The 72,089-nt window shown below is 39.3% G+C and overlaps 2 protein-coding genes across 2 annotated transcripts in view; both read right to left on the bottom strand.

The window, feature by feature from the left end:
- The window catches only part of LOC114652123 (tight junction protein ZO-2-like), a 253,598-nt gene extending 247,647 nt beyond the window's left edge, over positions 1–5,951 (bottom strand). The window contains exon 1 of the mRNA XM_051927776.1: positions 5,639–5,951. The gene's annotated coding sequence lies outside the window, so the exon portion shown is untranslated. The remainder of the gene's footprint in view (positions 1–5,638) is intronic.
- Positions 5,952–32,145: 26,194 nt separating this feature from the next.
- On the bottom strand, positions 32,146–69,330 carry fxn (frataxin). The gene is made up of 5 exons (XM_028802327.2): positions 69,121–69,330; positions 46,085–46,173; positions 42,549–42,669; positions 33,394–33,491; positions 32,146–32,512 (listed from the first exon to the last, which is right to left on the bottom strand). The coding sequence occupies exons 1-5, from the start codon at positions 69,229–69,231 to the stop codon at positions 32,326–32,328; spliced, it is 606 nt and encodes a 201-aa protein (XP_028658160.1). The 5' UTR covers positions 69,232–69,330; the 3' UTR covers positions 32,146–32,325.
- Between the last annotated feature and the right edge of the window lie 2,759 nt (positions 69,331–72,089).

Below are 72,089 nucleotides of genomic sequence, written 5' to 3'. Positions count from 1 at the left end.
ATGAAGGGTCTATGGCTATCTGGAGTTCAAGTTTCTTTAAAGATAAAAACAAAAAAATTGAGACTTAATCTCTATTGAAGACTCAAGATAAAATTGTTCATTGCAAAAGCTCATGATGGATAGCACTTTCCCCAATAAATTACAGTGTCAGAGAAATATTGAATTATTATGATCTGCAGATAATGTAGCCATGAGGTTATTTCTAGTGTAACAGAAATCATGAGTACACATTTATTTGCTATGCAATGCATCTCCAAGAAACAGTTAGGGAGCTTATTCCCTGTTTTTTGGCTGCTTGTATTTCTTACTTTTACAGTCTTTAACATCATATAACTCACCCATTGCAATTTTAAGTAGCAAGAAAATTGAGCTGCTGAAACAGAGGTTGTGAAAACATAAACTGCTGCTACACGATTCTGCTGTTGTTTCCATGCTATAGGATATGTAAAGGACAAAAAGTCTACAAAATACGCATATTGAATTAACCCCTTCAAGGTAAATTTGAAACAGTAAACTAATAACTAAAATCTCACAATGTTTCTCAGTTTTAATGCTAAAGTGTTTGAAAAGTCACCAATGCTTTTCAATGGAAGTTTTCAAAATTTCAAAAATATATGGAGTGAACTGTATTTGAGATATTGTAATTAAAATTAAACCTCCTCTATGAGTTTCTTTGAAAAATAATGGAGTCTGCTGGGAGCCAAATTCTTTCATGTGGGCAGAAAGTTAGACAATCATAATGACAACGGGAGGTATTTTTGCATTATATACAAACACAGCTAATAAAAAAAATCAATAATATTTTAAAAACAACTCTTAAAACCACATAGGTTTGAATCAAGTTCTCAAACAAATCTCAAAGCTTCTCAAATAAATTAAATGAACATACAATGTAATGGGATTTCAGAAGGTCTATGGAAAACATTTCCTGAGACAGATAAGGCGGCCAAATATCCATCCATCCATTTTCCAACCCGCTGAATTCGAACACAGGGTCACGGGGGTCCGCTGGAGCCAATCCCAGCCAACACAGGGCACAAGGCAGGGAACCAATCCCGGGCAGGGTGCCAACCCACCACAGGCGGCCAAACATATTAGCAGCAAATAAAAACCCTGAAGCAAAAAAATGAATAAGAAATAGCAATAAAATAGACTAAATGGTATGGAGAGTGGCATGTTGGCCACAGAAATTAGTGGCCAACATGCCACCTGGGTTCAGATCCTGTCTGGTCACCATGCGACTGTGCGTAGTTCCCTGTGTCTGTGGGCTTTCCACTGGATGCTCTGGTCTCCTTCCATATTTCAAAGAATTGCAGGTTAAATTGACTATTGACTCTACACTGGCTCTGTTTGCTCAAGAGTAGTAGTATGTGTAGTCTGTATACTGCTGACTGGTGTTGCAACCAAGATTTGCTCCTACCTTGTTTATAATATTGCTGCTAGTAAGGGCTGTGGCTGCCCGTATTGCTGTAATAGATTAAGTTTGTTCACAAATGTGTAAACCAATGGTATGTTACAGAGTCATTGTCTACCAGGAAAAAAACTATTCGGGACATCTAATTTTGATACAGAAGGATTCTGTAACAAAAGGTTTCTCTCGGCAGGCTTGCAGGTGGAACTCTGTGGATCAGGTGGGTAATGTAGAATCTAAAATCATCTATTTTGATAATACAAGCAATGTTGACTAAAGTACTGTCACATGAAAAACACATAAGCCCAAAGGGCAAAAAAACCATCATGCCACAAAAACCAGGCACAACCTGAATTTGCTGTATACTACAGCTACTGATATGGAAAACCGTGAAAAAGTTGGTTCTGTGCCAGTACTGCAGATCAAGACTGTACAGTCGTGGCCAAAACCTTTGAGAATGACACAAGTGTTGGTTTTCACAAAGTTTGCTGCTTCAGTGTTTTCGAGACTCCAATTGGTTCAAAATGCGGCTGCAAGACTTTTAACTGGAAGCAGCAGAAGCCAACACATTACACCGATTTTAAAAACCCTACACTGGCTGCCGGTTAGCTTCAGAATTGATTTTAAGATACTCCTCCTAACCTATAAGGCACTAAATGGTCTAGCCCCTGCCTACTTGAGTGTCTTGCTCCATCGTCACAATCCCCTTCGTGTTCTTAGATCCGCAGATCAGCTGCTCCTAACCGTTCCCAAGGTACATTTTAAAGCTCGTGGTGAAAGGGCTTTTTCTGTCTGTGCACCCAAGCTCTGGAACTCCTTACCTTTTGTGGTTAGGCAAGCCACTTCAGTCACCACATTCAAATCACACCTAAAAACGCACTTCTTCACATTGGCTTTTAATTCTTAACCTGTCTTATTCCCACTTGCTTTTTGCTATTTCTGTTTTATTGGGTCCCCTGACCTGTTTTTTAGTGTCTCTGTTTTAATTCTCTCTTAATGTTTGTTTTTAATATTTTGCTTTTAGTCTTGCTTGTTTTAACTGTACAGCGCTTCGGTCAGTTGTAATGCTGTGTTTTTAAGCGCTTAACAAATAAAAATGGTATGGTATGGTATTTTCATGGAACAGTACAGCCACATAAATTAAAAAATTTTCTTCCCCTTTACTCATCTGCTCGTGTTTTTTTAATTCTATGTTTTTATTACATATTTATTTAAAATAACATTTCATTCTCAAACCTCCTTAATTCTATTTAGGCTCAGAAGGAACTGTTGGCAGCATTGGACAGGAGAGACACAGGGAAACAGACCTGGATGGAACTCCAGTTCATAAAATGGCTAACTCCTGCTCGCACTCACAGATAGCCAATTTGAAGTCGCCAGTTAACCTAACTTAAGGCTTTCAGGATGCTGGAGGACACCTGGAGTGACTGGTAGAAAACCCAAGCCAACATGGTGGAGTGCACAAACTCCAGACAAACAACAACCAGGTGCAACATTAGAACCCAGGAGGCTGTATCCAAAAGGTATGTAGTGTTAACTTTTGGGCTTATGTTCCGTCCTCATATTTATGTATTTCTTAGTTTTTTCCATCTACTTTGGATCTCAATGCAACCAATGAAACAAAGTAAAACATTCATTGCTTTACATTTATTTATACAAACTATATAAAGGGTGGCACAGGGTAGAACTGCTGCCTTGCAGAAAGAACACTAGGCCTCAATACCCAGGTGCCCCCTGCAAGGAGTTTGCACATTCTCCTCATTAGAACAGTTAGAACTTTAGAAAATTTAAAACAAGAACACACAATTCAGCCCAACAAACCTCACCAGCCCTAGCCAGTTAATTCTAAGTCTAGTTTTAAAGGTCCCTAAAGTCCTACTGTCTACCACACTACGTGGTAACTGATTCTATGAGTCTATAGTTTCTCTGTGTAAAGAAAAACTTCCTAATGTTTGTGTGAAACTTACCCTTAACCAGTTTCCAACTGTGTCCCCGTGTTCTTTATTAACTCATTTTAACGTACCTGTCTCAATTCACTGTACTAATTCCCTTCATAATTTTAAACACTCCAATCAAGACACCTCTTAATCTCCTTTTGCTTAAACTCAAAGGCTCAGCTCTGTTCATCTTTCCTCATAATACATCCCCTGCAGCCGTGGAATCAGCCTAGTCACTCTTCTCCGGACTTTTTCTAGCGGTTCTATATCTTTTTTGTAGCCTGGAGACCAAAACTGTACACAATACTCCTAAGGAGACCACATGTCCAAATGTGTTTTGTCCTGGTGGTCTGGTTTCCTCTCACAGTCCAAAGACATGCAAGTTTGGTGGACTGGTGATACTAAATTAACCCCTGATTGGCTAGCACCCAGTCTAAGGATTGTTCCTGCCTTGTGCCTAATGCTTGCTAGGATATGCTCCAAATTTCCTGCAACCCTGCACTACAGACAATGGATGGATATACATATTTTAACTGCATGCGAGTTCAGTGGTGAGTACATGATTCCAGAGGAATTGATTAGAATCCTGGACTGATCATTGTCCATCCATCCATTTTTCAACCCGCTATATATGGTCTGCTGGAGTCAATCCCAGCCAACACAGGGAGCAAGGCAGGAACAGCCTTGCCCACCGCAGGACACACACACACACACACCCCCAAACACCAAGCACACACTAGAGACAATTTAGGATCGCCAATGCACCTATCCTGCATGTCTTTGGACTGTGGGAGGAAACCCACGCAGACACGGGGAGAATAGGCAAACTCCACGTTGGGAGGACCCGGGAAGCAAACCCAGGTCTCCTTACTGCGAGGTAGCAGCGCTACCCACTGTGCCACCGTGCTGCCCACTGGTCATTGTGTTCCTGTGAATTTTGCACTTTGTCTCCAGATATTCATGGGTTTCCACCCTACATCCCAAATATGTAGATGCTAAATTAACAGGTGACACTAAATTGGTCTGGTGTGAAATCACAGAGTGTCCCCTATTATGGAATCCTCTCCAAAGCTGGTTTCTGCCTTGAGGCCGGTACTGTCAAGCCAAGCAGAGAACCTGAAAGTAGGTTTAGTAAACAGATAGTTACAACTTCAGGAGGAGGGGTCTTAGAAGGTAAATCAAACTGTTATATGGATGAGATCACGAGAGCAAAAGATGCATTTTTTGTCCATGAGCTCTTGCTGCATTATATAAAGTATACTTACATCTTGCCTGAAGAAGGGGCCTGAGTGGCCTCGAAAGCTTGCATTTTGTAATCTTTTTTAGTTAGCCAATAAAATGTGTCATTTTGCTTGATAAAACCAACAAAGTAAATGATGGGCTTCTCCAGTGTAATTTCTGAAATTCCATGTATGTTCTTTTTCATTAGAAACATTTTTTCGGAATTCCTGTATTGTGTTAATTTCTTTTTCTGATTAACATATTAGCAGTGTTGATGGCACTAGATTTAAAACCAAAATGTTCAATACCTGCTTGTTTGACCAACCTCAACTCGCTTCACCGTGCTCAAAAAATATCGTATGTCCTGATATTCTAATTAGCCTCGGGTGTAAACTACTCACAAAAAATTCAGTTGTGTTTTATGCAATGCCTAGTAAACATTTTATTTATTACACAAAACGCTGTAAGGTTGACTTTTATTGATAAATAGGTCTGATGTGATTGAGTGTGATAGCCTGACGTCCAGTCCAGATATAGCACTTGTCTTGCGCCTGCTCCTGAAAAAGATGGCTCAAAAACTGAGTGGATTGTTACGAAACCGAATACGGAAGCATTTCCATTTTTGCTTGTTTTTGCGTTACTTGGATTTGTTTAAGTGCTTGCCCTGGTGCTCCTATTGCGCTTCTCACAGAACTGTCTTTTATAAAGAATACCCAAAAAGGGAGCATTAAGTCCAACTATAAAGGGTGTTTTTTGCCCACTTAACCCTCACGGTCTTGTTGCTGGTCAAGTCTGACGCCTTTTTTAATGTAAAGCCGATAGATAGATAGATAGATAGATAGATAGATAGATAGATAGATAGATAGATAGATAGATAGATAGATATTTTCACTCCCTTCTCGCTCTCTATCGAAATGGACGAATCACGCCTGCCCAATCCAAGTCACCCACTACCGCTCTCTTCGAGTTGCTTCTTGAATGAGCTGCACACCTGGAAGGATCGCATTTCCAAGTCATGGAGTTGTTCTAAAGAGGTGAGATCGCAGAATAAAAAGAAAAAAACACTTACCGCTAATGTGCAGTTTACAAGACAGTAGTTCCCCGGTCCTAGAACACTTTAATTCGGACGCACTCGCGACTTTAGCGACTCGAGCAAAGCTCAGCTCGGTGGCTGGCCTCGGGTGTAGTCCTTAGACTTCTGCGCGCAGGTGAGTTCCGGCATCAGGCGGCGGCGCGCAAGGATTAAGGGGCGGGCTGAGTTTCAGTGTTTTTGTGTAAGAGTTTCGTTGAAGCCAAACAGTTCAAGCTCCAGGAGCACAGACAAGGAAAGTGACGTGCAAAGCTGATAAGAGCAGGAGCAGGCGCGACAAACTCGACTGAAACTCCGTGAGTGCGAATTCAAATGTGATTCTGTCGGATGAGTCTCAGATTTGTTGAGGTCCCAACGCCCCCTTGAAAGATGCGGTTAAAACCCCATTGAATTGTCTACGTTCCCCCATCCTAGAAGTACGAAGGTGGGCGTGAATTATAGGGACTAGCCATTGTTTACATTAAAAATAGCTCATGTATGCATCTTTCAGAAAGAGACCAAAATACTGCAGGTATTAACTAAACAAAGCTGCCAGGTGGGGCGGTACAATATCTTGAAATGTTTATCAAACATTCTTGTGGATTAAGCAATTTTTGGAGAAGCGGGTTTATTCTGGGCTTCTTTTATCAGCGGCCCCGTCTTCTAAGGCCGGCACTTATTTATTTAATGCCGTTCCACGCCCAAAACGCAAACAGCCTAACCCCCTTTTCTCACAAAATGCGTTTCTAAGTAGATTATAAAAATACTCCACCATGGTTTTGCACAATTTTCAATCCAAAATAAAATCGTTTAGTTTTTAAAATTTGCTGTGTGGTGTTTTTAGATCAGACTTAATGTTGATTTTGGGATAGTACAGTCGTGGAAAAACATTTTGAGAATGACCCCAAGTGTTGGTTTTCACAAAGTTTGCTGCTTCAGTGTTTTTAAATCAGTCAGAAGTTTCTATGGTATACTGATGTGAAATGCTTGTAATTATACAAGTTTCAAAGTCTTTATTGACAATTACATTAAGTTTATGCAAAGAGTCAATATTTGCAGTGTTAGCCCTTCTTTTTCAAGACCTCTGCAATTCGTCCTGGCATGCTGTCAATCACCTTCTGGGCCAAATCCGGACTGATGGCAGCCCATTCTTGCATAATCAATGCTTGGAGTTTGTCAGAATTTGTGGGGTTTTGTTTGTCCACCCGCCTTTTGAGGATTGACCACAAGTTCTCAATGGGATTAAGGTCTGGGGAGTTTCCTGGCTTGGACATAAAATTTCAATGTTTTGTTTCCCGAGCCACTTAGTTATCACTTTTGCCTTATGGCACAGTGCTCCATCCTGCTGGAAAAGGCATTGTTCATCACCAAATTGTTCTTGGATGGTCGGGAGAAGTTGCTCTCTGAGGATGTTTTGGTACCATTCTTTATTCATGGCTCGGTATCAGGGCAGCACCAGCGCTGAGCTTGCTCAGGAATGGCAGCAGGCAGGTGTGAGTACGTCTGCATGCACAGTGATGTGAAGACTGTTGGAGGATGGCCTGGTGTCAAGAGGGGCAGCAAAGAAGCCACTTCTCTCCAAGAAAAACATCAGGGACAGACTGATATTCTGCAATAGGTACAGGGATTGGACTGCTGAGGACTGGGGTGAAGTCATTTTCTCTGATGAGTCCACTTTCCAAATGCTTGGGGCATCCAGAAGAAAGATTGTCCGGAGAAGGAAAGTTCAGCACTACCATCAGTCCTGTGTCTCGCCAACAGTAAAGCATCCTGAGACCCTTCATGTGTGGGGTTGCTTGTCAGCCAAGGGAGTGGGCTAACTCACAATTTTGCCTAAGAACACAGCCATGAATAAAGAATGGTATCAAAACATCCTCCGAGAGCAACTTCTCTCAACCATCCAAGAATAGTTTGGTGACAAACAATGCCTTTTCCAGCAGGATGGAGCACCATGCCATAAGGCAAATGTGATAACTAAGTGGCTTGGGGAACAAAACATTTAAATTTTGGGTTCATGGCCAGGAAACTCCCCAGACCTTAACCCCATTGAGAACTTGTGGTCAATCTCAAAGAGGCAGGTGGACAAACAAAAACCCACAAATTCTGACAAACTCTAAGCATTGCTTATACAAGAATGGGCTGCCATCAGTCAGGATTTGGCCCAGAAGTTGATTGACAGCATGCCAGGGCAAATTGCAGAGGTCTTGAAAAAGAAGGGCCAACACTGCAAATATTGACTCTTTGCATAAACTTAATGTAATTGTCAATAAAAACCTTTGAACTTATGAAATGCTTGTAATTATACATCAGTACACCATAGAAACATCTGACAGAAAGATCTAAAAACACTGAAGCAGCAAACTTTGTCAAAACCTACACTTGTGTCATTCTCAAAACTTTTGGCCACAACTGCATTTGTCATTTATTTTGTAATAGCTGTCAAATTTAAATATGTAATGATGTATCCAGCAGGGGGTGCTAGCTCCCTTGTTGGAATAATTTCTTTTGTAATTGCATCATGTTACATAACCCGAATCTATATTGATATGATATTAAAAAGCGATACCCCTCCCTTAGTGATATGGCAGTAAGAAATAACTTAGCTTTGTTTAATGACGGCTTACGCTGCATAACAGACGAAGGAAGCCAATGGCAAGAACACAGTTTAGGAGTTGGGGCCCAATGTGTAGAGTCTGCCATTTTCGCTGCTGCGTTGGAAGGATTTTCAGGATCGGATGACGTTATCTTCCATCCGTCCGTCAGCTTCAAAGGTGTGCCGGGCAATGTTCCACGGCTTTATATTCTTTCTTCATGTGCAGGCCCCCACTTAGTTGAATCATGCCATTCCAAACAAGGACAAGAGGATACAGTTTCATGCTGACTTTGACCCACAAAAATAGTATACAATGCCCATTTCGCAGTTGTCCCTGTCTTGTCTTCTAATGCTTGCCTAGCAGTTCTAATTGATGAGCCCCTGTACTATTTCTGTGTCCATTGTGCATTTGAGTAAAAAGAAAAGTAGATTTATAAAATATTTTTGTACAAAGGACAGTGACATATTAAACTTATGTTACAAAAGTCTAGGTTAAAAACACATTTATTCAGTGTAGGGTATTACCTTCCCTGAGATAACTGCACAAACACATGTTTGGCAGGCTCTTCTAATACATAAAGGTGCGAAGAAATTTGAGATCTGTGCCACAGAAAAATTTGGCTGACTGGGAGACCTGTACTGTTGCTTTTCTGTTGCTGCATCCTTTGCTGTGGTGGTTGTGCCGATGTCTCAGAAAGCCCTTTGACTTGAGCTGCCATCTTTCTTCTCACATCACTTAAGCCATCTTAGCTAGGGATAACATAGTCAACTATTGCACTCAAAAATAATAACTTTATGGAATGAATGACCAACTCAAATGTTGCTACCACACACTTGTCTTTATTCTCTTGAGCTATCCTGGAACCTGTCCTCCTTATGAGTGTGTGCCGAAGACCAATGTGATTGCCAAAACCAGCAAAAGTCTTGTGTTGAAAGATCTGCAGACCAATCCCAACGTATCCTATCACATATGTCTAAGCAGGAGAACCTGTTTCTTGATGTACTCATTTGATATGAGATCAATACCTATAACAACCATCTAGCTCTGAGAAGAAGGCTACTTGCATTCTCTCTAGTATTTTACCTTATTTCTTGACACCCATTGTATGCCCAACCTACATATAAGCGTGTCTCTTTCTGAATTGCCCTTTCTAAGATTTTTATCCTTTTTTCCTGTATTACTAGGGTGTTGTACCATTTTAGCCATTATTAATGTAGGGAGAAGTCAAGCAAAATGACACCTTTTATTGGCTAACTAAACAGATTAGAAAGATTGCACTGAATAAGGGGCCTGAGTTGCCTTGAAAGCTTGTACATTGTAATCTTTTTAGTTAACCAGTAAAATGTGTCATTTTGCTTGACTTCTCACTACATTCCTTTGTTCCTGCAATGTGTTTTTGGGAGTATTTTTTCTAGACTTCTTCGAGGGTCAGGGCTGGGGGCTTTTTATTCAGTGTGCCCTGTTAAAGCCCATTGATGTATTCTTTGTGTAGTTTTAGGCTATATAAAATAAATTGTTATTAAATACTGTTGCAAAAGCAGAGGCATACAGTAATTGTTTGAAGTTACATTAAGTTTAAGTTTTTCTAAGTGCTAATCTCATGCTGATGCATGTAACATGAACACAAGAATGTAATATTTCTAAGCACTACTGTTTTAACATTCAATTTAAGCAGATTGTGTTTCTATTATTGTGACTCAGCTGTCAATCAGACCTCATTATTGTAAGTAATTAATGCTTAAATCCAGGTAATTCAAAAGGATTTACATTTGTCTTCTTGCAACTATATATTGGAAAAATTAATGAAAGAATGGATTTGGTAAGCAATAGCATTTAAAATTGAATTCAGTACAGTGCATATTTATGTGAAGGGTTTCTAAAAAATGTGTCATCAGTGGTGCATGTACTGTAATACTGTTATCATAATGTACGTGATCACTAAACTGAAATGTTTGCAGCATCATCAACAGCCATGAATCTGGAGGGTGAGTTGTAAATTTTGTACCCAGTTCTTCTTTTCATGGTTGGATTTTTAGAGGAGGGCCCCTAGTTCAAGATGGAGTAGACTATTTAGAAATTTGGTAATTGTTTAATTGGATATCTTTGAGTAATCAGGGATTTAAGACCTTCATGTGAGTTTACAATGCAAATTGGTATTTTCTATTTCTAGGAAAAATCCAAAAAAAAAAACAAACCCTGGAAGAATCTTAAAAACATATTCAGAAAAGGCAACTGTAAAAAGCCAATTTTGTCCTTTTTTGAAAGCGATCAAGAATTGCCTACCTTGATGGAAAAATTGGCTGTCTGACAACACTGCACTATAAATATGACTTTCTAAGGAATGGCACAAGTTTCACTGAGCATGAAAGTGCTGGCAGGCTCTTCTCTATACTTCAGGTCATTCCATCATTTTTCATACCATATTGGGTTTTTTCATCCTGTTAAAAAATTGCTAGGTGGCCAAGATTGCTAAAATTTGAATTTTTGCCCATCAATCTACAGTCAATAACAAAGTGAAAACACATTTTCAGAAAGGTTTACAATTGTGTTAAAAATCAAAACCTGAAATGTCTCATTTATAGAAATGTTTAAACGCTTTGCTATGGCATTTGACATTGTGGTTTTTATGTGCAAGCCAGGGTAGGCTTAAGTTTAAATTCCTTTTTATGTCTTTTTTATTCATTTGTAATTCTTCAATTGTTGATTAGGTTTTTATTGTTATTTATATTTAATCTTTATATTACTATGTATTTTTGTCACTTTTATTAATTGTTTGGTTTCTATGTGTGGATCAATTTTCTGCCATATTGATTGTGCTTTGAGGGTGGTTCTCCAAGAGGTGGGGTCACTTGTCAGTCCCCATTGAAGGACTGCTTCCAGCCCAAACAAGGTTCATGGGAATTGCAGTTCCTGTATGGTACATTGTATGTGCTTGTGGTGGTGTCGGTCATGATAATGATGATGATAATGACAATGAGTTCTCCTCATTTGTTTATTGTTGTTCTTTGCAATTTCTGACTTTGACATTTTTGCCCTTTAAGGATTTCATGTTTTGTTTAAAGCATTGGGGCTTTATTACTGTAGATTGTCTTCTCAGCCACCTGCCCAAATCCAGGTAAGCAAAACTTGTAGAAATGTACCCACGGAGATTCAAACTTGGAATTGCTGCCAAAGTGGCATCTATAAAGTACTGAATTAAAAGTCTGAATACTTATATGAATGAAAGATTTCAGCTTTTGATTTTTAATAAATTTGCAAACATTTTTGAAAACATGTTTTCACTTTATCATTATGGGTTGTACAGTGTAGATTGATGGGAAAAACGGAAAATTTATCCATTTAGAATTAAATCCACAACACAATAAAGTGTGCAGAATGTGAAGGAATCCGAATACTTTAGGCTAACTCAAAATTATTTGCTTTTTGTAGATATGAAATATTTCCCAGTAATTTTTTTTTCGAAGTACAGTATTATGAAGTGAAGTTTCTTTTTGTATTTTGCAGTCATATCACCACACTGTACTTGCAGCATAAATCGTCCTTTTTAACAACTTTTGATCATATATTTACAATTTATAAACCATGTCTAATCAGAGTCTCAGCAAGGTGTATACAAGTTAAAGTAAAAGTAAAACTCACAAGGTTTCCAAGATGGGAGGTTTTGCAGCCCTGGGAACAAGCAAAGGAGGTTACAGGCTGATTATCATAAAGCTATGATAACTGCAATATAAAATGTCTCTTTTGCTTCAGGCTCTTTGATTTGTAAGACCTGTTTCACAGTACTCTATCTCTTTCATAATGAGTGTGCTTGCTGATGAATATTTTATTTTTTATGACCTCTGGACTTTTCAGGAAGCAGCATTTGTGTTTCTATAGGAACACTTTTTAAACAGGCGTGTCTTTGAATGGTGCAATTTGCTATATTATCAGTTCAGCTTCTTTGGATTTTAATTCAAGCACATGTCTCCCTCCTTCCTGCTGTGTTGCTATGCTTTGATGAAAATAATTTTTCAAATATTCAAGAAACATGCACATCCATCCATTCCACAAAACCAGGTCAGGGTTGTTTGGGTGGCTGGGGTCTATACTAGTAGAAGTTTGTGGAAGTTAGGACTATCATGGATAAACAAATGCCCTGCACACTTCTTGCACATGTAAAACAGCAGGATAATTTGGAATCTCTAATTAACCTGATAGAAGGTCTTTGAATTCTCAGATTAAGTCAAATTATTCTCAAGGACATAGAGAGACCATGCAAATATCACATAGGTAGTTCATCTGGGAGTCAAACCAGGGAATCACGTGCTCAAGAGGCAGACAAAGAACCATGCAATGATACTGGTAACACGGTATCCATTTCACATAATGAGTGGCTACTGTAATCATGCCTTTGTCAGAATGTATAATGACTAGCAAGAGTTTACTAGGACATCAACAGGGGGCACAGGTAAGTAACAAATTCACCAGGGATTTCTCCAGGGGAAACAGAGTTCTGCAGTGGTAGTCAGTGGGCACTGTGAGTGCAGGAAGTCAGGTGGTGGCAGAAACTGATAAAATGAAAGGTGTCCATGATGAAAGCCAAGGAAAGTCATTTGGAAGGTAGAGGACAGCAAGTAAACAAAGGGTGAATGTAAAGCGTTGACAACGAAGCACATCATCTCTGCCTTGAGAGAGCCCAACATGCTGCTCTTAGTTTGAAAGAACAGCACTTAAACTGACAAGCCCACATCTGACAGTTGTGAAAAAAGTATTTTGTACCTTTAGTTACAAAAGAGGAGAACTCGCCCAGAAGGTTTCTCCCTATACCTTGTATTCTGCTCCAATGTACTGTGAGTGCACATTAGATGTTTTGGTAAAAATTAGCACCTAAAACGTGTTTGTATGAATAAGCTTTCTGCATTACAAGAAAATCCAATTTATATTTATAAAGTGCACTTTACTGAAAAGTCCATGTTGTCATACACTAACAGTTAATACAGTACAACTGGAAAATAACACAAAGTAATATACAATTAAAACAGTAAACATAATAGTAAGCCACTAGCAGAAAAAAAAGAATGCCATGCAATATGCACAGTATAAATATTTTTAAAAATACTAATACAGTAAAGCTTTTTTTTTTTTTTGGTAGTCCAAGATTCCACTGTTATAGATCTGCTAAATGCTGCAATGGAACAGGCAACAATGATGATTACCAGAGAATGCCATGAAAGACTGAGCACTGAGTCCATTTATAATGATACTGCATTAACTCCAGCATGCAACAAATATTTAAATGTGCATGTAAGATCCTGCTGGTCTCTCTGTCCTTTCCTGAAAGGATAAGCTGCCAACATGTAAAAAAGATGAAATTCATGGCTGCAGTTAAATACCCACATTTAGCTAAATGAAGCTCGCCTTCACATGAGATATTTTTCGCTGAAATAAATGACAATGAGGGCTACAGATTTTTGGGTTTTCACAGTTTTTTTTATAAATCAAAAGATTTGAGAATATAGGGAGCTTTTGGGATATATATATATATATATATACATACATACAGTGCATCCGGAAAGTATTCACAGCGCATCACTTTTTCCATGTTTTGTTATGTTACAGCCTTATTCCAAAATGGATTAAATTCATTTTTTTCCTCAGAATTCTACACACAACACCCCATAATGACAACGTGAAAAAAGTTTAGTTGAGGTTTTTGAAAATTTATTAAAAATAAAAAAACTGAGAAATCACATGTACATAAGTATTCACAGCTTTTGCTCAATACTTTGTCAATGCACCTTTGGCAGCAATTACAGCCTCAAGTCTTTTTGAATATGATGCCAGATGATCATCTCACTTCACTTGAGGAGGATGAATATGAATATGAATCTTGCCAGAGGAGGAGGAGTGAAGGCAGATGGAGAAAGTGAGAGAAAACAGGAGTGCTGTGTTCTGCTGTTTATTGTACATTTGGTATTGTGCTGTGCAGCTGGAAAATGAAAGGAAAAGAGTTTCTCACTGAAAATAAAATGTGTGAGTTGCTGGACTTGTACCTGGTGTCTCTCTGTGTCAGGTTTGTGGAGCTAGTGTGCCCCCGGTGGCCACAATATATACTGCTCAAAAAACTTAACTGACCAGATCAGTAGCCCAGAAGTTTCACTGACTTGATGCTATACTCGGATTAAAGTGTTCCTTTAAGTAGCAGAGGGGGTTGTTAATCAGTTTCAGTTGCTTTAGTGTTAATAAAATTAACAACAGGTGCACCAGAGGGGCAACAACGAGATGACTCCCAAAACAGGAATGGTTTAACAGGTGGAGGCCACTGACATTTTTCCCTCCTCATCTGTTTTTTCACTAGTTTTGGCTATAGTCAGTGTCAGTAGTGGTAACATGAGGCAATACCTAGACCCTACAGAGTTTGCACAGGTAGTCCACCTTCTCCAGGATGGCACATCAATACATGCCATTACCAGAAGGTTTGTTGTGTCTCCCAGCACAGGCACAAGGGCATGGATTAGATTCCAGGAGAAAGGCAGTTACTCTAGAAGAGCTGGACAGGGCCCCTCGTAGAAGGACCTTAACCATTCAGCAGGACCAGTATCTGCTCCTTTGGGCAAGGAGGAACAGGATGAGCACTGCCAGCCCTGCAAAATGACCTCCAGCAGGGCACTGGTGTGAATGTCTCTGACCAAACAATCGGAAACAGACTTCATGAGGGTGGCATGAGGGCCTGACATCCTCTTGTGGGCCCTGTGCTCACTGCCTAGCACCATGGAGCTCAATTGGCATTTGCCACAGATTACCAGAATTGGCAGGTGCACCACTGGCACCCTGTGCTTTTCACATGAAAGCAGGTTCACCCTGAGCACATGTGACAGACGTGAAAGGGTCTGGAGAACCCGTGGACAACGTTATACTGCCTGTAACATTGTTCAGCATGACCGGTTTGGTGGAGGGTCAGTGATGGTCTGGGGAGGCATATCCATGGAGGGACACACAGACCTCTACAGGCTAGACGACACCTTGACTGTCATTAGGTATCGGGATGAAATCCTTGGACCCATTGTCAGACCCTATGCTGGTGCAGTGGGTCCTGGGTTCCTCCTGGTGCACGACAATGCCCGGTCTCATGTGGCGAGAGTATGCAGGCAGTTCCTGGAGGATGAAGGAATTGATACCATTAACTGGCCTCCATGCTCACCTGACTTAAATCCAATAGAACACCTCAGGGACATTATGTTTCGGTCCAAAAGATGATGCCAGGTTGCTGCTGCATGACATATTTGGAGGTATGGTTTTAAGAAAAGCATATTAAGCCAGCCAGCCACAAGTTTGGTTTGCACCTTGCATGGTTCAAGAGTGGTTCTACCACCTAAGTCACATCTGCTACCCTTCTTCCCCACCTCTGTCATTTTGTATCCTTAAATAAGTGACAGGTTCAGCAACATGCAATCTTGCTTATGCTTATTGTATTTTTCATCAGCTACATATATGAAGCCATACAGCAAAACTAGATTGACTCAACCAAGGAATGCCCTGTCCTAACCCAAGTGGGCACTATCAAGGTGTTCACAGAGAATGTCTGGTGTAAAAAGGGTGATAGGTTGTAGAGAGATAAACTGACTAAAGACTTCCACTGAAACTAGCCACTTAATATTCCGTATTCCACATAACCTGCTGTCTGAACGGTAAGTCTTAGCTTTATTTGAGTCATAGCTCAGTGTTTTGCATTAATGTGATGTTTTTTAGTTTGCACAAATTCATTCACTCCTTACCTTGTTCTCTTACTTATTTATCCCCTCTAATCAACTCTAAACTGAAAGGTAATACCAACCTTTTAGGCTTATTCAGAACCATAACACTTAATTTACAAACTAGAAAAGTATAAGTCTGACTAAAGAGTTCAAAAGCAAGAGTGAAACCTGATAAAAGAGCTGGTAGTAATGCAAACTCGAGCAACCTGCTATGCTGGTTTTATTAAAGATAGCAGTTTCAGCTGAATGCCAGCCATTACTATACAAAATTTTGAAGCATTATTCATAGGCTGCTATCAAGGGAAATTGTGGAAATCGACATTACAGTAACTGCAATGTTTAAGCTTACTTGTGGCAAGATACTGATGAACTGCATTACTAACTGGGAATTTTACACATACAGTACAATACCTTCAGTTCTGTATTCTGAGAAAATGCACATAATGTCGCACTGTGCTTGTTTTCAACTGGGGAACAGTACTAGAATGCAGAATTAGCCACCACAGTTAGGCGATAGAGCCTAATGACACTATAAAGAACTCCTTCATCGTTCCACACAATGGCATTGAACAACTTTTGTTCAGACTACCCCAACATTTTTAATCTGCAAAAACTGAGGCTTTTGAAAATGTTCTTTAGAGCCACATACTCCTGAAAACGGCAACTCAGCACTCTAATGTGGATGGATAAAAACATAGACTTTTAAAAACCCAAAATCTAATCGCACTTTTGATTCATTTTTGCCGATTACATAGCCTTTCCCTGATTGGATATTCCTCATTACAACGTCTGATTCCTCGATTGGCCAGCCTTCAAACTCTGAGCTGCGTTTCTAAGAGGAACAGTTTCCTGGGGAATGTCCACCCCCTGTAGGCACATTTCCCCATACAAATGACTGTTGAATGACTGAACACTTAAAATATTCAGATGATGCCATTACAAGCAAAATGGAAAGCATCACTGGGTTGTCTGTGCATTTCTGAATGATAATCAGTAACATGTATTCAAGTTTTCCTGTGTCAAGCAACAGCAAGTGCAGATAAAGCATGGGTTTAACAAGATCATCATTCTACCCAGTGTCATCAGACTACATGAGTGTAAGCATCAAGGCTGCGGCTAGTGCTGTTTTTGAAATTAAAAATAAGGGAAAATGACCATTGTTTTAATGTGCAGCCCATTTGTGATGCAAACAGGTTATAATTATACGTTGTGGCCTTGTGTGACGTATCGCAGCTGAATTCTGTAAATCAGCTCTGATGGATGAAACATGCATCTGTGAGAGATGGATTACTTATTGAAAAGAAGTATTGCTTGTTTATGCAGTTGCATCTATTAAAAGATACAGAAAATGAACTGTTTTTTCATTTTTACACCTTACCTAAACTAATCTCTAATTCAGCATCCGACAAGATATTTTTCTTTCTTTGGTTAAGACATTTTTGCAGACCTTGCATCCACATTAATCACCATGTCCTTAAACTGCAGTAAACTGGATGCTGATGGGCATGGATTTATGCTAATAAATGTGTAATGTGCTGGCCCTTTGTGATTGATTGGGATTCATTAAACCGGTAGCTACAATCAAAACTGGGACCTGTGTTCTTGAATCTGGCATGAGTATTTAGTAGGACCATCTATTACACAGAAATCTATATACAAGTCTATACGCTCCTGATTGACTTGCTGACTGATTGACAAAAATTTCTTGACTATTTGCAAGCAACGTAAGGAAAAATAGTTTTCATTAATAGGGCAATCTCAATCCCCTGAGGCCTAGAAAATTCCAACCTCATCGAAAAACTAATTATGAAAAAAATAAGAAAAAAAATTGTGATGAGCTTTGTCATTTTATAGTCAGGAAGTGTTGGTCTTACAAGGAGCTGCAGAAGAGCAGAGCATATCCAACTGCAACTCAGTGGTATCATGTATCCTTTTATTATCTTGATATTTATAGCATTTATACACAAATATCTTCAGAAGAATGACTCCTCGATTGACTCACTGACTGAGTGTGTTTATATGCACTTTCTTAGCACGGTTGTTCACAGAAATCTTGTTTCTAAAATACACCTTAATAAATGGATAAGTGTCAGTGTGTCAGTGCGTCCATCCAGTTGCAATCTTTCCAACAGGTGATGCATCACAAGAATCCGTAGTAATAAAATAATAATAATCCTTTACATTTATATAGCACTTTTCTCACTACTCAAAGTGCTTTACAAGTGAGTGGGAGAGCCACTTCTACCACTACTGCATTGATTATTTCTTCCATCTTAGGTAGTACAGATGGTGCCATATAAATCAGATAGATTTCTTTGTGACTAAGCCGGTTATTAGGCGATGTAAACTCTTAACCATGTTAAAGTTAAGGATTTTGTAGTTTGTGCTTGGTCCTTACATTCTACTTGCCTACACATATGATAGTTTCACACACGCTTTCAGCAGCCACAGGTAGAATCATCCAGTAGACACATTTCCAAAGGCAAAAGCTTGGGCGATTGCTTTATTCCTTCCCCTTGTTGAAATAATCTCTCTTCATATTTCAGAAATTGCTAAATTTATGTTGAGCTGAACATACTGTGCTGAGCTCAGCAGCACAATCTCAGGAGCAGTGACGCATTAAAAGTAATGTGTGTTACATCATCAGATTACTTTTTAAAGTAGTGAATAACCTAGTACAATACTTATCTTATTGAAGTAAAAATACCTGCATTATTATTATTATTATTATTATTAACCAAGCAGCACTGGGTGTAAGGCAAGAAGCAGATGTACCGCTATGCCACACCTTACAGGGCTCAGTCACATAGTCAAGAAGAAAAAGAGTGTGCTGCGTGCACTCCGGTAACAGAAACCTATCACTAAGTGTCAGTTTAGTTTTAATCCAGCTGTGAGCGGGTGATGCAGTGCCCAGTGTTCATACCGCGGGGGCTCATGTTGAGGATATAAATGGAGGTTGAATGTTATTTACTTCACAGCACACAAAGGACTAAATTAATTTATAAAACGCAACAAAATCATCACCGGCTTCACGCTTGTTTTTAGATTCATGGCAGCCGGTTAGGACATTTCATTATTTTTTGCGCAGATTAATAATGTCAAAGCATTTTGCCAAAGCAGAACTCCAGAAATGCAGTTTTTTAGAAGCTAGAATTCTACATTAACCAGGTTACTCGCTTTATCCCAGGTTTGCCTGTAAACTTGTAACAAATTATTGGCAATCTGCTGACAACTTAAGGATAAACGGATTGCACTAATGGATCGAGCTCATGGCCCACAAAGGTCCAGCCTAACTAAAAAGACAAAGTAACTGAGAAGTGATGGTTTACATTTAATAGTCTACAACAGTTACATTCTGGCTGGCGCAGATAATAACCTGCCCACATGCAAGTCAGTAGCACTGGAGATCAAGTCTGGCCTGGATCCTTATTTTTGGCACGTGAAATATAAAATAAAAATATTTCCAAAAGAATAATTATAATATAAATAATTATTAACACAATGTTATCAAGAGTCAAAAATTGTTTATTACTATAAAATTATCTTTTATCACAGAAAAAATATTGTCTCACGTTGTTCTAAAAAATGTAAGATCTTCACACCACTCAGTCTTTAGTTCTGTTCATTTATTATGTATTACAATCAAATAAATTCACATTGTATCGTCTGGAAGCATACTAGTATCTATCTATCTATCTATCTATCTATCTATCTATCTATCTATCTATCTATCTATCTATCTAACATCTTTTGATTTCCTTTGAATGTTCCACTGCTGTCCTCTGTATTCTGTAACTTAAACTGATTACATTACCAGTGTCCCTTTAACAAATCAGGAATGTCACCACCTCTGTCTCTTCTGCACTGTTCTTCCTAAGTTCATGTCTGACTTGCTTCTGCACAATTACATTATTCAGCCGAGTTTAAAATGATCACTCCATAAATATATCATTAGTCTTTTATAGATTTCTCTAGTACCATGATAACTGTATTATACATACCACAAGAAAAATGAAATGGCTTGCAGAATGCCTGCCTTTATTAATTATATACTCATAAACTTAGGAGCAAGACCCTTTACCTTTGCCGTGTACAGTGGTTATCTGTAGCCATCCTCAGGTCAATCTGGGCTGCAGGCTCTTTCTCGTGTTCTCTGCAACTTCACAGGGAGAAGCAGGAACTGATCTGGACCCGCCATTGTTCTCCCAGGTTGGGTTCAGTTACTGGCACAGAGTCTGAGCATGGAAGAATGGATCTTAGAGCTTAAAAGAAGTTCAGAGGGATTTTGGTGAGCATCCATCTATAGTCTCATTAAGACAGGGATATGGCAAGCCGAATTAACATTTAGAGATATCTCAAAATGAATTTTAAGATATCTGGAAATGCATTTTAGATATCTCAAATTGAATTACAGATATCTAAAAATGCATCTATTTTAAGATATCTAAAAAGCGTTTTATGATATCTCAATTAGATTTCAAAATATCTTGAAATGATATGCTGTAAAATTTCCTATTCTTTCAATGGGACTTCCTGGCTATTTTAAGATATCTCAAAATGAGTGGGAAGTTATTTTAGGATATCTTGAAATATAATTAAGATATCTCAATAAGCATTTATGATAACTTAAAATTCACTGTTGTTTGAGATATCTAAAATATATTTTTAGATATGTAAAATTCATTTCATGATATCTTAAAATGGGTGTCTGCTCCATTTCAGATATCTTACAATATATTTCTAGATATCTTAAGTTGTATTTCAAGATATCTCAAATACATTTTCAGATAACTACAATACAATTTAAGATATTTGAAAATTCATTTGAAGATATCTTGAAGTGTAGGCACAGTTATTTTGAGATATTTAAAAATGTATTTGAGATATCTCAAAATGTATTACAGATATGTTAAAATGTAAAGGAAATTATTTTAAGATATCTCAAGGTGAGGTTCAGATATCGTAAAAAGTAAATTACAATTTACTTTTTGAGATATCTCTAAATGTTAATTCAGCTTGCCATACAGGGAGCTTTCAGTCACTGGTGGGAGACAGAAAGGGGGGCTACACTTAGTTTTGAAGTGAAGGTACAGTTTGCGGTTTGCAAGTTTCAGAGGAGTGTCCTTCTAGGCTCCTCTAGGTTCAATAAAGGTTTGAGAAAAATAAAGACAATAAGAGTGACATTACACTGCAGAACACCAATAAAGACACATGCAGCTCATATGCACAGCACAAGTGACAGTAAAATCACCAGGCCACCAATTTACAAACACCCCCACTATAATATGCACTTATTCTCCTTCAGAATTGCACAAAAATCCTTTGCTACTGTCCATAAATAGCGTTGTCTGGTTATTTTAAGTTTTCACTCATTCAGCAGTTAATTATATGGGAAGGATACATAGCTGTGAAAAAGTCGCCACTCCTTGTAATTGGCAGTTAAATCGCTGCACAGCTCAAACCTCTCCTGCCTATTATATATATTATGTGTGGTAAAGCAGCACCGTTTTAACTCGAAGGATGAAATGATTACTAGTAATGAAGTCTACGTCACTACGGTACATATCAGGTACAGTATGTCAGGCCTGAAGCATCTGAATTTTGATTCCTATTCTAAGACTCTCTGATCAAGATTGTGCAGCAGCTTCCATGCTTTTCAGACTGCCCGTTTTTTTTTTGTGCTTTCTTCCTTTAAGTGATCAATGCTACGTAATAATTCCTTTTCCTTTTGTACATTTATTTTCTGTTTAAATAGTCCATTCAAAATCTACCTGTCCAGGAAAGCAGTATGATGTTCTCTCGTGAAGCAGCCAAATCATCCTTAGACCACCACATTTTCTACTGCACGCCTGAATCTCTAGAAAGTATCTATCTATCAGTCTTCACAGACTTTGCTGAATTTAATTGCCAAAACTTTCAGATTGTACCAGAGATGAGCAACAGTTAAGGGTTTGGTCACAGTCTGGCTGCTTCAGAAGGATGGGTAGGCTGGAACATTACTGAGGAGGTCTGTCCATTTGTTCATATTTCACCTGTTCTGGGACCCTACAGCCAAAGATTTACAAAATGTGTGCCTGTATTTGTTTCATTTTCACAAATATTTTTCACATCAGCAAAAAATAACGTTCTTAAGGCTGCTGAATAAAACTCAGCCACCAGTACAATTAACCATACAAGCAGGTCGTTGTCACATGGAAGGAAAATTACAGTCCTCTCAGGAAAGCCAACCGAGACACAGGGAGAACATGCAAACTCCATAATGATCAGTCAGGACTTTAAAATGAGTGTTTGGACAACACAAGGCCAGCAAACAATTAAAAACATGATTTTCTACATACTCACTGTACTGTTTTGAAACAAGAGCATCATACTGCTGGCTTCGTTTCCATGAAGTGGAAGGAGTACATGTAGACTTCCTTGGTGGCTTTCTTAAAGTTAGCACAGCCCTCCTCCTCCTCAGATGTGGGCTTAATCAAGATGTCACTCTTGTGCTCAGTGCATTTGTGATATTCATTAGTTTCCTTATTTTAGATTTCAGGACTAACATTACATGAGTGAAGAGTATTACATTATTCCTACTTTTTTGCAGGGAAAACCTCGACTTGGAAGTGCAAACACGATTTAAAAAAAAAAAAAAAAAAAAAGGGCATTTCTCATTTTAATGCTGACAATAATGAGCTCTCACCTTTGAGCCCCATCACTGAACTGAGAAGTTAAGGTCGCACGTGTGCAACACACACACACACACACATACACACACACACAAAGGTACAGAGCAGGGATCTCAAACTTCTGTCCTGGAGGGTTGCAGTTGCTGCAGGTTTTCATTTTAACCCTTTTCTTAATTAATGACCCGTTTTTGCTGCTAATTTTGAATTATTTTTAATTGACTTGCTCTTGAAGCCTCAGACACAATAATTATTTCTTTTTATTTAATTAGCAGACAAGCAATAATGAGATACAAAAGGAACCAAAACATGACCAGCAAACTGTGGCCATCATACAATATCTTAAAATAAAGAAAGGTGAAGGTCTCAGGAATGTGGATTTGCTCAGGTCCCCAAAACATTTTAACACTCTGCTTAGAAAAGTAAAGAAAAAAATCAATCATTTTGAAAATGACTGCTATTGCACAATGAGAGCAGCAACAAACCATGGCATTTAAGAACGGGTTTAATTAACAACAAGAATCGGCACCTAATTAAGCAACTTGTTGGAGTGAAATTGGTTGGAGTTTTCGGCCCTGACTAAGTCACTCACTTCATGTTTCACTTCCGTTTAAGGAAAGAAATGAAGCAATTCAGAGGAACGATGAAGAAATTCCAGGGAACAAATCTTTAAAAACAAGTCAATTAAAATGAATCCAAAACAAGTTAATTAGCAGCAAAAACAGGTCAAAATTTTCAGAAAAAAGTTAGAATGAAAATCCGCAGCCACTGCAGCCCTCCAGGACCAGAGCTTGAGATCCCTGGTATAGATGAAAATCCAGGGCCAATAGAGCTGTTCCCATACCCCTGTACCCAGCACAAAGACAATCTCACATACACCAGGAAGGAATATGTTTCTGCATAACAAATTACACTGAGCATATGATGGATGGATTAGAACAGATCTCTATTGTCAGTCCAACCTGCAATCCTAAATCATAATTTTGTAAAGTTCACTGGAGTACTTGAGGCATGTGTTCAGGGAAAGACTTTCCCAGACAACATGAACACACACACACACACACATATCTTATATATAAACGTCTATGCATGGAAGTGTGTGTGTCTGTCCGGCCCGGAAGTGAGAAGTGGAATCGGGGTAAGGGCTCCTCCTCTGAGGAAACAGAAAACTCGCTTAGCTGCTAATAACACAAGTGGGGCCAGCATGTCAGCAAAACGAAACATCAGAAGAAAGACAGTCGCTTAGTCGCTAACATCTGCAAAACAGTATGCCTTTTACTTTTACTCCCGCCGCTAATACACAAACGATGCAAGCACGTCAGCAAAAGGAATCCCCCTAGGAGAGAGATGCCCAGAGTAGTTCCTTTCAATTACCTGACAGCTCTACATTTCAATTTTTTTTCTGACAATTTCAGTAGTTTCTAGGACCCCGTGCTTTTTACAGCACGGGCTTACACAGCTAGTATATACAGTGCATCCGGAAAGTATTCACAGCGCATCACTTTTTCCACATTTTGTTATGTTACAGCCTTATTCCAAAATGGATTAAATTCATTTTTTTCCTCAGAATTCTACACACAACACCCAATAATGACAACATGAAAAAAGTTTACTTGAGGTTTTTGCAAATTTAGTAAAAATAAAAAAACTGAGAAATCACATGTACATAAGTATTCACAGCCTTTGCTCAATACTTTGTCGATGCACCTTTGGCAGCAATTACAGCCTCAAGTCTTTTTGAATATGATGCCACAAGCTTGGCACACCTATCCTTGGCCAGTTTTGCCCATTCCTCTTTGCAGCACCTCTCAAGCTCCATCAGGTTGGATGGGAAGCGTCGGTGCACAGCCATTTTAAGATCTCTCCAGAGATGTTCAATCGGATTCAAGTCTGGGCTCTGGCTGGGCCACTCAAGGACATTGACAGAGTTGTCCTGAAGCCACTCCTTTGATATCTTGGCTGTGTGCTTAGGGTCGTTGTCCTGCTGAAAGATGAACCGCTGCCCCAGTCTGAGGTCAAGAGCGCGCGCTCTGGAGCAGGTTTTCATCCAGGATGTCTCTGTACATTGCTGCAGTGTTCTTCCCCTTTATCCTGACTAGTCTCCCAGTTCCTGCCACTGAAAAACATCCCCACAGCATGATGCTGCCACCACCATGCTTCACTGTAGGGATGGTATTGGCCTGGTGATGAGCGGTGCCTGGTTTCCTCCAAACGTGACGCCTGGCATTCACACCAAAGAGTTCAATCTTTGTCTCATCAGACCAGAGAATTTTCTTTCTCATGGTCTGAGAGTCCTTCAGGTGCCTTTTGGCAAACTCCAGGCGGGCTGCCATGTGCCTTTTACTAAGGAGTGGCTTCTGTCTGGCCACTCTACCATACAGGCCTGATTGGTGGATTGCTGCAGAGACGGCTGTCCTTCTGGAAGGTTCTCCTCTCTCCACAGAGGACCTCTGTAGCTCTGGCACAGTGACCATCAGGTTCTTGGTCACCTCCCTGACTAAGGCCCTTCTCCCCCGATCGCTCAGTTTAGATGGCCGGCCAGCTCTAGGAAGAGTCCTGGTGGTTTCGAACTTCTTCCACTTACGGATGATGGAGGCCACTGTGCTCATTGGGACCTTCAAAGCAGCAGAAATTTTTCTGTAACCTTCCCCAGATTTGTGCCTCGAGACAATCCTGTCTCGGAGGGCTACAGACAATTCCTTTGACTTCATGCTTGGTATATAGAAAGGTGTGTGCCTTTCCAAATCATGTCCAGTCAACTGAATTTACCACAGGTGGACTCCAATTAAGCTGCAGAAACATCTCAAGGATGATCAGGGGAAACAGGATGCACCTGAGCTCAATTTTGAGCTTCATGGCAAAGGCTGTGAATACTTATGTACATGTGCTTTCTCAATTTTTTTATTTTTAATAAATTTGCAAAAATCTCAAGTAAACTTTTTTCACGTTGTCATTATGGGGTGTTGTGTGTAGAATTCTGAGGAAAAAAATGAATTTAATCCATTTTGGAATAAGGCTGTAACATAACAAAATGTGGAAAAAGTGATGCGTTGTGAATACTTTCCGGATGCACTGTATATAGTGAAACGTGAGTCCATGTCTTGCACCCCAAAGACAAGGCTGAGTTTCAGTACTTTAGCAAAACCAGCTTTATACAACTCAAAACAGGAACAGCAAGGCTATTTATTGTAGCGGGAGCTACCATTCTTCTATACACAGAAGCAGCAAATAGGCAGGGTCGGAGCCAGGTCATTGGCTAAGATACAATGTTCCCTGCATCACCCATTGGGCGACTGAGACTCTGTGTGTGGCAGCGGTCAGTTTGTAGTTGTTTCTGTGGCACTATGAACCTACTTTTGCCTTGGTGATGGAAAAATAACCCTCAACAGACGTGGCAGTCATGCTTCTGTGTGTCGTCCCGTTGGAGAGGGTCTCAAAAGGTTGCATAATATATGTACAGACCCTGAAGTCTCTCCTACTGGGTTATAAACATGTACCTGTCTAATGACACATGGACCACACAATTAAGCAGGATCTAGAAATGCCTTCCTCAATGGAAATGAGCTCTCACTGCAACTTTTCAGGTTTCACGCTCTTGGTCATACACTGGCTGCATTAGTAAGTAACCATGATGTTTAATTTAGAACTTCATCACAAAGGATTGCTTTCTTGTTTCTCCCCAGACAATTTCCTATAAGTTTGTTATTTTACAAAATATCAGATGCATTGTTGAGATGGGACATTCCCAGGGACTAGGTGGTCTTTTGACATTGGAAACCCTGCAAATTTTATTTTCCTCCAGCTTATCTGAAGGTTTTTTTTTTCTATTCTACCCAATCGTTTGACCTTATAATTGGACTAATCTTTAGAAACTTACAAAACAATACTATATACAAGGACTCTACCATTTTACTAAATTATTTATCTATTTTATGCAAGCCCATATTAATTTATTTTTTTTATTTCTTTCTAGTATAAAAGAAAATCTTGAGATGAGACTTTTGCCAAGAGATTTTTTCAAGTCCGACCCTCCTCTCAACCATTTTCAATCACGGTCCTCTCACCTCTCATTTGTGTGAATGCTTTTGTCAGACACGGTTCCTGCACTCTCGGCTCTTATAAATTTTTACGTTTTCCTCACTTTAAGTTCCCAATAAAAGAAGACTTATTATGTCCAAATCTTATTGAAGAATTTCATCCCGAAGGGTTATCAACAGAAGAAATGAGTACACGGGAAATCCTAGTACCAAGAAACGATGAAGTCAAACAAATTAACGCAAAAACTGTCGATTGGTAACACGGCAAATTTGTTAAATGCGTTTCAATAGACTATGCTGAAACAGTTGGTGGTGATGTTGCAGAAGATGAAAACATCAATTTACAATATCTCATAGACCAGGGGTAGGCAACGTCGGTCCTGGAGTGCCACAGTATGTGCAGGTTTTTGTTCCAACCCAGTTCCTTAACGAGAACTCAATTATTGCTGATGAAGCACATATTGCTTAAGTGACATTTTAATGCTTCATTTTAGTGGTCTCGCTTGTTAAGGTTCTCCAACCTTAATTGCTTATTTCAATCTTAAACTGCTGCATTCAGTGTTTTAATTGCTCCTTATTAGCAATAAGATGTAAAAGACAAAGCAGCCAGCAGTTCTCCAGCTAGCTTTTTTCCAATTACATCTGTGTGTGTTCATCATGCACGGTTTGATTTAATAAAACACTTAATAGAAAAATGTGACAGACTGAAAATGATCTGTTTTAGGCTTCAAATCATTTGGATGATATCCTTGGAAAGGAAAAAAATCTACGATATAAAAGCCTTACATTGCACAGACTAACAAGCCATAAAATTAAATAAGGTCTGAGATTGGCAATGATTGGTTTCTAATTAAGCAATTGGGTTGAATGAAAACCTGTAGCCACTGCGGCTCACCAGGACTGACATTGCCTACCCCTGTTTTACATCTTATTGCTAATAAGGAGCAATTAAAACACTGAATGCAGCAGTTTAAGATTGAAATAAGCAATTAAGGTTGGAGAACCTTAACAAGCGAGACCACTAAAATGAAGCATTAAAATGTCACTTAAGCAATATGTGCTTCATCAGCAATAATTGAGTTCTCGTTAAGGAACTGGGTTGGAACAAAAACCTGCACATACTGTGGCACTCCAGGACCGACGTTGCCTACCCCTGCCATAGACTATCTACAAGCGTTAACACCGTCCGGTTTTCCACTGGCTGAATTACTGTTGAAAAAATGATATATTGTAATGTTATTGCATAATTTATGTACGAGTGATGGGCTATGCAATAGGACAAGATTAGTTGTATTCAAAATTGGTCGAACAATTCTGACATGTAAAATTTTAACAGGCGACAAGAAAGGTAATGTAGTACATCTTCCACGGATAACATTAGACACCATATGAGATCTTGATATGCCATTTGCATTAAAACGTTCACAGTTTCCCATTAAAAAAGCTTTTGCTATGACAATTAACAAATCACAGGGACAAGCATTCGAAAAAGTCGGTTTATTTATTAGAGAGAAATGATATTCAGTCACGGGTAGTTGCACGTTGCGTTGTCACGATGTAAGTCCAAACACGAAATCAAAATTCAATGCGATATTGACGAAATGTTAATTCAAAAAATTGTTTTTACTGAAGTTTTACAGTAAAAGTGTAAGTTTAAAAAGTATTTCAAAGCCAAACAGAATGAAAACATATAACATAACAAATATCTCTAATGCAACATGAAACATAATTTTCTTTCAATTTATTATGTTTTGCTATTTTTACCTATGGTTAATTACTCACTGTAATGTAAAGTAGTTCTATTATGCATATGTAACAATTACTATGAAAATAGCAATCTGTTTAAATTGTACATCCGCTTACCCATTCACGAGCGGCAGTCTGGGGATTGGTGAGCAAAGCGAGCAGGGGGCAGAACCCCCTAGTATTCATTATTATTATTTTAATTTTTTTCATCTTTTGCAGCTATTTCTTTGACATTTTGTAAAGCACTTTGAGCTACAACCTGTCTATGAAAATGTGCTATAAAAATTAAATGTGTTTTTGTTGCTTATCTAACCACAAAATACAAAAAGAAATAATAAATGGGATCACAGATTTGGGAACACTTGCTTATTATGACCTCCGCCTCCTGTGGGCATTTGGATATGGCTGACCAATGTTTAGCTGGGGGATTGTTTGGCATATATGACATTACAACTGCGGTGGGTTGGCACCCTGCCCGGGATTGGTTCCTGCTCTGTGCTCTGTGTTGGCTGTGATTGGCTCAAGCAGACCCCCGTGACCCTGTGTTCGGATTCAGCGGGTTGGAAAATGGATGGATGGATGGACAACCATGAGGTCCACCGGTAGGAACAGAGGTACAGCAATAAAAAGGTGTTATTCTTCTGCTCAAAAACCTACACAGACTTTAATTTTGGAAACCAATAGTTAAGAATTCAATGGCAAACAAAGAATATAGCAACAACGCATTACATGATGTGCTCATAGATACGGTCTTCAAAAAGAGATGTGCATCTTTTAATTGAGTCAGTTTTGTTAATTTGCTCCTGTTCCACCATAATTAAAAAAACACAGGATACTTTGTCATTTTGTGGTGGTATGAAGTACAAATGCCAGAGATGGGTAAAGGACTGGGAAAGCTGCTGATGAAATGTTGGGCACCTGGAGTTAATTACAGTATCTGGCTCTTACCATTTTTAAATTAGGAATTCATGCATTCCTTTTCATTAACTAGGGGCCTATCATTGTGCTCAAAGTGAGAAACAGTACTGAATGGTGGCATATCCACTGGAGGGCACACACAACATGTATCTTTGGGATGAACTGAATGAAAGTACAGCTCGCACCCACTTGAAATTAAAATATTAAATGACACATAACATTCATTATACACCTACTTACAGTTAATAACAAAAAATATGTGATCTTTTGAAATGTGTGTTGTAAAGGCCAGTCCCAACACAGACAGGCGTAGGACACAAGTTCAAAGCACAGAGGGCTTTCACTTATTTATTTATTTTCCTTTGTGGGAAACATTTTCCCCATCTCCCACAAGCATATCAACACAGTCCCAAGCACAATCACAATAAGCAAACACAATTCTTTACCTTTGTCTTCCGACTCTGGCTCCCAGAGTAGTGGCTACTGGCTCCTTTTATAAGGTACCCAGAAGTACTCCAGGTGCTTGATGACCTACTTCCGGCAGCATTTCCGGGTGTGGTGGAAGAGCTGCTTTGTAGTTTTCAGCAGCAACTACAGCACCCCCTGGCAGCGCCCACGGATCCCACCAGGGCTGCACCGAACTCCAACTCCCTTGAAGCCCTGCAGGAGTCCTAGGCACCACTGCAACCCAGACGGGCTGCCATCTAGTGCTCTGGGTTAAGTAACGCTTTGGATAGGCTCCCCTGGTCCTCCCAGCGTGGACGTGTCCCAGCCAGGCAAGGGCCCCGGCCATCTGCCACAATGTCTAGTGGTCATCATCAGGCAGTTGTCTTTGTAAAAGTGCTTCCTACAAACTCAACTTCCACTATGCCTTCTCACAGCAAAATCTTTAAGATGAACCCTCCCAGTGTTTACTTATTTGATCAGACAACATCTGTAGGTTGGAGAAGTTCCTTTTCAAAGCAAAATGTAATTTTGGTGAGACGCACATGCACATCAGAGTGTGGTCGCCTCAGTTGCATCATCGGCTTCCTGTGGTGTGCGACTGAGATGTTGTGCCCACAGAGGTGTATAAGAAGAGCCGGAATGTGAAGGGGAAAAGTGGTCGATTGGAAAGAATGGGGATGGGGGGGAAATCACTTTATGAAAAAAAGAGTATGACAAAGAAAAGGAGGTTAAAAAAAGAATGGAGAGGAAGGCAGAAAGCAGAGAGATCAGGTACAAGTAAGTGAACAAGAGGCAGAGAAGGCAGGCAGTCAAAAGGAAAAGTCTGTAGGGGAGCGTGTGAATGGCGTTCGGGGGCTGATGGCCACTCCAATTGAGTAACTGAGAGCTGGAGTGGCAGAAACGCTGCTCAGTTGGAGCGACTCACCAAAGAGACACAGCACAGCTGCAAGGGAGTGAGATATTGAGAGAGGTGTCCTGCGGGTGGTGTCATGAACCACAGGGCCGCAAGCATGGCAGCGGAAGTCAGAGGCTTGATGTGGTGCCCTGCCGGGAGCCAAAGAGGGCTACAAGGGGGCCAAGTGTAGGAGCAGCGTGGAAGGTTGGCTGAACTTCAGATTTGGTGCCTCCTTGGCTGCGAGAGCCCATTTGGGTTAAGCCAAGGAGATGGCAGCTTTTTAAGGACTGCACCCGGGGTCATGGTTTTTAAGGATAGTTTCCTGCTGTGTTTTAACCTCTCTTTTAATGGATTATATATCTGATTGATTTTAACCTCCATATTGACAGTGTTCTTTTTGTTGAATTATTTTTCTGTTAAACTTTCTGCACTGCAACTATTGAACACTTTGTTTTTGTTGGATTATTTCCAAAAAAAGCACTTGGCACCTTTATGCACCTACCCCTTGCTTTGTGTTGTGTCCTCATCTGCTGACTCATTCAGTTATGTTATTGATGGTAGCATTATTTTTTGCTAAAATATTGTGAAGTAAAAACTTCCAAAACATAAGAAGTGACTCATTCAAACGGAATCAATCTTTTAAATTTGAGACCTGTTTTCTCCTTTCCTTGACTGATCAAAACCTGGTCTTCAATTCAACAGTTCGAATTTCCCCAAACTACTACTATAAAACTTTTATTGCTTTTATTGGACAGTCATGTGATGGCAAGACAACTGATATAAAAGTAATGCTGGATATTTTGTAAATACGTTTATTACTGGATTCTAAAAAAAATAGTAGTGTCACTACTACTTTTGGTAAAAGTCTGCATGAGAAGCCCAGTTATTTAGCCCCAAAGTGAACTGTTAAGAGTGTGTGTTTTGGTTTTATGAAATCTCCGCCTGTCTTCCTGCACTTCAACTGCATGTAGGAATATGCAGAAATGTATTTCTATGTAGTCATGTGTCACAATAAAGAATGAGATTACCTTTTAACATCTCATTTGATCCAGTATGTTAGTGTTTGGTTTGAAATCATTCATCACCTATAACATATGATACATCAGCAGCACTATAATAAAAATATTGTAACAGAATACAGTACAAGACAGAAATCTATAAGGTGGAATCCTGTAAACTGAAGAGTATCAAAGGATAATAGTAGAAAAATTGTAGTTAACACAAATAAAAAATAAATGAAACCTAACAAAATGGAGTTCAGTTTTGTCGTAGCATGGCATTGCAGATGTTGCACAAGACATTACCATAACCAATCTAATTTAAAATGCAAGTTTATTGCCATGACAAAACTACTAAAACAAGTTATATACATTTAGAACAACATATTTTAAAGTTTGTATTTAAAGAAAGTATGAATCTACTTCATATTTTAATGTTAGTTCACATTTCAAGTATTGTTCATATTCACCTTTTTGTTTTTTTAAATTACACACTCGTGTTAAAAACGTTTTGCAGCATCAGTACAGCAGCCTCTTCAAAAGCAGAGCTACAGAAAAGCAGCCCCTGAAGGTGCCAGGAACAGGTGTGTATTAGTTGTGCAGTTGCGTTCATTTCCCCCCCACTCCACCATTCCATTGTCTCAATAATTTTTAACAGTCTTTTAGATTGAGTTTTTCACCAGATCTATTTTGAATTTTACATTTTGGAATGTGGCGATGGAGGTCTACTTTGGTATTGAAGACTGCAGAAAATTCCTCTGTCAGCAAGGCGTATAAGCTAACACCATCATGAGAATAAACCCACATGTGTCCATTCCAGTCATAACGTTTAGGACCACTAAAAAAAAAAAAAATTTTTTTTACAGGAAAAGAGCATAGTACAGTATACATCTATCCATCAACTATTCTCTGAAACTACTTATTCTAATTCATGACCACAGGGAGTTATTCCAGCAGCAACAGGTACAAACTTGGAATCAAATCTTATTGAACTTCCAGTACATCATAGACCTCACTCTGAAATACATACACACACTTTTTTAAAATTAAGCTACTTTATAGTTGTTAATCAGTTTAACCTACATATCATCGGCATGTGGAGAGAAAACTAGAGACCTAAGATAAAGTAACAGACATAGGAAAGTAAACAAAATGCTCAGAAAATTAACTGGGTTGGGATTCAAATCACATCTTCCAGAACTATGAATATGCTGTGCTTACCACTGCATGACCAATGAACCAAAGTATACAATTAATAATCAGAAAATAGTCACAGCAATCACATTAAAATTTCGACTTTGCAAACAGAGTTTAAACAAATTGGAAAATAATGTTACAAATTCTTTTATAAACAGTTAAATGTTACAAAATCTTTTATACTGCATTTAAACAAAGGATAATTGGAAAAATAGCATGCCATATGATCTGCATTCACACTGTTTAATTTTTTAACCATATTCTTTATTAGGAACATAAACTACATTAAAACGTAAGGATCCCAGCCATGAACTGGTAAATGGGAAGTTAACTTCAATGCATCTGTAAATCACAGAAAAGATTTGCCAATGAGAAAGTATAAATCCCAAATAAGCATCCTCAGTTGGGAGAAATGGACAAAGTCAGTTATTTTTATAGCTTTATATTTTTCTCATTTTAAACACACTTTAATTGACATGTAATCTGGAATAACATATAAAATATAATATTTGATTAACTTACCTGACTGGTGAAGACAGCCAAATTTGCTTGTTTGGTGTCTGCTTGTTAATCACGTATGTTCCGTGGCCTCCTCCTACTTCTATTGTTAGCACACCACTCTATGGAACAGAAAATATGGGATCATGAATGTGTCTCTACATTCTTCTCTCATCTGTCCGACAAAGTTCAAAGAAATTCTGTCATTATGAAATCAGCCAATATTATTAAAGTATGCTTTATTTATATACATAAAATCAAATTTTACCATGTCTTTCAAAAAAGATAACGTTTTAAATAAATATTAGGGGCACTTGTTAGATAGCCCAACTTGTAGGAAATGCTATTTACATTTGTGTATGCCATCATAAAACAACATTGCACACACAATTTCAAAATGTAAACCAACCAGAAAAGACAGCATTTAATTGGTTGGATGGATTAAATAAAAATTAATATACTTTGTAAGGGAAGCTTGGCATTGGTTGAGCACAACTGTGAAAGGGCAATCAGATGGTGCATGGCTTAACTATTCTTCACTCAACCTCCACTGGAAACTGGTCCCGCAACTTGTATGAAGAACAAATTCTTTATCTAGTGACTAATATAAGTAGCCCTACAAAAGTATGAAGATATATAGTTCACTATGTAAAATCTGTGGAAAATACTGCACAAACACACATATACATACTGTATATAAATACATAAACATACATGTGCACACATATACTGTTTACCTAGACATAAACACTGTACATACGACACAGTACTGTGCAAAGGTTCTGGGCACTTTGTCTTAGTTATTTTGTGTCTTATGGATTTGTATGTCAAATGAAATGTATTTTATTCTTCCAAACATTCATTTTGCAAAAAAGTAAAGTAATACAGTAAGATATTTTGGGTGTCCTTAAAGAAAGAAATTTTAAACTCATAGACTACTTTCCTGTTAAAAAATGTAAGATCTTTGTAGGCATATAGCCCAGTGCTGATTAAGCAGATTTATCAAAGAGGTGCCAGTCATTGATGATACTGTATAATGTGTAGGCTGAACCAAAGTGATTAACTGAAATAAAAACAGCTCTGAAGGGGGAATGCAACTGGCTAAGCTGCTGCCACACTAAAAAGGGGAGGTTGAGGTACATGTGATGATTTAACCTGCAAATCTTACACTCTGGTAAAAGTGAGCACAGCCACAAGACACTCATCCTTCTTCATCAAGGTCTCTCCCAAGCAGACATTTCATGGCAGGAAGGCATTTCTAGATGTATTATTCAAGCTATTCTACAGAAGTAGACACACCTTTTGAAATCGGAAGATATCCAATACTGTTACCAACTTAGCCCTTGTAGCAACCACTAACACACTGGTATACCCAATTAGAATACTAGAAGTCTTATTAGAAGTGGTCTTCATAGAAGGCTTGCGACCAAACAGATTTGGAAATAAATCCCAGCAACTTACTTACACACGAAATAATAACAAAGGACTAGGATGTTGAAAAATTAGCAGCAGGTTCTCTGAACTGACAAGTCTCTAACAAAAGACAGCATGACCACCACATGCTTGAGAATGGTACAAAGATGAATGACTGCAGGAAACAATAAAGCATGGTAGAGTTTCCACAAACTGAGTTGCTGATTTGCTCAAAATTGATGGCCCCTTCACTGATGAGAAGTACAGGCAGATTTTTATTCAGCATGCAATACCATCAAGTGGTTGTCTGATCGGTCCCAACTTCATTCTACAGCATGAAAATGACCCCAAACATGTCAAAAACTATATGCAGTTAAAACAAGAATTGAAAATTGTACAACAGATGGTATTTTTTGTTGTTCTATATTTCACGTTATACAATTTCTTGTATTAAGAATTTATTAGTTTTCACATACCCCTTGGGGTCAGAGTGCAGGGTCAGCCATAGTACAGCACCCCTGAAGCAATTACAGGTTAAGGGTCTTGCTCAAGAGCCCAGCTAAGTAGGATCTATTTTTTGGCAGTGACAGGGATTCGAACCAGCAACCTTCTGGATACCAGCACAGATCCTTAGCCTCAGAGCCCTCATAATGCCCCAATCTGTGTCACTGAGCTAGTCTGGGATTACTTGCAAACATAAAAGCGAGTAAGACAGCCAGAGTCTACAGGGGAACTGTGGCAAGTCCTCCAACTTCAAAGAGGCTTGGAACAACCTACCATGCAAGTACCTTCAGAAACTGCATGCAAGTGATCTACAATTGAGGCAGAGCTTTCTGACACTGGGCAATATGTTTCGCCCCAGAATGGTTTGATAATCTTGAGATTTTATTGTTCCCTGCACAGATTCAAGGCACCCTATGCGTAACGCAGCAGTCTCAAAATATAACAAAGCATCCTCCATGTCTCACAGTAGTAATAGTTTTCTTTTCTTTGAAAGCTTAATAAATATTGTATTTTCATCTGTGTACATTCAGCTGATGTGACTCTGCAAAAAGCTCCAGTTTTGTCTCATCTGTCCAAAGGACATTCCCCCAGAAGCATTGTGGCTTGCCATTATATATTTTAGCAAATTCCATCCTGGCTCTTTTTTTTTGTTTTTTTTTTTTTCTTCCAACAGTGGAGTCCTCCTCCTTCTTCCATTAAACCCAAAGTCAGTCAAAAAGTGACTGGTGGTATGATGAGACTAATAATGGACCATAACCTTGGGATTCAGCTTGTGTCTCTTTGGAAGTCGCCCTTGACTCTTTGTCTACCATTCTCACTACCCTTCTGCCTACAATGGGGTTGATTTTCCCTTTGCGGCCACATACAGGGAGGTTGGCTACGGACTGTACCTTAAATGGACCTTACATTTCTTAATAATATTTGCAACTGTTGTCACATGAACATCAAGCTGCTTGGAGATTGTCTTACAGCCTTTGCTTTGTAATTTTCTTTCTGATTTCCTCAAACAACTCTCTCCTTTGCTTTCTCTGGCCCATGTTCACTGTGGGACACACAATGACACCAAACAACAGAATGACTGATTTTCTCCATTTAAATAGGCTGAATTGGAGACACGTGTGATACTAATTAAAGAAAACAGCTAATGTGAAAAATCACTATAATCCAATTATTTATGATGTTTTCTAGGGATACCAACAAATGTTGTCCAGGTTATTTTGGAATATCTTTGTAGAATAAGCAATACTTCTTTTCACACTTGCTTTGCTTTACTCAATGACATATCAAAGGCATGCAGGTATTCGTAGGACAATTGCTTTTCAGTTTCTCACTTTTCAGGAGGCATACAGTACTTTTTCAATGAGCTCTAAGGGTACCAATAAAGCTAAGTGCTTGTAAAATTCCATTACAGCCGTTTACCTCCTCTGCATTTCTTTACACTCTTGAGGTGAGCAGGTGCCATACAAGAGTGTAATGCAGCCATGAAGGATGGACTCTAATGTGCAACTATACAAACCTGCACTTTACTCCTAAAGAAGTAGAGGCTTTGGTGAGCCTTCTTGACAATAGCTGAAATATTCTGTACCCACTTTGGTGATACGGAATAAAAATGTATACCTGATCACCTTCTTCACAGCATCCTCTCCAATGCCGACAGAAGTGTGGTATGCAGCCATACTTCTCATTATGCACTTTTCTTATTCCTTGAAATGTTTAAAAAGGCCATTTATCCATTCTTTCCCCCTTGAAGGAAGTCCAGGATTTGGTAGGTTACTCTCCATGAAATGCTCATTTCATGATCAAACCTCCTCCTCACTTATATATGTGGCTTATGCATGAAAGTTTAAGTTTAAATTGTTAATTTAAACAAAGAACATGTAAATGTATTTGTATGAAATGGATTAAAAATGCAGATGGAACCCATTTAAATAGTGCACATTAATGGATATATGCATCACTGTAAGAATCTCAACAATACAGGGTACAAGTTAGTTTAAGGTTATTAATTAGGTTTTCTTAATTTCATTTCTATTCAAATTCTGACCCAGTAGACTATTCTAGTTAAATAAAACTGGCATTTTTATCCTTTTCTTATAACATTTTTTATATTTACAAATTGTCGGAGTTGTTTTAAATGGAAACAAGTTGTACTACTGTCATGAGTATGAATTTTCCTTATGGAATGTTTTCGCTGAATGTCCTACCCTTCTAAAATAACAAATTACTACACTACTATATTAAATGGCAAAGGAGCAGTAGACTTCCCCTAATTGTCTTTGAGAATGGCAATACACATACATATGTGTGGATCCTTTTAAATAAAAATGTATTTTTAATGCATTATATCTTTATCTTATTTCAACTAAAACAGAATACATGCTGTATATTGTAAGATGTTGCCACTTTCATAGTTTAAAAAAAAAAAAAAAAAAACACAAAGAAGGCATTTTATCCAGCAAAACACAATGTGCTCAGTGAAGAATCCTGCTTAATGGTCATCATACTAGTCCAAAAATATCACATATAATCTTGCCAATAGAGCTCTTACTAATAAATTGTTTTACTTTACTATTACTGAACATGGATATATCTGACTTTTCATTTATATCTACTGTAGATAACTATTTTACCCTAGTAGTGGAATATGTTATTTCAATGATTTAGAATAAAAAAAAATCTCCCAACACACATAAACAGTCCCAAAAATTAATCAAGATTGTTTTCAGATTTAAAAAGTCTACCACTAGCTTTAACCATTAAGTTCATAGGCAAATAAAAGATATCTTTACAGGATAAATTTTTAATTTAAACTTATTTTTTCACAATTGTGATAAACAATCATTGGCCTAAAAACATTAGCAATTGAGTTATATTTTTTTAATCAGCATCTCTCCCGGTGGTTTACAATTGCAATTAAGAGAAGCATCAGAAGAAACATTAAACAAATCTATGATAACATGTCTACTTTAAAGCTGTAAATGTTGTTCCTTATCCATGCATGCCTTGATAGTGCACACCATTTTTTTTTTTTAAAGAAGTTTGGCTTTTCTCTTTCAATGACTCGTCCTCTGTGTCCTCGACAACCTTTCACCTTCAGGTTATTAGCTTTGAAGCTGCTGAAGTTCCAATCGTACGTTTTAAACATATAAATTAAAAACATTCTTATTTTACTTTCACATCCTATATATGTGCGTTTACAAAATACTTTAGTTGAAAGGCAAGATTGTAAAAAACAGCCAGACACACACACACACCTCTTTTCCTTCTGGATTATTCTACCATACTGTGTTCTCATTTGGCTCAGTAGCATCCATCAAGGAGGGCTGTTTACATGAAAACTCCATCCATGGCAGTAACGGTGAGCAAAACACATTCCTGCCTAAGTCCTTCCCATGTGCCAAGAATCTATGTTAAAAATTAATTATTTCCAACTACATTTCCTTGTCATAAAGACACCTCCAAAATGCAGAAAACATGTTTCCCTGAGACCAGAATACCTGCTGCTTCAAAATGGACTTATTTAGCAAGTTTAAAGCTTTTGTTTAAAGTTTCTTTTGATGCCCAACAGGCTGCAACTGTAAACCAATTGTTAAATATAAATACTAACTCACTTAATGCAAGTTTCTATGATAAATGAATGTATGGTCTAAGTGTGGAAAAAATAACTTGCCAGAAAAATGACATACTATACAAAGAATAATTGTAACAGGATCACACATGGTTAAGTACAGAATAATTTTGGGTTTCTGACAGTGTTTTTAAAATTATATATATATATAATATATATATATATATATATATATATATATATATATATATATATATATATATATATATATATATATAACATACATACATACATACATACATACATACATACATACATACATACATACACACACACACACGGTGGCCCATATTTATGTACATGAGTGAAAAGGCATTATTATCAGGAAACTCTCAATGTTATTATCAAGTAACATAATAGAACACTAAGAACCTTAAATGTTTTTTCATCCCCTGTTCTCCATGGCATGGCCCACCAATGCACCATCCAGATTGATACACGCCTGAAGACGAACAGCAACATTGTCACAGCCAGCTTGGCAAATCTGTACTGGTATTATCTGAAATTCTTCTGGAGGGGTCAAATCGGGAGACCGAGCTGGCCATTCCAGCATTGCGGGAATGTTTTGTTCAACCACTGTCTCACTGGTACGGCATAGTGTGGCAGTGCCCCATCTTGCTGCCACCATAGATCATCAATGTCTGGTCATCGTTACTCCCATTCTCAGGCTACATAGTGATGCCATTTTCAATACTTTTCCACGCAGTAGTTTACATGCTACAGCCTGTGAAGCATCATATACCTAAATATGGGCCACACTGTATATACACACACACACACACACATATATACTGTATATATATTTATGTGTGTTAACAACTGTCTACTACTGCAGAGAATAATATGAACCTTTCAGCTTCATTGCTTTTCTAACTACTGGCTGTCTTAGAACCTCTTATGTTCCTCTTTCAAGAATATACTGTAACTAATACTACATTTTTGCGAGGAGCTCAGTGGAAAACCAGGTTAGTTGCATCCACATGATGGGCACTAAGCATCTAACATAACCTAAAAAGTTTTAAGCAGGTTTGAGAATATTACATCTTATGCTCTATATACTTTTGACTACTGTATTACATTATTAAAGTGCACCAGCTCTGCTTGAACAATTTTAAACAAAGAATGTTGTTACAACTTTAACTCTAGATTAGCAGGTATTAATCTACTCGTCATGCTAAGGTAGCTAGCTAAACCACATCAAAAATGATTTTGAAATAATCTTGATATACAAATGCTGCCAAAAACAAAGACAGAGTAGACTTCTTTTCAAACACATACTGTTAGGCTTGTTCCAAAAAAGAAAGAAGCCTGGCAAAAGGCCAGCGTAACACAGTGCTGCAAAGATTTGTAATGTCTGTTGGTTTGCCTTTGCCAACTGCAGTTGTTGATCTTGATGGTGACCTGTGTCAAATTTATACACCTGAAAATTGCTGGGCATTTCAAATTTTGCTCACCCTTTTTTGTTTCAGCCAAAACACCTTGCCTGGTGGAGCTGTGATGTACAGAGGATTAACAGGCACTGCAAGTTCAGCATCAGTCTTGGCCTTTTTTATCTATTCTGTTGTGGTTCGCAAAACTTGAGACATCAGACAGATGAACTTCTCTTCTGTTTATGAGGTACCTTATTCCTTGTTGCTGCGTTATTTGCATTGTACTTCCAGATGAGCTTTCATTGGTTGTCAGTTCTTATGCACACAGAACTCTCCTCTGTGACTAACAACAAACTCATTTAATTTTGCCAGAGCAAGTTGCTTGGTATGTCATATAATATGATTGGATTTACAGGATTGTGCTGCTGACGACTGTCTCCGACTTGGTAAGAATATTTAAATCTATTTAGATAGAATTACCAAAATTTTTTATACAACTAATTGCAATTCTATTTTAGTCACGTTCAAAATACTCTCCTTGAGTTGCAATATTCTTCTCCCAGCACTTCTTCTAAACAATTTTTTGTTACTGTGTGTTGAGCATCCCGAGATTTTTTTTCTGGATTTTCCACAGTAGCAAATTGTCTTCCCTTCAGTCTGAATTTTAATTTCAGTAACAAAAAAGTCACGCTGAGTGAAATCTGGCTAATTTGGAGGTGTGAAAACAATAAACATATTGACTTTGGTCAAAAACACTGACTAACGATGCGTTGTGTGCTGGTGTGCTGTCAAGGTGGAGCAGTGTGTGCTGGAACTCTCTCAAGGTGCAGTTTTGCGTGGCCTCTGACCAGAAACTTTCCCGCAAATGCCTCAGTAGTTCATTGTAATGTTGCTGATTAGCAGTCTGTTCATGGGAAAACTATTTATTAACAAGTCCACAATAATGGTCATTCTGATATTCATTATGCCCCGACATGATTTTTTCAGCTTGGAGAAAAAAAAAAAAAAAAAATCAAAACATGTGATTCTAGAATAAATGTCAGAAATAAGCCCTCATCAGCTGTGCTCAAAATGTCACTTGGCAGATTAATTAAGAAGACTATGCTATTAATCAATTCCCAAAATTTTTCGGTCTCTCCTAGTAAGTGAAGGGACACCCCAATTACTGACCTGATGGGTGGCAGGCACTTACACTTAGTACTGCGTGGACATCCAGCCAGGTGAAATAGGTAGCAGCAGGAAATCCATTGGTGGATGTTACTACAGCCTTGCTATTTAGCCCAAACTAAGTCTTCAGTGCCAGTCCTTGACAAGCTTTCCCAACTCAGGATGCAATTCCAGTTGAGATTAAAGTGTATGGTAATGCCAAGAAGAGGATAACAGTTCTTGGATAAGGAAGGTTGGCCAAACACTACTGGTAACACTCCATAGAAGCAAAATGTATTAAGATATGATGAAAGTTATCTGGGAGGTGAAGACCCTGAAAGGACTTGGGGATAGAGAACCAGCTGTCCATCCCAAAATGTGAAGTAACCATTGGTGAAGGTATCTTGTGACAGAACAAAATACATTATTATTTTGTTTGTGCTTCTGTAATTTGTCATTTGCTGAACACTGGGTAGCAGATATGACCCTATCTCAACATATACATTTGATACTTTATTCTTCCACAAAACAGATATGCTATTTTTCAAGTGATGACCACCCAGAAGATCTCTATGCTATTATTACAGTTATATCAGGTTGTGAATTACTACTAGCTTAACATCTACGTTCAGTGCCTGTCTTTTCAGTGATGCAGTAAGAATAGATGTCCATATCTTATGATCCGGAACTCGAAATTTGTGACCTCAATAAATTTATGGATAAATGGATTGTCATTTTCAAGATATATTAGATACTGTACATTTGATATATCTAATGTAGTATATATTTGTACCCAAATGTTTCACTGGTAGATTAAATGAGACGAATTTGCAATTTTAAAAACACGCGGTTAAAAGTAAAACATTTCATTATTTGTTACTGATCAATCTAAATTACTTTCTTGACTAACAAAATCAATCTGAATAGCTATATGGATTTGGTATTACAGTTAATAAAGTGTCCCAGGACGGTTTTCCTGAAGCTCTTTCATTTTACACAACAATAACTTGAATATGAAAATAAAAATACATCTTAAAAATACTGTACACACTTTTTTGTGCAAACCTTTTATCAGGTCTACTAAATCAACATTGAGTAAAGAAGAAAAAATGACTCACCCCAAACGTTACATCATAATCTGGAAAAGTGAAATCTTTGTCTGCAAGGTTTTCAAAATACTCTGCTAAGGCATCAAGGGTTTCATCAGCAAGTCTTTCATAAAATGCTTCATCTGTTAAACTTAAGAAAAAAAATATTTAACATTAATTAGTTTAGTTTTACTAAGAATATCTAATACAATGGTTATTTATAGGAATGTACCACAAATAGGAAATCAAGGTTTATGTTTTACAAAATATGACACAAATATTTAATGTAACTATTTTAATCAATACTGCCTAAATTCCTAATCAGTGACAACACCTGATAACACAGACCTCATTTAATTAGCTTGTATTATTTTTCTTTTATTCTACATTCAGAAAAGCACAGCAGCGTGATTTTTACATTTATAAGACATTTAGAAAATTTTTTGCCTTTACTATAGATTTAAATGCTTAACTCTCTTGAAATGTTGATTTCATTATATTTTGCCCTTTCTCTGTGCAGTTTTCCCCTTCGTTGTATCTTATTAACGACAATTAAAAATGAGCAGAGCAGACACGCTGGCAAACAACACTAAATAATCAAAGGCTGCAACTACTTTAGCATCAGACCCACTAATTAGTAAATAATGGATTAATTAAACAATTAGGACACCTAGAAAAGTAGAATGAAAATCAAGATGAAAATAATTGTTAAAAAGAAAAAAAAAATACATTATTCCCATATAACTGCATGGTATATTTTATATTTTATATATATATATATATATATATATATATATATATATATATATATATATATATATATATTACCAAACTTAGTTTTCTAATTTCTATATTGTTCCCAAAACACAGAACTTGGGAAATAACACATCACTTAATTAGCCCAGGAGTCCAATTAAAAACAGAAGCTGGTTGGAACAAAAACCTGCAGCCACAGTGTGCCCCCAGGACCGAGGTTGGGAAACACTGGTCTAAACAAATATCCTGCTATTAGGTCAGGGAGAGTGAGAAAGACAATGTAAGTTAACAGTGAGAAATGGTTTGTATTAACATTAGCAAGCCAAGCCAGCAAGCAGACAGGGCATTACCACATGAAGTAAGGACCAGAAAATAGTATGTTTTTATGCTTGCTTGTTGTTATACTTTGTTCTACCTCGTTTAACCCTTTGTGTGTATTTACAGAATATTACTTTTGATGCTTATGGCCAAAAAGTATAACAGTAAGTGTGCATTCTTTCATTATGCTCATGAACAACCCAAAAGATATACAGTATGTTGAAAAAATCCATAGCAAAAAAAAAAAAAAGATAAATTTATTGTACTATATGCAACGATGGATACATGATTGTTAAAGGTGATTTGATATGTGCAAAGTGGAAACATAGGGCCAGGCTCTTCCATAAATAAAACATGATAATCACTAATTAATACCAGAGCAACAGACCAGAGTCTTAAACATTTATTTTAATTAAACAAGTAGGTCTTACTAAAAATCATGTTCATCATAAGGACAACATTAACACTATAAACACTCTGCTTATAAACTTTTCATTCCAAAGTCATATCTGGCATTTTATATGGATAAAGAAAACAGCAACCAATGACCACCTTGTTCAAAAAACAAAAACTGCAGTAATGTCAAAGAACACAAAAGAGCATGTCGGGACTTATAAACTTTCTACTAAAGAAAAAAACACTGGTCAACAAAAGATTTTGTCACAGAACAACCTACGGCATTATAAAAGCATGTTTCATGTATTCAGTTATGTCATTCATAATTTGAGTTATGTCTTTCAGGTTATACAGGGTGGCCCACAAAAAAGTGGCCCGCCTCCACCGAGATGACTCCCGTCTCGTCTGCCGCTGGATAGACGGTTACGGTCATGTCGCCTGCCTTATTTCCTTGCTGTCAGACCCCTGGAAACCACTTTTGTGGTGACAATGTACTGAAGCAAGATGGTGCAACATACCTCACACATATCTATGCCTACTATTTGGGAGCATTTCCCTGATGAAAGGATTATTAGCAAGGGTTTATGGCTACCACAATTGCCTGACTTAACAACGTGCGACTATTTCTTGTGGGGTCATTTAAAGGGCTGCGTGTATGAGACAAATCTATGGACTATAAATGAACTGAAGTTGAACATTGAAAATGCGATACCGAGAATCGATCCCATGATGTTGCAAACAGTGTACCTGAACATGCTGAAAGGGGCACAGAGATGTACTGACGCACAAGATTACTTTCAGCATCTTCTGTAAATGCGAGTACCAAATTTGATCATTTTTCTCTTCACCACGTAATGCAGTCGACTTGGTAGAGGCGGGCCACCCTGTATATTTAGTACATAAGCTTTTATTAAGATGTACAGATATTTTAATTTAAATTTCAGCATTAAAATGTTTTTATTGCTGTTAGTGAAAATTTTAGAACTTTCCATAAATTTGCAGGCTGTAACACATTTGAACATGTTGAGACTGGAGCCTGCTCTTTGTTTGAGGCACAGCTACCTTTTAAGGTGTGATGTTTCCAGGAAGTACATATGGTATAAATATTTACAGTAAATTTTGTGTGTCATTTGAAATCCTAGCATGACAGAGAAAGTCTCCGATTAGATGTTTGAAATAAGCATGAAAAATACTGCAACCTTCACCTATATTGATGCATGTCACAAATTTACATTTTGTTATGCAGTGTAATCATTATTATAGTTGTAAAAAAAATTTCATAACTAAAGATAATGTATAGTTTTATACAGAGCAAGAACAATTACAAGGACAAGCATACATATAATACACAGTATATAATCACTGACCAAAATTATGGTATTTTTGAACTGCAATAAATCACAAAACAAATAAACTCATACAATTAATCTGAGCAATATCACACATTAAATAACAGATTAATTACATTCACAATTCTCTAAATACGTAAAGACTGTTTAAGATCGTAAACATCAAATGGACATGCAACAATAATTAATCAGAACGGCCATTTCCGCAGGTACTTATGTGAGGGCAATAATCCACATCAATTCCACTATAGATGAGCAGACATAAACTTCAGTTGATTCAATTCGAAATAACTCTTCATCAGCACAGCATCATTTATGTAGTTTGCCAGTTATAATGGAGAGGAAGATTTTAATTGCTTGCAGAATACTATAATCTTCATTTTGCAGTAATTTGTAAGATAAAATGACAATATCCACATGCTTCACTTCAGCAAAGTTTGTGCTGAATGTTCTCCTTATGGGCTATGCCTGGCACACCCCCCATGGGTGGTGCACAGGGCATCCTAACAGCATGCACAAACCTCTTCAACTGTCTTCTCTCAATCTATGAAAATAGAAAATTCTACTCTAAGGTCTTCAAATATTTCTGATTTAATATTGTGGTTTGTTTACACAAAAATATTTACTATAAAGAAAAGAAAATAACATCTGACATAGCTTCTCATTAATATGACTGATTTTTCAGGCCACAACCTTAAAAGTGCCAAGATTAATGTACAAGTTAACTTTTGTTGTTACCTACCATACCTTGGATCAGACCTGCATACTAAACTTGACATGTGAATACAGTGATCTGGCACTTCAAGCAGATGTTTGGATTTAAGAAACTGGGAAATCTGTGGAAAAGATCAAAGTAGAGAATTATACAGACATGCAAACACCTACTATATAAATAGTAATAATAGCATTGTCATGTATTGAAAACATACAGTTAATACTAGGGATGTGCTCAGTAGTGGACTACTTTGGTGAGAATGTTCAAAAGTACTAATTACATACATCATATATTAAATCTTCCTGTAAAATTATTGTGTTGCCAATACAGGATGTCAGCATTTTGCAATGAAAAGAAATGTGGACAGAGAAGAACAAATAACCAGCATTTTAGAAAACACACTAACAGTCTGGAATTGAGCAGGCTTGCGTTTCAAAATTTCAGCTTTATCTACCTGGTTATGTGATCAAATGACAAACCTACTCTTGCAACATGTAGACTGCCACTCCCTACTATTATCTGATGCTGTTCAAAAGAAGGAACAAAATGCAGCACAGAACAATAGACTAAACTAGATATTTATTTTTATAAAAATCTGTTTGACTTAAAAATTAACTTTGTCCATCCATCCATTTTCTTAAGAGGAAGCCAAAGATTACAGTATGATCACCAGACAAGGCAGGAGCTTATTAGAATGAGATGTCTGGCCATTATATGGTCTGTTTGCTTTCATACAAGGCCAGGACAAATTTGCTAATTAAATTAACAAGAAAGAAACCCAAACATAAAGAGAAAAACCCATGGAGACATAGTGTATAGTGTACATCAGTGTTTCCCAACCTTTTTTGAGCCACGGCACATATTTTACAATAGAAAAATCCCACGGCGCACCACCATACAAAAATGTCACAAAAAGTATATGTAATAAAATATAATGATCTTCTGGTTTCAATTTACTCACAATTTACTTACTCAGTGTGAAACCTGGGCCTGTTTAGTTGAACACAACGCTGATATACACGCAGGAATTGAAGAAAGACACACACGAAGATCTTCTTCAACAGCTCTGAGTCTCTCTCTTTTTTAGTTTTTATAGCAGTTGAAAAGCCAAGCTTGCATAGGTAGGTTGTGGAAAATGGGAGCAGGGCTGAAATAGCTCTGCTTGTGAGAATGGGAAACTCCTTGGCAGCAGTCAGCCAAAAACTGTCCAAAGGTAGATCAGCAAAGCTCAGCTTTTAACCGCGATTTTCTCTCAGTAGTTATTTCCTCCTGCTCCTGAAAAGTCATGTCCTTTCCAACTGCAGTTGAGCTATATGGGTTCCTAACCCAGTCAAGGCAATCAGTGGAAACTGAAGGGAAATAAAATGACAACTTCTGTTCAAGAGTTTTCAATATATAACGGAATCGGCTCGGTTGGTTCCCTGGTAAAAGTAAATCCAAAGGAAAGATAACTTTCATTGCATTGTCTTGAGCTCACCTTTTTTGCTTTCTTCTGACCACTACTCATACTAGGGCCTTCATCTGGGTCACAATTTTCTCCAGGACCCAGTTCGGATTGTGTACTTTTTCTTTTCAGATATTTATCCATTGCTGTCACTGCTGTCACAGCTGAATCATCACTAATTCTACTGTTTGAATGGCAACAGTTAGATACACAGGTTAATTAACCATCTGCTGCCACCTAGCGGAAGAGTATTTAATTGTTCTGCCTCTCAATGCCGCATAGACGAACGAAGACAAATTATTTGCAGTAAATAAATAATAATTTTTAGACCAATTAAGTGAAATTGGATAATTTTCCACGGTACACTTGATGATCTCTCACGGCACAGTGGTTGGGAATCACTGGTGTACATATTGTGCTAGAAACAAACCATAATGAAGACTTATTTAATAAATGTTCAAATTCACTACACTGAACTGTGAATTTTAAAAATACAGCAAAAAACAAACATCCTATCTGAACTGAATCAAACTGCAGTAAAGGCTAAAACTGATCAACTAGCAGCAATCAGCACATCTTGGACCATCACCTTTAAACAAAACATACTGAACTTTTGAATAAGTAATAAACTTTTGTGTTGAAATCTGGATCTGGTATTTTGCATCATTTAACTAATATTTGTGAAAACCACTTGATTTAAACTCTAAATATTTAGTTCATTATTTTAGAATTCCAGGCTTCTAGGAATGTCCAAAAACACCCTTTTTTAATTAGCCAGGGGCAGTTAAGATTAGCATGAGCATCATGCTGGGAGAATGCACAAATTTGTAATATAGAATGGCAGTGGCTTTAAGATTATCCATTATTTATGTAATCATTGTTAACTCCACATAGAGAGAAGCCTTTATTTTTTGGATGCACGCTGGACAAAAATAATTCAAGAAGAGAAAGAAGATGTCCACCATCACCCAGATAAGATGTCTGCATTCTATCTGAAACTGGCAAGACAGAAGACATCTGCGGGCTAAAGAAACTTTTTAAGCAGCTATGCACCAAGGCTTGAAGGGACTTATTCTCATCTGTATTTTTACTTAAGTATCTTTCAATAGGTCTTTTTTCAAAAACACTTCCTACTTTTTGCTAGTATTTTTTTTACTATGTATTATTAATTTTGCTTTATTGTAACAGCACATTTATATTGTTTGGTTGGACAAAGGCACTCTACAGTGTTAAGAGTATCTAGTATGTGTGGTCATATTCCCCCAGGAGTTAGGGGCTAGAAGAGACACTTTCAAAAAGAAGCAGCATGGTGTGGGCACCTGCTTTGGTAAGTGGCACAGGTGTTCAGTAATGCTCAGGTCTGTAAGACAATCACTTCATCTGCTTATGCCAAGCTAGTAAGTCTATTTACTGGAGGCAACTGCACAGGCTGGTAAGCTGTAAATACGGGACTCTATAAAGCAGCTACAGAGGTCTTATTTTGCGTAGGGCAGCTTTCCACATGCAGGTAAAGTTGTATACTTGGGGTGCTATATCGTACATTTACCTAGTATTCATAAATACACCATAGTTAGCTATAACTATGTAATATAGATGAACGAAAATAGTGAACAGATGAACTTTCACAGTAATACACATGGAGAGAATATCACCTAGTCAGAATCAAACCCAGTGAGTTCCCTAGACCTGTGAGGTAGCAGCACAAATCACTATTTCTGCAGTTCTTGGCAAATTAGAAAAAAAATAGAAAAAACATAATTCCTGTACATTTCTAAGATAGACTTTAGAATCTATCATAAAGATGAACTCCACAGAGTCTAAGTGTTTAACTGTTAATTCTAAGGTAGTTGAATACAAGGGTAACATTGTAAATGACTTTACTAAGATATAAAAGGACTCCTGTATTAGCATCAGTTCTACAAACTGCAGTTAATTGATGCTGTACAATTAATATACAGGCTTAAAAAACAAAAACCACAAAGCCTGAAAATCTTAATTGATGTTTCTGTTGGAATGCTTCACACAAGAAAACTGAGGAAGGGTAAGTGTGCTATTTGATGCATTGTTTTTGTAGTCCATTATAGGAAAGTGAGAATTTGTATAAATGTCTACCATACTGAAAATGCTCTCTATGAATGGATTTGTGATTTCAGAGAAGGTACCTGGAATGAAACTTTATTGGTCATGTATTTTAACACCACTCCTATTTTCTAAGCTAAAAGGAAGAGAATATTACAATGTCAGCATTTAGTTTGTAGTCAAAAGTATTTCTCTCATTTTGTTACACTGGTATTGTCTTTCAATAGTAAGTATGCCAGTTTTACTCTAGGCCACAAACTGCAGTCATGATGTTGATTTTTAAGAGAAGGGGGTTAAAAATCTGAAACTTATTCAGTGCTCTCTTTTTTTAATTTCTAAGAGTCGTTTTTAAATTATCTTCCCTTTACATTTTTGCTTACAAAAGGAAGTACTGCTTGAGTATTTAATAAGGAAAAAAGTAAATTTTTGTGTCTCTAAAAATAAATGATTTCCTAATCCTTCTTACTTACATACTATTTACTATAGACAATTCATTGTCATAAAGTAACACTGAGCACTAAACCCTTTTACAAATATAGACTGTTAAATACAAACTGCATAAAAATCAAGAAAACAAAATGTTTAACACACTAAAAGTACATGTCATGTAATTAAAAATATGCAAATTATATATAATATATATATATATAAACCAGTAACGGCACACTGCACTAAATACACTTGACTTGAGCATTCCTAGTTTTCCTCCTCTTTCTCTGTACATTTAGCATTCATTTGCTCAGAGGTTGATGCGCTTACTGCTTCCTGAGCAGCTCTTCTTTTCTCCACCCTAGCGGCCCACTTTTCTCTTCTTCCGTCGGCATCTTTTCGCATTAAAACTGTTTAAGTCAGTGTTTGTGTTGCAATTACTTATACGTTTTCCTTGATTTTACACTTAAGCGGGCACTTAAGTCTTCAATCTGCCTCAAGAATGATTTAAGATATGAAGAGGTAGGGGAAGTGATGACGAAGGTGGTAGGGATGAGAACGGCGTCCGTACGTATGCACCGCACAGTCGCCCTGCTGGCTGCTGCTGAGAGTTGATTCTACAATAAAATAAAAATAAAAAGAGGAATAACCTTGGAGTCAATCATCACCCCAAAAGCGGATAGTAGACGTCACGTAGTATAAGTGTACCAATTTTCAGATCAATAGTTCAAACGGTTTGCGAGCTACAGGTGATTTAAAATCCTGGACAGACAAACGGACAGCCACGGTAGCGTATTATATAAGAAGATACAGTATATAAAAAACAGGCTGTAAATATGTGTAAAAATAATAAATAAGCTAAAAGGGGTGAATATATTATGCAGAAATCAGTTGGAAAAGTGAAACACAAAATTCTAGCCTGTATAGATTCAAGCCCACTTTGCTGCGAAAGATGTGAAATAGCACAAGGAAACATCACTGTCACTGCCCAAATATAATGATTTTCTAGGGTCAGGTTTATCACTGGTACTGAAACATCCATCCATCCATCCATTTTCCAACCCGCTGAATCCGAACACAGGGTCACGGGGGTCTGCTGGAGCCAATCCCAGCCAACAAAGGGCACAAGGCAGGAACCAATCCCGGGCAGGGTGCCAACCCACCGCAGGACACACCAAGCACACACTAGGGCCAATTTAGAATCGCCAATCCACCTAACCTGCATGTCTTTGGACTGTGGGAGGAAACCGGAGCGCCCGGAGGAAACCCACGCAGACACGGGGAGAACATGCAAACTCCACGCAGGGAGGGCCCGGGAAGCGAACCCAGGTCCCCAGGTCTCCCAACTGCGAGGCAGCAGCGCTACCCACTGCGCCACCGTGCCACCCTACTGAAACATCTGCAGACAGTAATTATCAGAAGAAAATGGCAGCAGTGCGAGTACTATCGTAAAACACTCAACATCAGAATGACTCTGTAACAGACAATCAAAATTACTGACATAATTCAATTACAGTTTGCACTACTCAGACAGGCAATCACCAGTGCAGCACTTGAATATTTTTAAACTGTGTTTTTGTAAATTAAAGTGTAGCTATTAAAGATGCTCTCAGTAACACTGCTGACTGGTTTTGATATAACATCTACATTTTGAAGTTAGTGGCTTGTTTCCTTTTCCTTTTTATTGTCTTTATTGGTATAACTTATATAGCAAATTAGAAACAGTATGAAAGAAAAAACAACATTATGTACATTAATTATAAGACATGGGCGGCACGGTGGCGCAGTGGGTAGCACTGCTGCCTCGCAGTTAGTAGACCCGGGTTCGCTTCCCTGGTCCTCCCTGCATGGAGTTTGCATGTTCTCCCCATGTCTGTGTGGGTTTCCTCTGGTGCTCCAGTTTCCTCCCACAGTCCAAAGACATGCAGGTTAGGTGGATTGGTGATTCTAAATTGTCCCTAGTGTGTGCTTGGTGTGTATGAGTGGTTGGTGCCCTGCCCCAGATTGGTTCCTGCCTTGCGCCCTGTGTTGGCTGGGATTGGCTCCAGCAGACCCCTGTGACCCTGTGTTCGGATTCAGCGGGTTGGAAAATGGATGAATGGATTATAAGACATTCCAAAGTGCACTCCCCAACCCGATTCTCAAATCCTGGTCCTTCCCCATGCTTTATAACGAGTCCAAGAGAATAGAGCCACTCTAATGGAAGTCCAGTTCTAAAATTACTACACTGCCTTCCAACTAATTTTAAAATTCTCCTTATGACATACTGTATAAAACTATAAAAAATCTTAGCACCCTCTTCTAAATGGCCCTAAGTGTACACTGTGATATCCAAATCAGGACTGTTTAAAGTTTCTGACCGTTATAACACCCCTGCAGACGTCAAAGCCTTTTGCTGTAATACTCCCATACTGTGGGATGACACATATATCAATACTACTTTATTATACTCAGTATTAGAGCATATCAGACTTTTAAAAGCTGCTGCTATTGCTTTTAATAACTGTGGCAATTGGTTTGGTTTTGCAATTGTTAACCTTCTCCCAATTTTTCTTCCCCATATCTTATTGTGGCACTTATTCTACCCTAGAATGCTGTATTGTCACCAAAGAAAATACTGAGTTGATTTTTACTTGCTAACATTCCATAAGCCCCCGTATCTGCTAAAAAGATTACAATTTTCTTACACTTTGATCCTCCCAATTTCCCTTTCACTGTTTATACCTATTGAGTCACAGTTTCCAGGACAGTAGCTTTCAAATAGCATGAGAAAGGGAAAGTAGAAAAGTGAATGAGGACCCAAAGCTTTCTCCCATACATGACTTTGTCATTTTCAATGTCAAACCACCAGTTTAATCTTTCTACTCTGTAATATGAATGCTGCTGTCTATCCTATATTCAATAAGATGTACTCCCCTGGTTGACTCCTTAGTAATTCAATTTTTGGATTTATTTATAATTGCACTCACTCCTTTCATTGCATTTTCACTAGATTGAACATGACTTTAAAACATTTTTTACATATTTGATTTTAACACTGCCAATGATAATCTTAACTGACCCACTCATCAGATGCCACTCCCTTGAGTATGAGAATAGATTTAAAAGTTTTTGGAGAACGGAGATGCTCCACTAATATTCAGAGGCCGGATGAAGTGTAACAATGGCCATTTGCTTTACTATGCATGCTGAACTGCAAATGTTTAAGGCAGGGTGAGCAAATGTCTGTTCTCCAAAACAGACCTAAATCCAAACAATGCTACCTCCAGCCTTGCTAGGTCAAATGTTTTGAGACTGTCCTAAATTAAGTCCATTTTGTGAAAAGATATTTGCTTATCTGTGGTGTAGTGTCTGATTTGCAATTACTCCTGATTCTTCTAGGAGAGGGATGAGACAAAGTGCGGTTCAACAGACCTCCTATGACGAATAAAAAATTTGGACGGCGTTTTCCCTCGCCCGGACGCGGGTCACCGGGGCCCCCCTCTGGAGCCAGGCCTGGAGGTGGGGCTCGTTGGCGAGCGCCTGGTGGCCGGGCTTGCACCCATGGGGCTCGGCCGGGCACAGCCCGAAGAGGCAACGTGGGTCCCCCTTCCCATGGGCTCACCACCTATGGGAGGGGCCAAGGAGGTCGGGTGCAGTGTGAGTTGGGTGGTGGCCGAAGGCGGGGACCTTGGCGGTCCGATCCTCGGCTACAGAAGCTGGCTCTTGGGACGTGGAATGTCACCTCTCTGAAGGGGAAGCAGCCTGAGCTTGTGCGTGAGGTTGAGAGGTTCCGGCTAGATATAGTCGGGCTCACCTCAACGCACAGCTTGGACTCTGGAACCAATCTCCTTGAGAGGGGCTGGACTCTCTACCACTCTGGAGTTGCCCCCGGTGAGAGGTGCCGAGCGGGTGTGGGTATACTTATTGCCCCCCGACTTGGAGCCTGTACATTGGGGTTTACCCCGGTAGACGAGAGGGTAGCCTCCCTCCGCCTTCGGGTGGGGGGATGGGTCCTAACTGTTGTTTGTGCGTATGCACCGAACAGCAGTTCAGAGTACCCACCCTTTTTGGAGTCCCTAGAGGGTGTGCTAGAGGGCATACCTTCTGGGGACTCCCTCGTACTGCTGGGGGACTTCAATGCTCACGTGGACAATGACAGTGAGACCTGGAAGGGCGTGATTGGGAGGAATGGCTCCCCCGATCAGAACCCGAGTGGTGTTTTGTTATTGGACTTCTGTGCTCGTCACGGATTGTCCATAACAAACACCATGTTCAAGCATAGGGGTGTTCATATGTGCACTTGGCACCAGGACACCCTAGGCCTCAGTTCGATGATCGACTTTGTGGTCGTGTTGTCGGACTTGCGGCCACATGTCTTGGACACTCGGGTGAAGAGAGGGGCGGAGCTATCAACTGATCACCACCTGGTGGTGAGTTGGCTTCGATGGTGGGGGAGGATGCCGGTCAGGCCTGGTAGGCCCAAACGTGTTCTGAGGGTCTGCTGGGAACGTCTGGCAGAGCCCCCTGTCAGAAGTAGCTTCAACTCCCACCTCCAGCAGAACTTCGACCATGTCCCGAGGGAGGTGGGGGACATTGAGTCCGAATGGGCCATGTTCCGTGCCTCTATTGTTGAGGCAGCTGACCGGAGCTGTGGCCGTAAGGTGGTCGGTGCCTGTCGTGGCGGCAATCCCCGAACCCGCTGGTGGACACCGGCGGTGAAGGATGCCGTCAAGCTGAAGAAGGAGTCCTACGGGACCCTTTTGTCCTGTGGGACCCCGGAGGCAGCTGATAGGTACCGGCAGGCCAAGCGGAATGCGGCTTTGGTGGTTGCTGAGGCGAAAACTCGGGCATGGGAGGAGTTTGGGGAGGCCATGGAGAATGACTTTCGGACGGCTTCGAGGAGATTCTGGTCCACCGTCCGGCGTCTCAGGAGGGGGAAGCAGTGCAGTGTCAACACTGTATATGGTGGGGATGGTGCGCTGCTGACCTCGACTTGGGACGTTGTGAGTCGGTGGGGGGAGTACTTCGAAGACCTCCTCAATCCCACTAACATGCCTTCCAATGAGGAAGCAGAGCCTGGGGACTCGGAGGTGGGCTTCCCCATCTCTGGGACTGAGGTCACCGAGGTGGTCAAAAAACTCCTTGGTGGCAGGGCCCCGGGGGTGGATGAGATACGCCCGGAGTTCCTCAAGGCTCTGGATGTTGTAGGGCTGTCTTGGTTGACACGTCTCTGCAACATCGCATGGACATCAGGGACAGTGCCTCTGGATTGGCAGACCGGGGTGGTGGTCCCCATCTTTAAGAAGGGGGACCGGAGGGTGTGTTCCAACTACAGAGGGATCACACTCCTCAGCCTCCCTGGAAAAGTCTATTCGGGGGTTCTGGAGAGGAGGGTCCATCGGATAGTCGAACCTCGGATTCAGGAGGAACAGTGTGGTTTTCGTCCTGGTCGCGGAACAGTGGACCAGCTCTACACCCTTAGCAGAGTCCTGGAGGGTGCATGGGAGTTCGCCCAACCAGTCTACATGTGTTTTGTGGACTTGGAAAAGGCGTTCGACCGTGTTCCTCGGGGGATCCTGTGGGGGGTGCTCCGGGAGTATGGAGTACCGGACCCCCTGATAAGGGCGGTTCAGTCCCTGTACAACCGGTGTCAGAGCTTGGTCCGCATTGCCGGCAGTAAGTCGAACCCGTTTCCAGTGAGAGTTGGACTCCACCAGGGCTGCCCTTTGTCACCGATTCTGTTCATAACTTTTATGGACAGAATTTCTAGGCGCAGCCAGGGTGTTGAGGGGGTCTGGTTTGGTGGACTCAGGATTGGGTCACTGCTTTTTGCAGATGATGTCCTGTTTGCTTCATCAGGCCGTGATCTTCAGCTCTCTCTGGATCGGTTCGCAGCTGAGTGTGAAGCGGCTGGGATGGGAATCAGCACCTCCAAATCCGAGACCATGGTCCTCAGCCGGAGAAGGGTGGAGTGCCCTCTCAGGGTTGGGAGCGAGATCCTGCCTCAAGTGGAGGAGTTCAAGTATCTCGGGGTCTTGTTCACGAGTGAGGGAAGAATGGAGCGTGAGATCGACAGGCGGATCGGTGCGGCGTCCGCAGTGATGCGGGCTCTGCATCGGTCTGTCGTGGTGAAAAAGGAGCTGAGCCATAAGGCAAAGCTCTCAATTTACCGGTCGATCTATGTTCCTACCCTCACCTATGGTCATGAGCTATGGGGTAGTGACCGAAAGAACGAGATCGCGAATACAAGCGGCTGAAATGAGTTTCCTCCGCAGGGTGTCTGGGCTCTCCCTTAAAGATAGGGTGAGAAGCTCAGTCATCTGGGAGGGGCTCAGAGTAGAGCCGCTGCTCCTCCGCATCGAGAGGAGTCAGATGAGGTGGCTCGGGCATCTGATCAGGATGCCTCTTGGACGCCTCCCTGGTGAGGTGTTCCGGGCACATCCAACCGGGAGGAGGCCCCGGGGAAGACCCAGGACACGCTGGAGGGACTATGTCTCCCGGCTGGCCTGGGAACGCCTCGGGATTCTCCCGGAAGAGCTAGAAGAAGTGGCCGGGGAGAGGGAAGTCTGGGCATCTCTGCTCAAGCTGCTGCCCCCGCGACCCGACCTCGGATAAGCGGAAGAGAATGGATGGATGGATGGATGGATGATTCTTCTAAAGCAGCATTTAGACTATCTTGTGATAAACTCACAGCAATTTCCAATACTATATTGTTAGTGCAGTGACAAATCTTGTTCAGCTGGAGGAATCCTAACAGACTATCTATAATTCAGTGAGAAAACAATTTATTTTACTTAAAGCCAAAAAAAAAAATCAATTTTCTTTGCATGGAACCGTGCAAAGAGCTTCTGTATTTTGTTTCAGACCTTATACACCCCTTCATAGCAATGTTATTCCCTGATGGCAGAGGCCAATTTCAGCAGGATAATGTACCCGGCCACAAAGCAAAAATTGTTAATAAATTGTTTATGGAATGTGACAAAGAGTTCACTGTGTTGAATTGGACTCCAAATTCCCCAGATCTCAATAAGATTGAGCACTTATGGGATGTGTTGGAAAAACATGTCCAGCCAATGCAAGCCGCTAACTTCTTGGTGCCAGATACCACGGGACACCATCAGAGGTCTTGTAGAGTCCATGCCTTGAAGGGTCTAAACTGTTTTGGCACACAAGGGGGACTTAAACAATATCAGGCAGGTGGTTTTAATACTGGGGATGATCAGTGTAATCTGATCCCAGAGTATGCTTTTTCACACCTCTGAGGTCTAAATTTTATTTTGCTGTGTAATTATTGAATTACGAAACTCCCTAAGCTTTCCAATCTTAACATAAGACCTTACTGACATATGCTTTTATATACAAGCACAACTTTTCCTCACTAACAGGCTTTACTTAGAACAATCCTAATAACCATCCATTCATCCATCTTCCTAACCCTTCATATTTCTTGTGGAGTCCATGCATCCACAGGTCAGAACTGCTTTGATGGTATGCGGGCCCATACACAATATTAGGCAGGTGCTTTTACTATTGCGGTTGATCGGTGCATATATTATCCTGACAGCATCTGGAACAAAGTAGGCACCAGTCTAGTGCAAGGACAACTCGCAACACAGCGATGTCCAACTTGGAATCACCGATTAGCCTAACCGCACTTCAAAAGGGGTTTTGGGAGTACAACTCAGGAAAGCACACGGAGAACGTGCCAGCTCCACAAAACACCGGATTACTACGCCCTTGACAGCTACATTTTTTGCTTTGTTTCAAAGGTCTTTCTCATTATGTGTTTTTTTTTATATATATCATGCAATTCAACATATGAGAAGGTCATGACTTTAATACAGCACTACGATGTTGTCACCAGCCTAGCTGCATATAATGCACTTGAAATTTGCGTTTGACGTTTTAAATACAAATCAATTTTGTAGAAATGTATTTTTTTTTTGTCCTGCCACAGGGATGGTCCCAAAAATGTACACGAATTTTACAGATAAACGACCCCCGTGACAGAGCAATAGATCAAAGTGGATTCGGTAACGGATGGATAAGCAGCAGATAAACGGACTGGACCACGTACTAGTGATGGGCCGCTCGATACTCAGGTTTCGACACTGTGTCGAGCTTTCGAAGCACTGGAGATCGAAGCGCCGCTTCGAGGCTTGCTTCAAATGCGCCCGTCACGTGATTTTAAGTCACGCTAGCGTAATGACGTCATTGATATCTGCGCAGTCAGCAGTCGATTTGGTCATTCACTAGTCTGTTAAAGCGCTTTTGCTCAAAGCGTAAAAGCAGTTGTTCTTGCTACAACGATAAGGTTCGCCAACCCGAGATCAAATCCTAATTTAGGCTCGCATATGTTGAGGATTTTGTATAAAACAGTTAAGTAGTACTTGTCTGAAAGTTAACAAATATATTTTGGAGACATTATGAACGATTTACATGGGGCACCTTTTTCCTTGGTGTGGAATCGTGTCCACCTAGAATCTGTAACAAATTAATGAGCATATTTAGCGTAAGGTAGCACGTATTATAACAATCCAGAATCTACTCTACGCCATGTCGATCATATCAGAGAGGCTAAGAAACGCGTCACTAAAGCCGACATGGTCATTACACCAGTATATGCGCAAGACACTCTCATTAAACGTTTTTACTATTCAGTGATTCCCAGATCTGTAGCTGATTTGTATTACTGATTTCCAAAAAGCAATGTGAGTAAAAGCGTGTGCTGCATAACTAATCACAACTGTCTTCTGCAATTTTAGGAAAGCTTCGGGAGTTCTGCGTTAATGAGACAAAAACGTTGTAAAGAAACTTTGTGAATTCATCCAGAGGTGAACAATAAAGATCACTCAAGTACTGACAAGAAGAAGCAGCTGGATAAGCACATCTGGAGCCAAACTTTCAAAAAAGCACCTGACTTTGTCAGCAACATACTTTCCTTCTGAATGCATCTTATCAAAGGCTGCGCCGGGGGGTAAATAAGTAATCTTCCGAACTGCAGCACAACGGAGTAAATCATTGATGTAAATAGAATTGCAGATAGACTAAGCTTTTGTCGTTTCTGTATTCTTAAACCATCTTCCAGTCCCACAATCCCCCGCAGTCACTGTCACATTTAACGTTCCCTGCTCCTCACCTGTCGTGTCACCCAAAGCATCAACACTCAGTTTCATTCAAGGCTTTACCGTCCTTCCTTTCATAGACATAAAATAAGACACACATTCCCTCTACATACGTGTCCAATAATAATAGTAAACTGGCAGGAACGAGAAAAAGCACAAGATGGGAATATTCATGACAAGAGCCTCGGCATCAGGGTGAGGATGTGCCTTGTCACCCATTACGTGAGCTCGTCTGCCACCCTTCAGTTGCACTGGCACACCTTACACTCGGGGGCAATTGCAATGGAGAATACCGACAATGTACACCTTAAGAAGTGAAATAAATCGACTGTATAAGTAGAACATTTCAGATAAACTATGAAGTTAGTCAATCATATGCAACATAACTATTTTATGTGTTGTTACTTTTTATTTATTCTCACCAAACGTTACATATCTACATGGGAAATGAACATGGGTAATATGTTTATAATCATTCTCACTAAAATACACTGTCAAAATATATTAATGAGCAAACTGAGACACATTGGCCTTTAGGAAATATCAAAAAGCGTATGTGCTGACATTTACGACAGAATGCATTGTTAATTTGACGCACTCTCTACTGATGCGATGTCACGAAAAAAAAAGAAACAGCACAGTCCGTGCAAACTCATCGCCTCCTTGGTTTTTGACCTTATGATTGTCAACATCAAATCAATAAAGACATTTTAAGAAGATGACAAGTCTGCTATAGTCAGTTCAATAAACGCTACTTTTAAAAAAATTGCTTATACCGAATATAAATCAGAATCTCAATGATGCGGGACTCGCGAGTAGTAACGAATAATATATGATACTGAGAAATTGTAATTCCTAATAACGGGAACAAGTAAAAACTACGATTTCCTAAAACGGACACTGTAAATGTAGGCATTTCAATAAATAATTTAGGAGACTTGTGTGTGCATTTCAATACCAATTTAAGAACTACGTAGGCTACCTGTTGTACTATAAACGCTACCTCAAGCAGCACTTAACAGTAAATAGTCTAACAGGACAATGACCGACTGTACGAAGATGCTGCGCCGCTACAATAAAGGTTCACACTGTCATTCTGCATGTTTAGAAGGCGCTGATTGGCTGAAACTGTTTATAGCGAATTGTCTTAAATTGATAGTGCCGTATAGCGATCAGAAACGAAAAGACACATTTAGGCATGCTGCACAGTAGTTTGTTTTTCTACAATACAAATTCAGTACGACACCAGGGTCTCCAAACACACAAATATGAAGCTTATTACGTTTTACAGTGAAACCCTTTACATACACAATATAATTAGGGACGTGTGCCCCCTGCTCGTCTACGGCAGCCCAATCTTCCCTCGACGGCTCGGTTCGCTCGCTATCCGTCCAAGCTGAAAATATTGTTAAATGGAGGAATTGAAAAAAAAAACAAGTGGAGGATCGACGACGCGAACCGCTGGTGTTTTTACCGAGACACAGTTGCGATACCATTGAGCCACCTAATCAAGATAATCAACGAGCTTCGCACAACTGAACTACTACTACTGTTCTTACTGCGGCAGATGTGGAAATATGTTGTTTGACATATACACGTTAAATTGGTTTAATTGACAGGAGAGTATCATTGTTGTATTCTCCTAATGAAGACAAAACAATTATATTTATAGATGTATATGACATACGGTTTTGAACAACATTAAGCGTTCCATAAAAAGGTTGCACGATTTACCTAATCTTTTTATATATATATAAAGTTGATATATGACAATATATCTTTGACACTATGTATCAGACAAAGGAAATCACAGCAAACCACAAGAACAATAATTACTTCTCAGCAACTACCTGAATTGTAGTTCAACTATATTAAGTGAAGTGTGTAATGTCAATACGAATTACAAAATATAACTAGAGAGTTAAGTGTCAGATAGACTCTCAAAATATAGAGGTCAATGCCTTTGAGTGTGCTGAGGCTTCACAAAGACTCAGTAACCAGTGACCATGTCTGCTCGAGACTTCGAAGCCCTATCATGATCCAATCTCAGTACTACGCATGTCTGAGGCTTCAGAGCTCCGTCTTGATCTCAGTACTACGCACGTCTGAGGCTTCAAATCCCCGTTTGAAGCCCGTCATGACGCAATCTCAGTAGTACTACGCATGTCTGAGGCTTCGAATCTGCTCGAGGCTTCGAAGCCTCAGTTACCCCAGTGCGCATGTCTAAGGCTTCGAATCTGCTCGACGCTTCGAAGCCTCAGTTAACCCAGTGCACATGTCCGAGGCTTCGAATCTGCTCGACGCTTCGAAGCCTCAGTTAACCCAGTGCACATGTCCGAGGCTTCGAATCTGCTCGACGCTTCGAAGCCTCGGTTAACCCAGTGCGCATGTCCGAGGCTTCAAATCTGCTCGGCGCTTCGAAGCCTCAGTTAACCCAGTGCGCATGTCCGAGGCTTCGAATCTGCTCGACGCTTCGAAGCCTCAGTTAACCCAGTGCGCATGTCTGAGACTTCGGAGCCACGTCATGAGCTCAGTACTACGCATGTCTGAGGCTTCAAATCCCCGTTTGAAGCCCGTCATGACGCAATCTCAGTAGTACTAGGCATGTCTGAGGCTTCAAATCCCCATTCGAAGCTCGTCATGACGCAATCTCAGTAGTACTACGCATGTCTGAGGCTTCAAATCTGCTCGAGGCTTCGAAGCCTCAGTTAACCTAGTGCGCATGTCTGAGGCTTCGGTGCCCGTCACGATCTCAGTACTCAGCATGTCTGAGGCTTCGACGTCCCATCAGGATGCAATCTCAGTACTACGCATGTCTGCTCAGTGCTTCGAACCGCAATGCATGGGGGCAGGACATTTCCACTCCTCATGTCAGCTTACTGCTTCGACCCAAGAGTTAGGAAGTTATATTAATTACATTACACTGCATATTCCACCACCAGGTTACAAAATTTCAACAGAGTTGTGATTGGTGAAACAAATCTTTCTGGATCATCAACACAACTGAAATTACTGTGCAGTACATTACTTAGTGTCAAAATATAAAATGACAAATTTTTGCATATTAAAATGCTGACTATTAGAATGCATAAGAACAGCTGTACTAATATGGTTCAAAACATTTCCTTCACCATAATACTCTGGCTGTTCTCATAAATATTCCAGTCTCTGTGTTGCACTGCCTCACTTCTATAGTGAACAGTGTTATGCATGTATTCACTGCATATAGAAATCAACATATATATATATATATATATATATATATATATATATATATATATATATACTATATATATATATATATATATATATTATGCAGCTGGAGATCCACAAAGGGAGAAAAAATGAATCATGTATCATAAAGTACTTTTTATTCCTGAGCTTTCTACCCCTGCCAGGGGTCTTCATCAGAGGATAATGCTTAGACTTACAAGAATCAAAGTCAATATATAGCAAAACATTACGTGGGGGGGGGGGGGCTAAATCAGTGTGATGGGGGGGGGGGGGGTGGTGTTGGGTGTACAGTTTATTTATTATGAACATGTTCTCCTTAAGTTTACATATGCTGGATTTATGTCCAAGTGTCTGTTGATGGCGTTCTCATTTGATAGCCAAGATTCGGCCAGCTCTCTGGCACTTTTAGTACTTGCCTTAAATTTGACTTGTCCCAGTTAAATGTATGTCCTGTTGATTTAGTATGCGTGTAGATCAATGAAAGTCAGTCCTTTCTTCGGGAAATTAACCCGGGTCTCCTTACTGTGAGGCAGCAGTGTGATCAAGATGTATCTAATGAAAATATGTGTCTTGTTTCATGTGTATGATGAAATGGTAGATCTAGCTAGTTGTATTAGCTATATTATGTTACAATAGGTAAACGGCAGGTCTTGTACTTTGAACGTTAGGTGATATATGTGTATCAAGTCTTATTTGCGCATGCTTCAAGATACATGATTAGTATGGGCTGCTCTTACGGTAAACAAGAATAAATGTTTCTGGCAAAGACAGATTTTTTTGGAAATTACTATAAATATGGATAGCTGCCTGCTCTTTGTTTCCAGTGCATTAGTAGATCTTCATGTCAGCGTCTGTATCAATCGATGTCTACATGGTCGTCATTAACAAGGCTAACATGGGGTGAAGTAATTGACAGTGTTGATCAAAGTAACACACGACATATCTCACTGACATTTGGCTTTACCTCCCCTTCATCATCTCACGTGCACTTTTAAACAAGCTTCAAGGTGCCGTTTTGAAACATTTGTGCGTCAAAAGCTCAGCGTCTCATTTCCAATGCACGTGATGATGTGGATGTGTAGCGCCAGTTCGTATCAGTACATCAGTGACACCTGGAGCTTATACCTGTGAATGTCACAGTGTCCAAAACACTCACCTGATCCCAATTCAGTCTAATACGCACCTAAACAACTTAAAAGTAGTAATGCATGCGTCTAAGTTTGAAGGTTATTTTTTGGAGACGAGTGAGGTGATAGATATAGACATACCGATAATACGACTAATCTACTTTGCGATTACATTTGGAAAATACGATGGAAGGTTCACGTAAGAGGTCTCGATCTCTGGTGTGGAGTTACTTTGATTTAGTATCTCCCTCAAAGGTAAAATGCATAATTTGCAAAAAGCAACTTGCATTTAGCGGTAACACGTCTTCAATGCTTCGCCACTTGAGGTCGACGCATCCTGGCGTTACAGAGGAGTAGGACAATCCCGATGTATCTGCTCACACTGGAACTTCTAAGAAAGGTATAACAAATTTTTATTCTTATAGTATTACACATATTTTAGCAATTCTGAACCAGCACTGATGAAAGTTTGTCTGGAGCGTGAGGTCTGCTGCGGGTGCACACCGTTTGCTTGCTGCAATAAGCGTGTTTTCTGTTTTCGTTTTTTAGGCAGACAAGAGGAACTGGATGAGGCTTTGGTTGACATGGTCGTAAAAGATTTGCAGCCCTTTTCTATTGTCGAAGATAAAGGCTACCAGGCTTTTGTTAACAAACTGGATCCCAGCTACATCCTCCCAACCAGAAAGGCACTAAAAGCCATGGTTCAGGCCAAGTACTGTGCAGCCAAAGAGAAGGCAATGGCTGAGGTAAAGCAGGCTGCTTATGTCAGCCTCACCTCTGATATGTGGACTTCAATAAATATGGATGGCTATCTGGGTGTCACGTGCCATTATGTCACAGCTGAAGCCAAACTGGCCACAGTTCTCCTTTGTGTCAGCCAATTTCCCCAGACGCACACTGCTGCTCACATCACGGAGTCCATGAGTGTGCTAATGACGGACTGGGGAATCCGTGGCAAGATACACTGCATGGTGACTGACAATGCAGCCAATCTTGTTGCCACTGCCCAGCTGCTGAAAGTTCGTCATGTGCCATGCTTTGCCCATACCCTGAATCTGGTAGTAAAGAAGGCAATTGACCAGACCCCCAAGCTCCAGGAAATTCGTCAAAAAGCAAAGAAAATTGTATCTTTGTTTAGGTCAAGTTGCAATGCTAAGGAAAAACTATCGGAGTTGCAGCAGCTAATGGGCAGGCCAGTGCAGAAGGTGGTTCAAGAAGTGGACACCCGATGGAACAGCACTTACGACATGCTGCAGCGTCTGTATGACCAACGTGAGGCAGTTGGTGCTGCCCTCTCTAATTTAAATACAGAGGTTGTTCCCTTAACAAGTGGGGTGTATGATATTATTAATGAATGCCTGTCCCTCCTCCTTCCACTAAAACATGCAACAACAGAGATGTCTGCAGAGAAAACGGTGTCTGCATCAAAAATGATCCCATTATATCGCATGTTGCAACACAACATCTCGGAGAAGAGTACCAAGGTGACCAGGGAGGAGTCCATACAATTAGGTAAGCTGCGATGATCCAAAAACATTTTTGTACAATGAATAGTTGTGTCCCTTTAACATTGATTATTGCTATTTTCTGTCTTAGGTGTGCATCTGCAGGAAAGCTTACGCTCCAGATTCCATACACTGGAATCCATCCGGGTTTTGGCCTTGGCTATGCTGCTGGACCCAAGATTCAAAACTCTTGGCTTTGGCAATCCAGACCGTGTCAGAGAGGCTGAGAGACAACTCACCTTGGAATGCGGTCCTCTCCAGACTCTGTGCACGTGACACCCCAAGGTGATTTTTGTATGGAATGTTTATTTTTGGTATTTGATTTAATGTGTACTGTGAATAAAACCATGTACTCTTTCAAACAGAGCCACAGCCTTCAACATCAGCCCTGGCCCCATCCTTGGAAGTAGCATGTCCCACAGACCATCTATGGCAACTTTTGGACTTGCGTGTTTCTGAGGCTCAAAGAGTCCACAGTGCCACTGCAGATGCCACTGTGGAGGTGAAGAGATATTTAACAGATGCCTATCTTGGTAGACAAGAAGATCCACTCCTGTATTGGAAAGAGAGAATAACTGTTTACCCCAGTCTTTATCAGCTTGCCATCAAATATCTTTGTCTGCCAGCAACGTCTGTTCCCAGTGAACGCATTTTTTCAAAGGCTGGGGAAGTCCTCTGCAAAAAAAGGAGTCGCCTGAAGCCCAGCACAGCAGAGCAGATCATTTTTCTGAATAAAAATGTCTAAAACCGCTGCACTCGCCAACTTTATTGAAAGCTTCCCAGGCCAAAGTTCTTGAGTGTCCACATCCCAGTGATACATGAAATGGTTGTGTTGACAGAAATTTGAATGTATTTGGCTACCTCGGACTTTGGAAGGAGTACTTGGATTAACTGCAGTTCTAGTTCTACACTTTTTTTCTTGGATTTGTATGACTATATCACTCCAGTTTTTATGGAGTTGTAAGTGTGTGTTTGGGTTTTTTCCCTCTATAAAGGTGAGTTACTTTTTAAGTAACATTTTGACATCTTGATGTATTAAGTATCAGAGTGCAATGTAACTGTTTTAAGTTAACTCCACTCATGGTATGAGGGTCACAATTTTTCACTTCAGAAACCTTGTCCATTTTTTTTATGCAGCTTTATAGTCTACACTGAGTAATTATTTACTTAAATTTAACTTGTAAATTACTATAGTTATTGTTAATATTAAGAATTAATGGCAATTTTGTTACTTTCAATTTTTTTGCAGGACTACCAAAAACTACAATGCATTTTGGATGAGTTTTGAGAAGTGATTTAGGCCTAACAAATATCTCAAGATCACCACTCTGTCAAAAACCACTGACGAGGCGGACACTTTGGAAATTTAAGAGACAAGTGTTTCTGTAAATTTGTTTTTTTTGTAATTTTTTTGGCTGTATAACAAGTAAACCTGCACCACTTTGGGGAAAATGCAGTGAGGTAGTATTAAATTTAAGATATAAATTGCATTTTGTGTTTACAATTTGGTGGCTTGGACCAATGGTTCATTTTACAAACCTTTGTCCCACAGTCTGGGACAAATACAGGTAATCTTGCCAGTATACAGTAGTTATGAAACACATGTTATGACGGCATTAATTTTAATGGAAGCCAGCGTAGCTTGATATTTTGCTGATTAACAGAATTGAAGTTGGGAGTGGGTTAGACCTGCTGTGGCCAGTTACTTTAGGCAGAGGTGATTGTCTCAAGCCAAGTCTTTCCATCTTTGGAGATGAGGGTGCATTGTCCCCATGTCACAAGGCTCCTGATGGCATACTTTGAGAGGTTTGGTGCACTTGTTGTCAATGCTGAGATTAGTAAACAGGCCTACTTTTATTTGTCTTAAGCGATCCTATAGTTTCTATTTGGCAGGTTTCTGCTACTCCTGCTGTCCTAGAAAAGACTCTGCTTGCCAGAATCCCACAAGACTGATTTTGTTCTTGGTATGTACAGTACTGTTCATAACAATACACTGGAAATTTTATTAAACAATATTTTTGTTTGAACATATTGGATCATTAACATTTAAATCATGATTGGTATAACAAATACCTGATACTTTACTTATGGGTCTCAATTGTTAAGCATGATGTTAATACAAAATGTCTGTTTCAGGTGACTAACTAATGACTGCACAGAGGATGCTGAGCCTTCAAAGCCAAGTGGTGTGAGGGGCGACGTTCACCTGCATCTTTTTGTGAATGGAATTGTACTGATCAAGTTTTCTACAATAAAAATACAAAGAAGCAGCATTGACCCTTACTTTCTAAAAGTGCAAAAAAAACTGCCATGTAAATTGGGTTTTTGTGCCTTAAGGGTTGCTAAAGCTATTCAATCTTACTACTATGCTTTGGTTTGGTTCTGCTTATTCAATGCTATTCAGAGAATTCTCTTATCAAGACTGTTAACAACAGCATGTTCAGTTACAGAAAATGTAATTTGTGAAATGACAACCTCTATGCAAAATTAATTTAACTATTGAAGACAGTTTGTAGTTATTTGTACAAGATGTGTTATGTGAGCAAAACTAGAACTCTGTACATGGCAAAGAGGAGCACACCAACATGCAGATTAAGTCCAGTTTTTAAATGTTTTCCTTGTAAAGTTAATCAAACTTGTAATCTGACAGTCTGAGTCATCTGTGAAGAAAAATCCTCTGCATTGTGTGACTTTGATGTGGAGGACATTTGTGTTTATGCAGACATTGTATGTATTTGTTCCTAGTTTTAGTCCTGTTCCAATTATGAATTCAGTTTTTGTACGCTGGCCAGCACTTTTCTAGTCCTTAACTTTCTGAATCATTAGCAGGAAACTCTGTACACGTTCATTAATGCAACTGGACAGAACTGGTTGGTTTTGTACAAATTACTTTGTCCGTTCATGTTTTTGGGTTATTGCAAACTGTCTTTATTAAAACTTAATTTGAAATATCAAACGCGCTGAAAGTGTGTGGTTTGTTTTTTTTTTCTTTCTTGTTTTTTGTAGGATGTGCAACAAATTTACTTTGCATTGTCCAGATTTGTTTTCCATAGTGACACATTTCTTCTACAAAGATGGGACTATTCTGGGTTGAATTTTAGTAGTTATTTTAATAAAACTTGTGCACAATTGATAAAGGAAACTGTAATGAATTGCCATGGAGTTATTTCAATTAAGCATCTGGGTATTGCATTATGTGTAAACCATTATAGTACTTTAGTGCAAATTTAAGAGCATTTCACATTAGACTACTGGCAGTGTAATGTATTGTAGCTACATTATTACTGTTTTACTAGCAATTCTTCTAGTTATTGCAAAATTTAGTGACAGTTAGTGATGGACCAATCGCATTTCCACGAAGTGTAGTCTAGTTTGGTTGAAGAGTTTAATTCCAATACTAATTATATGCTGGTTTTACATTGGAATTAAAATATGAATGTACATTATGCAGATTAAATTCCCGATTAGAAGTCTAACACCAACCAGGTTTTCAAGGAGCATTACCGCATAATCGGAACTATCAATCAAACGCATCAGGCAACGGAAATCTGCAATCCCCAGACAGATGCTGACCAGGTTTGTTATTGAACACGAGACCTGGCGCTGTCCGACTGGCGTACTTGTTCAAGCCACCGTTACGCATACATTTACTTCTAAACGACGGTAATCCGTGCTGGCGCCTAACGTATCTAGTCAACGTTGATCCGATTACTGCAGAATAATTACTTGCTACGCATATGTCGATTTACAATGCTTGACATTATTGCCAATTATAATTTTTGACTTCAAAGATGTATATCACAACTTCATAGAGCATTGTGGACGAATACCGAATGTCTAAGAGTTTACTGTTAAAATGTGCTATTACTACAAATGGCCAGGAGGTGTCCCTAGAGAGATGACTGTCAAATGCTTCGAAGCTTCGATACGATTTCCGACACAATTGCTTAAACGTGTTGATGCTTCATGAGGTTTCACTCCGCCCATCACTACCACGTACACTCCGCTTTTTTTATATGTCTTCAGAACGCGAGTACACAATCTTATCCAATGGCAAATGCAATGACTACGTAGACAGTACATACTTTTAAGAAACTCCACGGTGGTAACAATTCGACGTATTGCAGCAGCTCACATACTTACCCCACGCGATACTGTCCGTTGGCCATTCAAAAGGGGCAGGCGTGAGGTCTGAGACATGCACGTGCGTATCCGCAGACACAGTCGCACGCCTTTGCTTCCCCAACCCGACATGGACTCTCTGAAGTGGGATGACTCCACAACACAGCACGCTGCTAGAGCGATTGGTACTGTCTGTAAGTGCAATCTGCGTGTCGACTGTATTGGTCTACCCTACGAGTACCAGGCTGAAGGCGGGGCCTGACAAGAACGTCAACTTCCGGAATAAAGGTTACAGGGCACTGGGGCGGGAAGTGAATGTCTCAGACACGGCTCTAAAATTTTGGTTGGATTTTTTTGTTTTTTTGCAGTGTTTTACGTTTTGGGTATTGATAATGCATTTGATAAGTTTATTTAATATGTGAATTACAGGCCTGGTCAAATAACTGATATGCCAGCCAGCTGCTCAGAATGTACTTTTTGTTTTAAAGTAGTGTTGAAAGCCTATACCGAAAAAGTATAGTACAGTACATCCAAATCAAGGTCTGCCTCTGTCTTTTGAATGATCGCAAGATCATAGATTCGAGCCCGGAGATGAACAGCCAGTAAGGGTTTAAAGACACGCGACCTTTCCATTAATGACAGTACGGTACCGGGAGATTCGGTTCCGTCTGTGTATGTCTTCCTCCGACATTACTAATCTCTGGGTACTCTTTCAGTCTACATCATGAAGGTATGAGCGATAGGTGACAGTACAATTGGCCTTTTGTGTATGAGTGAGTGCAGAGTTTGAGCAGGTCTGGTTTGTGATGGACTACTGCGGCTTTGAACTGGATCGTCAGGTACGAAAATAAAGGTGTGACTTGGTAATTCCGATATTAGGTGCGTTCAGCCAAAGCACGGAGGCTCTATGGTAGACGTCAAATCGGTCCGCCAGTTCACAGTGGACCGATTTGGTTGAATTCTGATAGATAACTTTGCAATAAATTAATCGAGAAAGAACAATTCGCGAGATACCCAGCGTATTGCGTAATGCAGAAATTTTGAAAGTTTCAAAAACGTAAAATTTAGAAAGAATTAGCCAATTTACTAAATCAATCATGATTGCGGAATAATATACTGTTTTAATACAACCAGTCAAAAGTCAGCACACACAATTTTTCTTGTTTTTGATAAAAACAGATGCCTTTTTTATCAAGCTACCTTTAAAATGATTTAAAAGTGCAGCCAAGACATTACTGGTGTTTCTGATATCCATTACTAATTGAAATGAGTGGTCTTTAGTTATATTATTCACATATGACTGAAAACCCCATTTTTATTACATAGGTTTCTCTAATAACCAGTTTGCATTTGCACATGACTAAGTGAAGCAAAATGATACTTTTTATTGGCTATCTAAAAAGATTACAGTATGCAAGCTTTCGAGGCAATTCAGGCTCCGTCTTCAGGCAAGATTTAATCATTTTGCTTGACTTCTTTTGGGATAAATTAAATTAGAAAAACTTTCTTAAATCTGTCTGGGACTGCCAGCAAAAGAAACAAGTGCCAGGAGACTGAGCAGACTCTATTTGCTTCCTGTTATGTTACATCAGAGAAAAGACTGAGCAAATAAAAGTTTAAAGCTTGAGAGACTGCAACACCAACTCCAGGTATTCAGGTCCTGTGCACTCAGATGTCTGTGAATTCTGCTCTCTAGTGGGTTTGAGACATCCTTGTAGAGTTGACAATTCATTGCACAGAGATTTCCCCTTTATGCTAGTATACATGTTGATCTTATTTTAATAAATCGTTCTCTTGTTAACACATTGTCATTTTAATTATGGTATTGATTGTTTGACAGTTGAGCAAATCTTCTTGCCTGATGGTTGGCACATTGTCACAGTGAATAGCGCTGCAGCCTTATTAGTCCAGCTTGCTGGTTCAAATCCTGGGCCATGTTCTTGTGTCTGTGGACTCCACATGTTCACTGTTTTTCTATGTTGATTTTTTCAAGTGCTCCAATTTCCCTCCCACATCCATTAGATGTTTGCATTTGGCGCAGGGTGAATGTGGGTGTGGGTGTGTGTAAGGAGGCCTTGTGATGGACTGGCACCTTGTTCAGGGATGATTCCTGCCTTGCCAATCCTGAACTGAATTAAGTGGGTTTGAGAATGTTACCTTATTCTGATGATCATTTTGCAGCAGTAAGTAGTCTGTAGAGGGAACCTCTGCAAGAATTGCAATTTAGGGTTTCAGTTAAACTTGTACAATTTATGTTGGGGTCTTGTGCACGTGAGGCGAGTCCACAATCTGCCCATTAGTAGCCGTTGAGTTAAACTGCAATATTCAATAAAGATGTGTCTGCTTTGCTCTCCTGAATTTGGAGATCTCCTCTTATTTCCAAGAAGATTAGCAAGGGACTGAACCAACTATTTATTTGCCTGTTAGCCAAGTTCTAATGGACACAGTCAGTTTTGTTTATATACACAGAATACTTAAAAATAACTTGGAGAAAAAGATTTTAGTATACAAGCAAGTGAAATATTGGAACTCCACAAATGGATTAAACTGCAGTATCTGCAACACCACCCATCTTTCTATACTGCATTTACACAGTTTGGTATTTTTGAATTGTCCACCAATCCGGACAGATGAATATAGCAAGTAGATGACAATAAGGCACAAAAAGGGGTCTGTCTCCATCCCAGCCACAGAAGATGTCCTTGCTATTTTTTTAAGGTTCCAATCTGTCACATTTTGTACCTATCAAATTTAATCCCATGCTTTCCATTATATCTCCCTTTCCTATTTTGTGATTAGAGAGTGCGTATGCTTATACATGTCCGGTTGGTACCTTTTTCATTTTCAGAAATATCTTCTGATAGTGAAATTTATGCAGCATTTCTGTTGCATTTACATATAAATTTTCTGTTCTGCAAAGTAATTTGCAATATGAAAGTTACTATTTTAAACATTTTCAATTCTGTATACTTTATTTGCAGCATTTTCAT

Source organism: Erpetoichthys calabaricus, chromosome 5 (genome assembly GCF_900747795.2).
Source record: "Erpetoichthys calabaricus chromosome 5, fErpCal1.3, whole genome shotgun sequence".
In the NCBI taxonomy this organism is placed as follows: Eukaryota; Metazoa; Chordata; class Cladistia; order Polypteriformes; family Polypteridae; genus Erpetoichthys; species Erpetoichthys calabaricus.
This window is presented reverse-complemented; position numbering and strand designations above follow the sequence as displayed.

What these genes read in the sequence shown, in the direction of transcription:
- fxn (XM_028802327.2), bottom strand. Translation starts at nt 69,231, where the DNA reads ATGTCGGGTTGGGGAAGCAAAGGCGTGCGACTGTGTCTGCGGATACGC. An exon ending in AACGGACAGTATCGCGTGGG is followed by an intron (nt 46,174 to 69,120) that starts GTAAGTATGTGA and finishes TCTTTTCCACAG; the next exon opens with ATTTCCCAGTTTCTTAAATC. An exon ending in ATTATGATGTAACGTTTGGG is followed by an intron (nt 33,492 to 42,548) that starts GTGAGTCATTTT and finishes TCTGTTCCATAG; the next exon opens with AGTGGTGTGCTAACAATAGA.